The following is a 64,703-nucleotide window of genomic DNA, read 5'->3' on the forward strand; positions in this document are numbered from 1 at the left end:
TAAAATAAAATAATAATCATGGTAATCGCTCATTAAGTGTTACTGTTCATTTTCTTGAAACCTGCCTATGTTTTTGTGATGAGATTTTGGCACAAGATTTAGTCATTACATTTTTAAGTATAAACATTATCATAAAATGCAGGTTATTGAATATGTTTTTAAGATTTGGAATTTTAGCTCTGAGCAGTCCTGGACATCTACATGCAAAATATATATATATATATATATATATATATATATATATATATATATATATATATATATATATATATATATATATATATAAATAAATAAATATATATATATATATATGTAATCTATCATTCCTATACAGTATACGTAACACTCATTATCCACCTCAGTGCATCTACAGGTGTTTTTCGCAATCAAACGCGGTGTAAGTACAGTATTTCATCATCACAGCCAGTGACAGCGGATGACAGTGAGCACTGTGATAAGGACCATCCCACTTTCTGTCTGAGTAGACTGCCCTAGGCTGCTGTGGTTTGTGTATAAAAGCTCTGCAGGTCAGCTCAGGCAGGCAGAACAACACTGACAGGACAACTGCTGGGAAAACCAAACACACTAAAACAACCTCTGATCTACTGACCTTCACAGGTAAACTGGCTGTTCTTCTTAAATATATTTCAAACAGATTTTGTATTTGTTTGTCTTTGATACACTTTACCAAGGTTAGTTAGTTTACTGAATGTTATATGCTGCCTGCTGTAACAATAGAAATTGACACCTGTGGATTCCATTGCTGTCAGAGGGAAATCAGTGTACTGCATCTAGAATGTGGAAGATTTTTTGAAGATGTGTGTTTTGAATCTTCATTTCATTCAGTATTACCGTAGAACTACTTTGAATTCGAGCGATGACAGAAGTCAGTCATAAATCACTGCAGGAGTAGCCTTTGTAAATAATTATAACCAAGGAAAACAAATGAAACAGAATAAAAAAGCTTATAAAAATACAAGTGAACCAGAAATCCAACTGTCTTTCCCTCAATGTTTTCTGATTGAGTGACACTGGAGATTGTTGTCTATCTTCCCACAGATCTTACTCAGTTTAGAAAAGAAAAAAAAAGAAAGAAAGAAAGAAAATGGAATCCGAGATGACATGCAACGCTACCGAGATGTGGAGCCCCAAGATGCCCGAGGGGCTGGACTTGGAGATTGCCCACCATCCCCTCACAATGAAGCGCGTGGTCAAGCTCATCATCGCCATGGACAGGTTAAAGGGCAAGGTGTCGGAGTCACCGCGGAGCACCGAGTTCACAGATGACAACCTAATCGACATGTTGCTGGAGAGCGCAGTGGAAGGTAACCACACAGAGGCGTATTTGCTTCATCACTACTGCATGAAAAGCACTCATTGGACTGGACTAAACATTCCCGATAGAAACGAAGCTACTGAATCTATCGATATATGTAAAAACAAAATGCTCTCCTCCCTCGGGAACTGTTGGAAGCAACTTACAGACTTATCTTCAGATATGGAGTGCTCATCATTTTTTGTAACTGGAAACTAATCCAGATAATTATAGCACTTGTGATTTCTGCAGTGGGGTGTTAAAGATGTTGAGAAACAGCACTAAATGATGTGTTTCGTGATGCGCTCAAATATTCGGCTTTCAAGAGTCACCCGTGCAGGGAGACACCAAGTCTGTGGCTGTAGTTACACTTCCTGCTAAAAAAGAATATGACAATCACAGCAAACGCACAACTGATCAGGTGTGCTTCTTTTGCCCTCAGAGCGAACTGTGTTCGAGCGCACTGCAAAACCAGCTCAGTACACATACAACTTCCAGAGCCCATACAGCGTGATGGACAGCGAGCAGAGGCACTTAGTCCGAGTGCCAAACAGCATGGAGCTCCACGCAGTGATGCTGCAGGGAGGAACCGGAAACTGTCAAGGTAATTTCATGTGACAGATCGGTTTGAAAATCATTCTCTGTGTCATGGCAGATAGTTTCTTTGAGGGCTGACGAGTGCGATATTTTAGCTGAAGCTCTTTAGAGGTAATATTTTACAACATTTTTCCACACCAAAATGAAGTGCTGCCTCCGGCACTGCATTCTCTGCAGGATGGAAACAAAAACAGGTGACACAATCCAGACGCATTTATCTCAGTTTGAGTCTGGATCGAGGTAACAAGCCAAAGGCCTCAGAGAGAAGTACTTTAACCTTCAGCTGAGTGCTATTATTTTATAAGGTTGTTAGGAGTTTTTTGTGTTTCAAAGCTTAGTTAGTAAAGTAACTGCTAACAAAACATGTCAAATAAAAGTAGTGGAATAAGAGGTACAATCTTGCCCATGTATAATTAAGTACATCAATTGGCTAAGTATACTTAGTTCCCTTTCATCACTGCACTAGGTCCTAATTTGATGACTTGGAAACAAAATTTCAAACCTCAGATGCATCTGTTTGACCTTGCCTTAGCTCTGTTGCATAATTCCGAATGTTTCTTCAGTGAAATGCACATTTGTAGCATCTTTCTGAGACACTGTCTTACCTGTATCCTCTCTTCTCTCCCCAGTTCAACTGAACATGGCGACCTACCTGCCACCTACACCCAGTACTGAGGCCGTAACTGTGACTCTGTGCATCAAGGACACAAATCTTTACCTGTCTTGTCACAAGGAGGGTAACGAGCCAAGCTTGCATCTGGAGGTAAAAACTCTCACAAAAAGATTCAACTGAATCCATTGTGCCACATTTCTCAAAGTGAAATTGATTACATCTATCTATTTATTACCTTTTGATATGAGCTGTCAGGTGTGATAGTCAAACCCTCTGACATTAATATTTTCTCACCTCAGGCGGTGGATGACAAAAACAGTCTGTTGAGGATCACCCCGGGCAGCGACATGGTGCGATTTCTCTTCCACAAACATGTCACCGGGCTGAACAACAGCACCCTCGTGTCTGTTCTCTTCAGCAACTGGTACATCAGCACCGCAGAGGAAAACAACAAGCCAGTGGATATGGGCCAGGAGAGTGCCAGACGCCACCGGATCTTCAAATTCCTCCCACCAAAGCCGGCAGTGGGGGATGGCGAGTGTTAATAATAGTGCACTTCAGATATTCTTCATTTAAAAGTCAGGAAGCAAGATGTATACTGTTTTTTTAAAAGCACCACCACTGAATGACAAGACAACTTCTGCAAGTTTTACAGAGAGTCAATTTACTGTATGTACCAAGTACAGAAAGTGAAATGCTAATGTATTGACATAGTCAAGTATCAGTATTTATTATGCTGAATGACGTAAAAAAAAGTCATTAACTATTAATATATTTATCTATTTATGCATCATTGTAACATACACTATATTACCAAAAGTATTCGCTCACCCATTCAAATGATCAGAATCAGGTGTTCTAATCACTTGGCCTGGCCCCAGGTGTATAAATTCAAGCACTCAGGCATGCAGACTGTGAAACAAGACATTTGTGAAAGAATGGGCCGCTCTCAGGAGCTCAGTGAATTCCAGCGTGGAACTGTCATAGGATGCCACTTGTGCAACAAATCCAGTCGTGAAATTTCCTCGCTCCTAAATATTCCACAGTCAACTGTCAGCTCTATTATAACAAAATGGAAGCGTTTGGGAACAACAGCAACTCAGCCACGAAGTGGTAGGCCACGTAAAGTGACGGAGAGGGGTCAGCGGATGCTGAAGCGCATAGTGCAAAGAGGTCGCCGACTTTCTGCACAGTCAATTGCTAGAGAGCTACAAACTTCATGTGACCTTCAGATTAGCCCAAGTACAGTACGCAGAGAGCTTCATGGAATGGGTTTCCATGGCCGAGCAGCTGCAGCCAAGCCACACATCACCAAGTGCAATGCAAGGCGTCGGATGCAATGGTGTAAGGCACGCCGTCACTGGCCTCTAGAGCAGTGGAGACGCGTTCTCTGGAGTGATGAATCACGCTTTTCCATCTGGCAATCTGATGGACGAGTCTGGGTTTGGAGGTTGCCAGGAGAACGGTACATTTCAGATTGCATTGTGCCAACTGTGAAATTTGGTGGAGGAGGAATTATGGTATGGGGTTGTTTTTCAGGAGCTGGGCTTGGCCCCTTAGTTCCAGTGAAAGGAACATTGAATGCTTCAGGATACCAAAACATTTTGGACAATTCCATGCTCCCAACCTTGTGGGAACAGTTTGGAGCGGGCCCCTTCCTCTTCCAACATGACTGTGCACCAGTGCACAAAGCAAGGTCCATAAAGACGTGGATGACAGAGTCTGGTGTGGATGAACTTGACTGGCCTGCACAGAGTCCTGACCTGAACCCGATAGAACACCTTTGGGATGAATTAGAGCGGAGACTGAGAGCCAGGCCTTCTCGACCAACATCAGTGTGTGACCTCACCAATGCGCTTTTGGAAGAATGGTCAAAAATTCCTATAAACACTCTCCTCAACCTTGTGGACAGTCTTCCCAGAAGAGTTGAAGCTGTAATAGCTGCAAAAGGTGGACCGACATCATATTGAATTCTATGAGTTAGGAATGGGATGGCACTTCAGTTCATAGAATGAGTAAAGGCAGGTGAGCGAATACTTTTGGTAATATAGTGTATTTATTTATTTGTTAATCTGCTTATTGACAATATTTCTATCTAATATGATGTGAATCTTTAATAAAGCCATCTGACTTGACAGTGTTTGGATTTGTGTTTTATATGCTCAGTCAGGAGTTGGTAAATGACACACTCAAACTTGGATAAATGACATCCCACATTAGCTTTGCAGCTCAATTCTAAACACATCGACCTTAAACAGATTCAACGTTAGCAGGCTTTACTCCCCAAACTCCAAATCTTACTCTCTCTATAGTTGGCCCATTAGAATAGATTTGTGGTACTCATACTTTGATCATTTTAATTTTATGGCACTTTATGCTCCCTCTTAGGCAGCTGGTGTTGCAAAATCATCTGACGTCATTTTCTTACAGCACATTTCATAGGGGAAAAATTGTATTCATAGCTCCCTTATTTTGACAGCTACAAAATTGCTTTTGATAATTTAACACTCCAAAGGTGGTCATTATGCATTGGCATATTCACATATTCACTTCGGCACAAAAACAAACTATAAGTATTTCTATAAAGGGGGATTATGACTACTTTTACTTAAAGGTGCACTGCGTAGTTTTGGGGAAGACATTTTTTATCAGATGCAAAAGATCTTTACCGAATGATGATTTTTCTTAATACCTAAATGAACAAGATAAACAAACACTTTGTTGAGCCTAATGATAGACAATGAAAAATCATATACTAGGGTTAGGCTGATGGTTGACAGCCATGGATTTCTAATCCCTACCAATCATAACATTGAGATTTAAATGGCTCCGCACCAGAGGGCAAAACTAAGAGATGTCTCCCCTCAAAGTTTTGGTAAGGTGAGAGTTGTTGTTGTTTGTGATATGTGGGGAGAGGAAATGAAAAGAAGCATGTTGTTTCATCATTGCACTGACAGTACATCTCCATGTATTATTTTCTTATCAAACCAGTTTGATGAACCCAAGACACTCAGTTACATTTGTGACAGCAGTGTATTTGTGCCTGTGTGCCACTCTTTCTCTCAGTTGTGCCATTTTATGCACAGTTTTCTTTGGTAACCTTCCTAGGGTAGTCAGCCAGCACACTTTTTTGCACATGAGTAATTCTGAGTTCAGAATTCTTCTCCAAAACTACATAGTGCCCCTTCAAAGGATCTCCATCACTAGAGTAAAATCAAGTTACACTGCTATACTTCACAGACATTCAGTTTATATAAGCATCAATTATATCATATATATTATAAATATATCATAAATATTTTTTTCACTGACAGCTCGAGGAAAAGTTGATCTGATATAATTTAGCACTAGTGCATCCACAATTCAGCATGGAAGTACTTTTTGTTTACGTTCTCTGGTCCAATCAGCGCGGTGTCTTCGCGCATGCGTGCTGATTATTCAAAATTTCAAATCATCCAATCAGAGGAGAGAAGACGTCTATCTCCGGCAATTTCAAAACCGGATGCGCGAGCTCAGTTGTTATGGAGCTGTTTTAACGTATCGTGAACTCCTACAACAAGCTAAACGAGGCATTTGTGTGGTTTAATCACTATACTGGATAGAGCCGAGAGAAAGAACTGAACTCATACAAAGATGGAAGAAGGAGAGACCGTATTGATACCTTCCAGAAAAGGTTAGCGAGCTTGGGTAATTTCACAAAATCTAATTTAGCTAGGTTATACCAGCGTGGATTATTGTTAACGTTAGCTGCGCCATGCTAACGCTACTTGTACGTTAATAACATATAGGATACATTTTTATGTTGAGGTTAAATAAATACATTTGGTTTGGTAACTTAGCTTCAAATCTGTGTTTGACGGACCACAGCGAAACGGGTTTACATTAGTTGAACGTTAACGTTAATTGAGTTTTCGCGAGTCCAGGCTCCCCTCTGATGCTGCCATTGTATGATAAAGATTGAGAAATGGAGCGGGATAAACAGTGTCTTGACACTGCTTAATAATCTGGTATGTCTGCTTGATTTTCCAGTAGCCTTTTTTTATATCGTTAATTTGTGAATGAACACTACACGCCAGTAATGTCAGTTACTTCGTTAACGTTAATGCACTGCAAACAATGCATGATTTCAACACGCTCCACGTCTCGTTCAGTACTTATCGCTATAGTGTGTTTATTTATAGTTGAAAATATGCTGTTCCAGGCACGAATTTTGTCCAGAAAATCAAACAAACAAACTTAATTTATTAGCACCTTTCAAACAAATCTAAATACAATTAATAATGCTTTGCAATTAATTGAAAAAACATGGTATAGAAACGGGTTTAGAGACAAAACCACAACTGTTGCAATAAAATGAATTTTTCAAATAGTAAAAGAAAAAGCAAGCAAGCAATACAAATAGAATTGAATATTGAATGTGACTTTGATTCGAAACGTTTATCAATATAAGGTAAGAATAATAATGTAACAACAGTAAAATGTAAATAAAATCTATATAATCTATATTGATAAGAATATAGGGCTATGATCCAGACAAAATAAATTACAATATGTACATACCATAACACCATGAAAATGTAAAGACACTACAACAAAGCCAGACTGAACAGTTTTTAGCTTATGTTTACAATGTGAATGTAAAGACAGGTTAGTAGGTGTTCCTCATGACAAATGACAGCACTGGACAGCGCTAGATGTAGTGGTTATTCACATCTTCATGTTGATGAGGGTTCTCAGTCATCCAGGTCATGATAATTCTAAGTGCTGTATTGTAGGCAACTGGACTTGTTTCAGTTTCTTGAGTTTCACCTCTCATCCAAGAGGCTTCTTCACACTTCTTCACATTTCTGCCTCACCAACATGCTGAGACAGAAACTTGCCCATCCTAAGGACAAAATACTCAGGCATAAACAGAGTAATGGATTTTATGCTGTCTAAATGTAGCCAGGACTGCACAAATTTACAATGGGTAGAGGAAACAACCTCTAAATAAACAAACTGCTCAACACAGGAGGGCCAACTCCTCAGGTCAAGACTCTGCTGTCCATGTACATATAAAGGAGAAAAATCATTCCTTTGAGGACAACAATGTAAACATCTTGAAGGAAACCAATGGTTTGTAAGAGGAGTAAAAGAATCCATAGATGTCAAACTGGCATGGCTTTCTTTGAACAGAGGAGGTGGCCCGAGACATTACTTATCACCCACCTATGCAGTACTGAGTTCCCTTCCCAGATAGCTTAACAACTATTCAAACCTGGGCTCACTAAACTCACTTAACAACTCTGTAAGGACACTCCCATTGAGCCTTCAATTCCCCTTGAACTTTAGAAGCCTCTTGGATGAGAGGTGAAATGTCTTCAAGAAATGCAAACAAGTCCAGTTGCCTCTGATACAGGACTTAGAATTCCCATTTTCAAAAGCTGGACCCAGTACATTTTAGGTTTTAAGTACTGATCAGTTATCCAAGGTGCTGTAGATTGTCTATCAGCTAATCATTTAAACTCTAGTACGTCGTCACTTTCCAAATCTAGATTTTCTACAGCTGTAAAATGTTTCATGAGCTGTGTTTCTGCAGCTAGATGTCAGTATTTCTCTATGGAAATTGTCTTTGCACTATTAAGACACTTGAGAAGACCCCTACATCTACTAGAGGTCATATTGTGGACAGTGGTGAACATTAAGAGTCAGTTAAGATGACTCACCTGCTGCTCTCACAGTGGATGAAAGTAGATATTTACTTTCTCTATTCTGTTCATCACAGTACAATCAGAATCAGAAATCCTTTAATGTCCCGCAGACGGGGAAATTTGTTTGTCACAGCAGCTACAGAATATTACAAAAACAGAAACATATTACAGAACAGAAACAATAGCAAACATAATAATTAAAAGGGAAGAAATAGACAGATATACGTATTTACATGAAATAGTGCAAAATTAACAGCAGTTTTTGTTTTTATATATTATATACGTGTACAGACACATTTATGAATTTACAGTTCATGAGACCATTGCTACAAAATTCCTGTGTTATTTGCTGTCACAGAGCTACGTAAGCAGAAGCTGATGGAATACTTGGTGGCAAAAGGAAAGCTGAAACAGCCAAACCCAAAGTGAGAAAACAAAATCTATGCATAATGTGATAATGTTGTTTATTATATCTAGTTTACTAAATCTACTAAATTGTACTTTCCAGGCAATCCTTCTCTGATGACTGTCGGGGTAAAAAGCCTGTGACGTTGGCGCAAAAGGTTGGTAGGAACCTTATTTTGAGTACTTAAGCATTAGAAAAACAGGAAATTTAAACAATGATGTTAATTTGGTGTGTTACTGAGTTGGCCTTATAAGTCCTCATGCTTCACTTCCTAAACAACACTGATAAAGATTTTTTTATTCAGAGCTCTGGAGCAAGGGTAGAAGTGAGTAACCTTTTTTTTTTTTTAACAACATGTGTTTTTGATTTTGCAGGTTGTGGGAAAAGAGAACGAGGCTCCAGCAGAGAGATTTCAATATGAAATCACAAAAGCTCCAACTGTGGCAGCTCGATCCTCAATTCCCCCTGCCAGAAGAGTATTTGGTGTAAAAAATAAAGTGAATGTTAGCGGCATACTCACTGGACAGCACAGTACTAGTCATCCATCTGCAACCAATGGCCCAGCTCAGCCCAAACTTAACCCTGTGCTCACAAGAATGTATACCGTTAAGTCCTCTAAAGCCAACCAGAATACAGCCAGCCTTCTCAAAGAGCAGCCAAACACAGGGATACAATCCTCAGGCAGAGCCTTTTCAAATGCAGTCCATAAAAATGTGACAAACTCAAACAGCAGATTCAATTGTACTTCAAGTGCTACCTGGACAGGTCCAGTGAAAACACTCAGTGCCAGGCTGAGTCTCGGGCCTATTGTCCAAACAAAAACGGGACTCATTCCTGCAGTGCCCCAGCCAAGAAACAGTCGAAACTTAATACACACCTCTGCCACTGCAGGTAATAACAGCACCACCACTTCTTCTACTTCTGTTGCTAACCATGTGCAATCCAGAACCTGTTCATCAGTCTTTGTTTCCAAGAGGTCTTCCATGGCTCAGGGGAAAACCTTACCTACCACTGCTCAAAACAACCTCGTCAATGGGAGGAAAACAGTTTCCTCGACCGCAAACACTGGGCTTAAATTTCAAGATCGGCACAAAACTAACTCCAAACCGCTTTTGGGTCAACATCCTCAGCCATCTTGTAAGAGTCAAGTGTCAAATGGACTGAAATCAACATCCAGCTCCTCCAAGTGCACAGCAGCACCTACTAAGCTGGAGGAGAGAGTACGGATGTCAAAAACTAATAAAACATCTGGGCAGCCCACAGACAGGTCCACAAAACAGAGAATTGAGGGTGAAGGACAGAAAAATGGCACGCATTGCAATGTTGCCTCCCGAATGTCCTCAGGACCAGCGAGCAGGAGCATTTCCAGAGTAGTCGGTGGGGTTAGGCGAGCTGCTGTGGCTGAGCATGGAGGGAAAACCAAGACATTAAAAGACACAGATGGCAAGAGGGGACACAGCTCAGCAATTCCCCATCAAGCACAGACAGGTATAAAAAGAACAGGTGGTCCAGTGATGTCACAGACAGTTCCCCAACCCACTAGGACCATCAGACATACAAGCCAGGCCAAGGACATCAAGACGACAAAGGCCCCGGTACGGGTCATTCCCCAGACAGAGGGAAAGAAACTCACTGCTGCCCAGGAGGAAAGAATGTAAGTACAACAGTACAAAAATGTATCAAAACCTAAACTATAGGAACTGGATTTTTTCTATAAAGGCCCAGTGTGTAGCTCTTTATCATTACTAATGAAGACTTCTGTTGCTATGGAGAAGCCTATAAATCATATTTTCCAGGCATAAGGTAACGTCATAGCAAAAAATCATACTTGAAATTGAGAATCTGTCTGATTAAAAAATTGCACTGGTGAAGAGATAGAGGCAAAAAACAATTTATTTTTCCATTTCTCTTCTTGTGCACTGATTCACTTAGCTGAACAGCCAATCAACCAGTATTGTTTTTAAGCAAAATATATCTGATAAAAGGTTAGGAAGGAACCCCAGTTTTTTTATCCCATGACCAATTTCATTTTTCTTCCTTTTCCCTCATTTACCGCATTTCTCTGCTGTGCTGTCCAGTAAAGTAAAAACAAAAAGAAGTCAAATAAACATTGACAGAAAACTACACCCTCTGCTCTGTTATTTCGTATCAAGGAAAAAACTACAGGAATGGCGGGAAGCCAAAGGCATTTCCTACAAGCGTCCTTCGATGCCTGTGAAACCTCAGGTCAGGCGCACTGTGGCCGTACCCCAGCCGTTCTGGGCCACCATGAAGGATGAAGATGAGGCCCATTCCCTTATCTCTGCTGTGGACAGATCCCTGGCTGATTGCATGAAGTTGCTTTGTGAGGTAAATGTCGTGGAGTGAGGGTTTGTTTTTTTTGTTTTTTTGGCCTTTTGACTTGATCTTATTTCCCACTGGTTATTGAATTTTACTGAAGTCATGTGTTTGGACATAATTTGTAAGATTGATGTATGCATATAATTTTTTATGGGAACGTGTGGTTAAAAGAAACAGGTTCATTTAAGTAAGTAATTTCAAAAGTGAGTGAAAAGATTGCAATTTAGATCCTGGATCATCAGTATGATTGAATAGATCATGATATTATTTTTTGGCCAGATCACCCACCGCTAATGTTGAAGATATGTCAGGGCATGGGGTTCACATGTAGTTCAATCATTCTGTAAACTTTTGTTCTACTGATGTCCTTTCTTGCTGTCTGAGTGTGTATGCATTGCCCCCACAGGGTTGCCCTCCAAAGCAGGTGAAGGACGTTCTCTCAAGGCTGCCAGCAGTGTCCCAGAAGTTTGCTAAATATTGGATCTGTCAGGCCCGCCTCATGGAGCAGGAGGGCAACTTGGATGTCCTGCCCATGTTTGAAGAGGCTGTCCGTGTTGTGTTGGAGGTAAGACATCTCTGATATTCAAACTTCAGACTCTTTTTTTTTTTTTTTTTTTTTTTTTTTTTTAAGAAGAAGTTATAAAGAAGTTTGCAGTTTCTTGTAAAGAAACAGCAGTTTCATTCATTAATTGTATCTTAAATCTAGCTGTTTTGGCATGATCAGTTGCTTGCAGTCTATTTTTCCCCTGTTTTTGCTGATTGCTGCATGTTTTGATGTGTTAGTTGTCTAGTATTAAACCACTGGGAGGAATGTACATTACCTTGCGTCACTTCTTAGGTATGTATGTGCATGTGTATCCACCAGCTAAACAAAATGCGCACTTAATCATAGAAAAACAGCTCCATACTTCTACTAATAGGTGTTAAAATGTCCACCCTTTAGCTTTAGGACTCAAAGGACTAGTTGATAGTGGGGCTCTTGTTGGTGTGACAGCAGGATAGGCAATAAACAGACTACGGTTAAGTTATTTTGTATCTACAAACTGTTTCTCAATTGAATTTCCAGTACATAGTATTATACACTGGATCTGTTAGGTTTGACAAAATGATGGACTTAAGTGAGTCGACCGATGAATCACTTGGGCTGACATCAGCAGCATCTGTATTAATGCAGGGTGTGTAGCTGAAAAATAAGTTACCCATAAAAGAATAGCTAAGATATACTTGAGGTTATTTGCTAACAGTGATGCCATTACACACTTTACAACTGGAAACTGTCCTGCTCAGTACATGACTTTGGCCTCAAGTATCAGCCAGTATATCTCTAAAATATCTATCTGCCTTATAAATAAATCTAGACAATGTATCTATATGGCTCATTGTATGGGTGTATTAATATTTACATTTCCCTCTATGGATAGTGGCTAAAAGGGTTGCTGTGGTGATGAAGTTTTCCCACCAACTAATAAGAATTTTTGTTAATGTCAGGAGGCTTTCAATACTGTCATCGGTATCAAAACAGCCCTAACACAGAAATTGGCTCCGTGATCCATACAGCATAAAACATTGTCAATCCCGGGACCCTCGATTTGGATGATAGCCATGATGGTAATTTAACCACATGACCTCTTTCCCACTATGGAGACCTGGAAAAGGGACAAATTGTACAAGCACACAAGAGCAAAGCTTAAGCACACCATGCACACAGATAGGCGAAAGTAAACAAATGTGAAACGGAGGGAGCAACCAGAGGAGCTGCTGAATCTCCCAGAGATGAAAGTTCAGATACAAACATCTGGAAAAAGGCACCAGCTTCTTGGGCAGAGAGGAAAAAAGAAGAAAATAAGAGGAGAGAGTGTATAAAAATTAGATAAATAACTGTTTTTATTTTTAATGTAAGATGTCCAAGTTAAGGACATATTCTGCAGTATGAAAAATGTAAACTGTTAAGTTGTGACAGCGTGTCCAGCAACTCGTCTTTAGTATGGTGGAATCACAGCTCTGTGGAGCAATACATACCTGAGGCAACTTTGTTTTTGTGGGAAGATTTTATCTTATCTTACATGACAAGTCATTGTCAAAATAAGACCATTTCTCAGGCTTTTCATTTGTCTGTAAAAACGAAACTTAATTTTAATCTTTGAAATTATCATTGAGCTATAGCGGTGATATTGTCTCTGATAGCTTGATTTCCCCGACACACTCAGAATAATAAGTCTCTGTTTCTGCCCTTCTATTTCATTCTAGCCTGTGGACGAGCTGCGGACTGTGGTGTTTGAGATTCTGAAGAAAAAGGACGAGATCCAAGATAGTAAGTTTGCATGTCTTGTTTGTAACCACAGTGGTACAGTGTACTAAGATATCATATACGGTGTTGCTCACCTTGAAGTCACTCTGTTTGCTTTACTTTATGTAGCTGATTATCGTGATCTTGTTCATGCCATGATCTGTGCTACATTTTTCTGCCCCCATGCAGACACGGTAGCTATAAATTCAAAACAAAGAGCTAATTGTTTGTGACACAAAACAACAAAAACAAAATGGAAATTTCTATTTCATGTATTTTGGTTTCATGTTTGCACCCATTAGTTTAGCATTAGTTAGATGCAATAGTGTTAGGCATTTGTCTCTAATCAAATCATTACTCTTAGTAATGGCCTGCATGCCTGAATTTAAAATGCCAAGTCAGTCTTTTCAGAATAAAACACGGTCAAACACACAAACCACTGCCACATATTGTTAAATTTGGCAATTTTTTTCTCCTTTCTGCAGAAGAAAGCACAAGGGCTGTTTTAACTATTTATCAGAAATGCCTCTTAGTTCACCATGTAACTCGGCATTATGAAGTATAGCCTCCAAACTGAATGAACAACTCACTAAAACAGGTTGAACATCACTGCTTTGATTTACAGCTGGCAGCTTTACTGTTTTTATTCACTTTTAGTGATCTACGCAGTGTAGTTTTCAGTATTAATCTCTAATAAAAGACTGCTGTACACTACACTACTATATTGAAATGGCAGACAGCCAAAGTAAGACACTGGCTGGTAAATATAGTTGAGCACTTTACAGCTAAATAAATATAACATTTTATTCTCAGGAGTTGGAGCCCAAATCTTAAAGAAGAGTGAATAAAGATGTCAAATTAATGCGTTGTGTTGATCGTAGCACGTTGCTAAAAAAATCAATTAATGCAGCTTTAATGTTAAATGTTTGTACTTTTTAATATAATACATATGCATACAATGTTTTTTCCCCATATCATTTAACTTGTGTTTTTGTCAGCGTCTGATGGAAATGGGAAAGAGGATGACCAGGTATCAGCAGGTGAAAGCACACTTGAGAGTATCAACAATCCACTGATGACCCCCAAACCTGTCAGAGCCCTCATCTGTGGGGAGCAAGGAGGGTCATCTGTAGTAAAGTACAAGATCACAGCAACTCCCGGGTATGTTTGAGTGATCTTTACAACTTCCAGCAATATAAGTCATAGTTTTCACTGTGCATTTTCACTGTGCATAGCATAGTTTCTACTGTTGCTAAATTGTACAAAAGTACAAATCTGCAACAGTGGAAACTGTTTTGTAAACTGCTGCTGGCAGAGACAAAACAGCCCCATCCTCCCTCTAATGGCAGTAGGATACCTGCAGGTCATAAATTGGAGGAATAACTGATTCTAACTAATGTCAGTTTTCTTCATCACTTTATATTGCAATTGTCATGAAACCATTTATTTTAATGACTTTAGACATCAGTTTATTATTGAGATTATCCAGTGACTTTACCTGTTGTAAATATTACTGTTGCTAATCTAGAAACAACAGTTGGTTATATTTAACATGTATAAAATGTATTTTATGAATAAAGGACTGATGAGATGTATGACTTTTGGCAACATGTACATAGTATACATGCACTGAAATGTTTTTTGGCATTATGATCTTCAAGGTATGCAGGTCCGATAACGTTACATGCACATTTCCCCTCCAGCTCCGGTCAGCATTTCACAATACAGTTCATAAACTCCTGACAATGGGGGTTGCCTCTGTGGATCGCTGCTGCAGTCAGGTTGATAAACACAAGTAAAGATAATTCCACAGTTGAATTCAAAAGTTATTGACATTAAAAAAGAATGTTTAACCAACTTGTTTTCCTGGTGACAGCTAGAGGGTTCCAGCCTTTTTACTGACTGGGCAACTAAGCACATATGAGTGTGAAACATGGAAAACACGAGGGTGATGATGGGCAATGGTATGAGTGAATGTCGCTGGTACACAGTCATTCTTAGAGTCAACATACGTCTCAAGTCAAGTTTAGACAACAGGTTAGTCCAGAGAGATGTTCAAGTTTTTGCCGGCATAGTTGATGATTGTTGAGGGAGTGATGGACAGGTCAGTCACTTCCTTTTTAAAAACATGACATAACAAGTAAGGAAGAGACAGAAATGGCCAGATATATCTGTCCTGTTCAGAAGGTCCAGAAGTTGACCTGAACTGGCTGTAGTCACCATTATTTCTCAGAAGCTTGATAATTGAAAATTGTCTTTTTTTCTTCTTCTTTATTTTCCTTTAGCGGCCTCTCAAGTCAACAGCAGGAACCGGCACGGGTCAACGGCCAGGAGGTTCGCTTCTTCACTCCAGTTAGACGCTCAGTGCGCATCAAGAGGGCCTCACTGCGATACCCTGTGTCCCTCCAGGACCACGATCTCTGCGTGGCCTCCTACAATGACCTGATCTCCGAGGAGGATAAAGAGACAAGTGAAGAACAGAAGGATGGGGAAAACAGCCAGTCTGCTATCAACACACCGATGTATATCTACAGAGAGAATGAAGCACTTAAAGACAAAGTGTTCGTCAAGCTAGTCTGCGATGAAGGCGTTTAGCTTTAGGTGCTTACTTCATCACCATGTAGTCAAGACAAAATTCAGATGTTCGGTCACTGGAAGAGAGAGCAAAGAACAATGTCTTAAAATGTATTTTTGAAGTTTATCTTTGTAAGGATGGAACCCAACCAAGGTAATCAAATGTTTCATTATTAAGTTAGTTATTTCACTCCCTTGCTTAAGGAGAACTTACTGTGTTTATTCTGTTGGTGTCTGTTTTATTTTATTCCTTTAAATAATGTGGTGTACATAGCAATGTAAAAATAAATGGCTTTTTGTAAATCTATATATATAAACTATAGTTGTGTTTATGTTCATTTTTATCAAACTTATGGACTTTTCTTTGTTTCCTGTGCTGGGCTGCACATCTTTTTAGGTTTAAGTATTGGCTGTCGAGTCAAGTGTCTTATCAAACTGTGAATTTCAAACCTTTATGCTGCAGAAAATACAAGGCTTATTTTGTAAGAGTCTAAATGGAACTGTGCATATTGCTGTCTGCATGAAACTTCAGCATGAGGGTTTTTGCCACACCTAATTGCATGCATTATGACATTTTTTCTGATTTGAGACACTGTACTGAAGATACTGCACGAGTAAAGGTATTATGCATGTGGCTTCACAGAATGTGGACCAGGACTAGGCTATTTATTTTAAGCTAGAGATTTGAATCTGAGCTGCATAACTGATAGAAGTCATAATGTCTTGTGAGTGCTGATAAGTTATCATATGGCACAACCCATGAGAAGTGTTTAATTAAGTAAGATGTAACTAATTACTGTTACTTAAACCAGTCAAAGTTCGGTAAAGCATAAACATTTTAATTTTTTTACAATTATTTTCATGTATTCCTTCTGTACAATGTTAAACATTATTCTTTACTTTGGAGATCTTAACTTAAAGGGATAGTTTGTGGTTTTTAAAGTGGGGTCATATAAAGTACATATCTATAGTCAATCTGTTCCCTACTGTAATCACCGATCAGTGCAGCCTCAGTTTAGAGAAGTAGAGAGCTGCTCCAGCCCAGACGCTCAGCTTTGTACTGCAGTGAAAGTGAAATTTAACCACCTAAAACAAGGCTCACCTTAAAAAATCTATAACAGTTCAAGTGTACGTTGTATAGGAAAAATTCACACTGCTTTACATCGCCGTCAGACCTGCCTTTCTTTTGGCACTCTCCTTTGTGTTTTAGATTATCAGGCCATCCTATCTAAACTGCAAAAACATTCAACATCCTTGTCTGCGTTCAGAGTGCAAAAACCATGACACCAGATCACAGACAAGATTACGTTTCAGTGTTCCTCATACCAACTCTGAACTGGTTTCTGTAACTGCCCTTTCCTCACTGAACTAAACTACAAGCAAATCTGACACTCATTAAAGGGGCACTGTGTAACAACATGTTGCATGTTACATGTGTTAATCACTTATTTATTGGCCATATGTGAGCATATTGTAAGGTTATGTGAACAATTAGACCTTCCTCACCTCTCATGGTGGCTTATACGAGGCCTGTGGACAATGTGTTTAAATTGTTTAATGCCGCTGGACTGTGGATTTCTTCGTGAAAAATTTGGGATGCGTTTTCCGCAACAAGATTCTACTTCACGCATTTTTCCGAGTGCCTTGCCTCAGCTCGGCTCACAGAAACAGCGACTGGTGTCAAGCACAACACAGAAGTTCCACAGAGTCTCTATAAACTGAAAAAAAAAAGATTTCTACTGGCAGATGTTTTTTCAGCAATTCATTATTGTTTGAATAAGTGTGTTACAGGTCTCTTGATCTCAGTAGGACTTTTTGAATGCATTAAATACAAAGTTCTGTAGTCATGCACCAGCTATTTCTAGGTTTCTGATGAAGCATAGTTTAGATGTTGTGGCGGAGTGTGTAAAACTTAGTGCAAAAACAAAAAACAAAACAACTCTGCAGGTTTATTTTGGTGTTTATAAAGACCGACTTTACATTTTTAATTGAGAACTGGAAAAGGCAAGGCAGTCCTTCCTCTCAGATTACCCTCAGCTAACCCTTGTAGAGCACGTGTAATGAAACCTGCTTATGTAAAAAGCCAGTACTTGCATATACATGTAGAGGCAATATTTCAGTCTGCTTTGACAGCACAACATGTCAGCGCTGCAAAAATTTCCAAGCCAAAACCCACATTCTGGGGCCTCTGCTAGTCAACATTTACATGCTTCCTCTAGCTAAGATTTTGGAGAACAACTAAATATCTTACCATAGATGACACACAGATGTATGTAATCATATCACCATACAAACACTGAGTAAATTCATTGAACAAATCAGTGATTGGATGTGTCAGAGTTTTCTTGGGAGCCAAGGAGGAGCGACTAACAGATTCTGCTCAGCTTCAGTCTGTAAAGTTGAAAACTACAAGCCATGCACAGAGACCTCAGTGTAATCATGGACTCAGACCTGAATTCCAGCAGCCACATTAACACAATTAAAAGTCAATGACAATGTATCCAGGATACAGCAGCTGCTGGCTCAGTGGGTAGAGCAGGTTGACTAGTGATCGGAAGGTCTCTGGTTCAAATCCCGGCTGGGCAGGGCTGAGTTGCGTGTCGAGGTGTCATCACATGTAGGCATCATCACATATTTGAAAACATTATAATTGAAGTATTTCGGTCTTCATAGGATTTTAATTTTAGCATAAAATGACACTTACTCTCATGTGCGTGGGGTAGGTTTGAAAAAAGAAGTACATTTTCTTTTAGTCATCCTTTAAAACATTCTGAGTGATACTATTTTTAACAGCAGTCACGAAATATTCCAGTGAATTGCCTCACGGATGGATTCTGTGTAGAGGGTGCTTTTTCAGCCGGGCAACATTTCCTCCCAAAAATCCTTACTTCCTTTACTGGGTGTAATTGACTAAACTTCAACTATGATGCTACAATCTAAATTTGTGTTTGTTATTTTTTATTTGCAACAACTTTGATTTAATTAAAAATGTTCAATTCACCACCCAGAAAGTCTACAGAGTCCCAGTGGGCTTTTTTTTCATCCATTTTTACTGTGAGTTTATAGCTGCACTTATGCAAATTAAATATATAACATTTTAATATTTGTTAAATATTATACATAATATTTATATTATATAATACATATTTATAATATAATATCCATATTAAGAAGTGAGCCTAACATCTTTCACCATGCTGTCATACACTTTTCTGAGTATTATGAAGAAATGCTGCCAAACATTTGGAAACCTGTGCTTTCCCCTAATTTGATACAGTTCTCACAGGGACTGACACATGCATGATTATCTAACAGTCATGCCCTGACTTGTGGATGTACATCTGATACAGTCTGCACTGGATTATTGTGAGAACCTGTATCCAAATGCTTATATGGTACCTCTGTGTTCCAGATTGCAAGATTCTTGATTTAAACACCAGGAATACGACACATTGTCCCTGAATTCACCATTCTTCACACCTAAGTGCAAAATTCAGCTTTGAGCTACAACAGGTCAGGGTGACAGACCCCCCTCTGACCAGATAGTCAAAACTCCAGTGCCTTCCTTGTTCTTTCTCTGTCACTTGACACCCTCTATTCCTTCGACTTCTTATCCTTAAGGGCTCCTCTTATCTTCACACCTGCTATCCTTGCATAAGAAAGGAGCGAACTGTTTCCTCCTCTGCTGACTTTTATCAGACCTTGCACAGCAAGTACAGTATTCAACATTTGATTTCCAATCTTCTCCTGCAACCACCAGCACCTTTTCTTCAAAGACTGGTAACGCTGAATTGGGCCTAGACAGCATAGTGTAGTGTAAAATAACCATAGCAAGTAGTATAACGAGTAGTACAAGTAGTGGTCAGTATAAAATAACCACGATTAGTAAATAGTGACTAATGGTAACTGACAATAACTGTTATAATGATACAAGAAAGAGAAAAAGGACAATAAGTGTGAGAGAATTGCTGAGACATACTACTGACTGAAAAGTGCATCTACTGATTAAAGATGCTGTAGTCAGATGATGTGAAGTGTGAACATGTAACCACAAATCTAAGAATTACATCATGAAACCAAATTTGTAACACTTTCATTAAGTTAATTTCACTAAGTGAGGCGAGGAGCAACTGGTTGACATGCAGTTCTACACATATGCCAAGTGTCACCAGAAATGAACAAGAATTTTTCTGTGTTTTTTCTGTGTTTAAAGGAGGATGCTCGGGGCTTTGAGCCACGGGTCAGCTTGTTTTTTCCATGGATTTTGTCTGTGTCTGATCCCGCTCTTTTTTGCCAACAAATAAAGTTCTACTGCACTCAGCCTTGAAGACTCCTGGTGACTTTTTTGATCTCTGATCAACTGAGAAAAGAGAAGTCGATATGCGACAATAGTATAGCACGGCTAAGCGCAGGACTTTAAACTCTGGTTGATATAATGCATATGTCCATCCATCCATCCATTGTCTCTAACTGCTTTATCTCTTTTATGGGGTTGCGGGGGCTTTTGCTGGAGCCAATCCCAGCTGTCTTTGAGTGAGGGCAGGGTACTCCCTGGACAAGTTGACAGCTCACTGCCGATTATGCCTATGTGTTCAATCTATGTGTTTGTCCACTGTTTGAGTGTTACTGTGAACTCATGATCTCAGGTCAGGTTATTGGTAATTTGCTTTTCTAGATGACTAATTTCAACGTTAATCGAATGACGCTTCACAGAGACTCAGAGTCTCTGCACGTCACACCCACACACACACACACACACACACACACACACACACCTTTCTGTCGATTAACTATAGTTTGGTATGCCTGCACTTGTGTGTTTCTCCTCCTTGAGCCTGGAGTATATCACACCCACATTTGATATCAGTGACCAACATTGTTTATTTGTACTGCCACAGACATACACACACACACAAGCCCTATTTGCACGGGACTAGTTTTACCTGGGGACCGCCAGTAATTTGTTATAATTGCAGAGGTCATCTGTGATCTTAATCCTGTGCAAATCTGCCAATTTGTAAAGTAAAAATTCCACCGCAAATTACCTACCATATTTCGCAACACAGAGGACGTGATAATATTCGTCCCGTGCGAATCAGCATCTCTGTGATTTGGGGTCTTTTTTTCTTAAGGTTTTTTTGTGTTTTCCACGCCCTTTTTCTGCCTTTTTCCCGGTCGGACCGCACCATCAAGGGCTACAGTGCGATCGACCCAGGGGATAATGTTAGTAAATTCGAGTTAAAACTCCTTCTCCCCAATTCACCCACCTTATGTACCTGTGGTCCAGGTGGCCAACACCCCCTGGACAATCCTTTTATCTTTATGATCATCCTGGGCTTGTCACTTATTATTCTCAGTCTTGGATGTGCTCTTAAGAGCCTACAAATATCTCACTCAGGCACCTTCTTTTCTGCTTATTCATTTCAACATTGTGATTATAAAAGGATGGATAGGAAGGGATGTTAGAGTTCAGCTGGGATTGCAAGGGATATTCCAAAATCTATTCACATGCATGATTATGACCCAGTTACTTATCTGCCACCACAGTCCCCCCTTTGGTCAAACTTCAACATCAGGGAGTACAATCATCTTATCAATGTAACACAAAAAGTAGTATGAGTATATTGTAAATAAACCATATTATACCATGGTCTGGGGGAATACTCGATTCTGATTGGCTGCAGGGTGTCCATTAATCCTTGATATATGGACACCTACTAAGTAGTTCCAGTCATATTGTCTGTTCACAGTTCTAAATTAAAGCGCTAGCTGGTATATCGGCCCATTTCTAAAATGAGTAACCGTAGCAACAGGAACACAATCAAAGCCTCTGTTTACAATTTATTGTAACACCACAAATGAGTGACTTCAACATTTCTTTAACCTATTTGGAGAATAACGGCCATGACTGGGATGCAGCTGAAGAAAGAGAAATTGAAAAGAAAAGAGATTTCCAACACTGAGTGCAATCCGTCAGTCCTTCAGTGCCTTATCCTCTGAAAACCACAGGATTTAGACTTTAAGACGAAGGAACCGGTTGTCCAAAAATGCAAACTGATTTTCCAAAATTTAAGGACTACAAGCTGCCCCACTCTGTAGCATGAGAGAAATATGAGTTGAACTGTGCCAGATTTATTCAATATTTTGACCTATACTCACATTGGCAGATATGTGTATTGTGACATTCCCTTGTTTGACACAAATAACGTACAACATTAAATGGTATGGCAGAGTTCACTATGGTCTGTAGTTTAACCTGATGCCTTTGGCCCCGATCACACAGAGATTTGTTGCCTCAGGCACGGCGGCTTCAAAACGCCTCGGAAAAGCGCGTTGTCTGCAGAGCAGACTTCTGGCCCCTTTGTTCAGATCACAAGTTTCATGTCTGTATTCTGCATCTTAATCAAAATCTGTCCTCAGACAGACGTATAAACACATGGCAAAGTAACCAAAACGTCGTGCGCAATGCTTCCTATGAGTCTAAAGGACAACACCACAATGTTCCTCATACCAACCCCTCAAGCTTTTTTATCTGAGAGCCTTACCATTGTACTGAAGTTCAAATCAAACTGAGGTTTGACTGAGGCGGTGGTGACATGGTACTATATTCCTGTGGGGTTTTATGATGACTATACAATTCCAATCTTAATCTTAATCTTCCCCAAACCTCATATGATACCGTACTTCTGCTGTGTCTCCTCTCCTCAGTCTCCTCTCCTCATTGCTTAAGTCTTAAATAACAGAATGAGGATGGATCATATGACCGTGTGGCGGCTGCTTGCCATCCCCCATAGTTGGCTCCTCAGTAGTATTCCATTTTTGCTGCAAGTTGCACCAGTCTGTCTGGTCCGTTCAGTTGAAGAGTAGTTTGAGTGTAGTTTTAGGGTTCCCATACAAGTTTGTGACACTGTAGTTTTGAGACACAACATAGAGTTTAAACCTCCTTCAAGAAGGTGTGAAGTTATCCTTTAACTGTTGACAACAGCTGGTGAAGGGAGAGGGACTAATGCTTCGAGGAGAGCCAAAAGAAAAATGCCTGCTATGTTTATTTGGGAAGTGTAATGTCTGTTGCAGACAGTAGGCTCATGTCCAGTTTGGAGAAGCACCAAGACATCAGAAAATCAGTATGAGCTTGAGTGTGCTCTATATTCAGAGTGTTTTCACACATTTACTTTTACCACTTTTTGCGGGGAGACCACAGCTGTTATCCCTTAAGGCTGTCTCCTTAGCCACCAGACTCCTTTGCCAAAAACATTTTTTTTTATTTTGCAGAAAAAAGGAACCAATCAATCAATCAATCAATCTACCAACCTACCGACTTTTCATTTATCAGAGTAACACAAAGTGCTTCATCCCATGAGAACAATAAAAACTGCACCCTCCATCCATACAGAACATTACAAGCAATACACATAAGGAACTCAGGAACTGAGAACACGTTGTAGATAAAACTCAGTTATTAACAAAATAGACTGACTATACACTGTAATTAATACTTAATAAAAAAAAATGCTATAACTGGGGGCTTTTTAGCTCAGTGGGTAGAGCAGTGTCCCCTGTAGACACTTTGTCCTTGCAGCAGCAGCCGTTCCTCTCACTCCCCCCTCTCTCAATTCCTGTGAATTCTCCAAGCTGTTCTATCAATAAAAAGCCCCCCCAAAAATGCTTGTGTGTGTTACTGTCAATGAATTCTGTGATGTCGGGAAGGAGGCGTGCAATGACGCAAAAAAAAGGAAAAAAAGAAAATAAACTGATTAATCCCCTCAAGAATTAAACTCTTAAGTAATGGGCCTGCTTTGAAAAGCATCTGGTTTTAATCCAGCCCTGTCTATGTTACATCCGAAGCACACACACAACTTTTACTGCCAGCCAGGAGAGTTATGAACTGTAAAAGAAGAACACAGGAGTAAGGAGGGTGGCGCGGGGGAAGTTGACTCAGCTCAGTTTGTGACAAACTCAAAACATCATCGTTTCTCAGTTAAATGACCCAGCTGCCCTTAAACACGTTGAACGACGAATCGGGATTTCATTCCAAGAAGAAGACGGCGCGGTGTTGGTCCGTCCCCTCGTCGTCACGACGTGCTGGCACGGGCTCTACGGCGCGTTGGGAGCGCTTGCGTCACCCAGCGCTTATAAGAGCCTGCGGTGTGCGGTCTGCAGAGCACTGCCGCGCTGTCCCGCACCTGCAGCAACCTCCAGCAAAACACGCGTCACTCAGAGCTCCTCGAGACTTCAGCACCGACGGTGAGTGACTCTTGTTATTTTACTATTCCAGAACATGCGCACGAATCATGCATCGCGTCTCCCTCAGAGGCCGCACACAGCGCGGGTTCACCTGTACCCTGCATGGAGGTGACAGTAGGTGTGTGTGGTAACTCGACTGTGTGTGTGGTAATAAAATGCTCGTTGAGATGTTGTCCTTGCGTGGCAGTGTTGGCAGATAAGAAGCTGCCCGGACGCATAAACAATGTTAAAGGACGTGAGCCAGCTGCGTGGCGCTGCAGCTTCAGACAGGCTCTTCTTCAACTGAATGTAGACAGCGAGGAGGGGGGAAATATTAGATCACCTAACTTAACAGGGGCACTATTTAGTTATGAAGAAGATTTTTTTTCCCCATGCCTGAATAAACAAGCTGTTCTCAGAGGATGAACCCAGAGCACTGTTTGAAGCTCCAAAGGTGGCAGGGTCCGCCACATATAAACAAAGGGAAACAGCGTGACAGTTTGTTTATTCAGTTTATCCAGTCATAAAAACGACTAGAGCTTGTTTATTTAGTTTGTCTAGGCATAAAAATACAAATGAAGAGTCTTGAATAAATAATAATAGACAAGATCTGTGTCTTCTGATAAAAGATTGCTTTCCTCTAAACTACACTGTGCACCTTTAAGCAAAAGCAACACAGTGGTAAAACGCTCCAGTTTAAGATCTTAGGCAACTTAAAGAAATGACAAAAAAACAAAAAAACTGAGCACCACTATGAGAGTAAAATGTTGTTCAAACATCAATTCATGACACCAGATACAATATATCTGAAGTGAGTCATTAGATAAAAACACAGGGGGGCCTTTTTTTCTGCTTTCAGTGATGTACTTTTACTTGCAACACCAACACTGTGCTGTGTAATGCACATTGTAATTCTGGTTTATTAAAGGACTTTCTTTTCCCCTCATGTCAGCACGCCACTGAAACAGCAGCATGGTCCGGGCTTTTCTGCTATATAGGGGGAAATATTTGACGGTCCGGAGGTTCAGTGGAGTACCGGAAATGTGTGCTGTCGAGACCCAACAGAGCTCTAATGGTAAGCTAAGCTACAATAATTGTTGTGCAAAGGTACAAATTTGATGCCCCCTTGATGTGTGTGGTACACTCCATTCCTGACTGTGCCATTTCAAGCCTTTATATGGGCAAATTCATAGACTCTGACTCAAAGTAAAACATATGGTGTCATGTTTCTGTCCTTAGAGTTTACTGTGGATATATGCGAACAAGAAAACAAGATGGCTTTGTATTTCTGGTATGAAAACCAAAAATACCTCCCAAAGGTGGACGGTGGCACACTGAGGGTAAATATTAACATATGTACACACACACACACACACACACACACACACACACACAGAAATACACGCCCGCATGTGGCCAGGCACTTTCCCCCCCATCTCTGCCCACAGCTGATTTCTGCAACATACAACAAATGAAAAGAAACAATAGAAAAGAAAGAAAAAGTATGTGGAAAACTGACATTATTGCATGTGCACTAAATGTGGGTTTCGTGCGTTCACAGGTGGAGAAGGTTGTTGATGATGCTGTCGAAGGCAGCCCAGCTAATGCACATAATATACCTGAATGCTCCTGGTTCGTGAAGGAATATTGTGGACTCTCCGGATATTACATCCTGCGAACTGTGGCTGAACCCCCACAATACATCGCACCATGGAACAATTCAAACAGACAAAGTAAATTCAAGCTGTCTGAACACCGTAAGGACTGCATCGTGGTCAAACAACAAAGACCTTAAGTGTGCGTTTTCATTATTCTTATTTGTTATGCACTTTGTGATGTTTTATGTTGCATCTACTTCAACCTGTACAAGTAGATGCCACTTCAGATAGAAGTGATTTAATGTGGTTATTTGAATGAATATTTTTCAAGGTGAAGAATAGCTGCTTGAGGCAGTGCAATTTTCCTCGTAGCTGTGATGGATCACCACAATACAAAAAGAGATTCAGCCAAACCAAACAGTTTAATTTGCACTATATATTGCTTGTCTCAAACTAAATAACAAAGATACAGCACTCTTCACATGGTGATCAAATAAAGAACAAAAAAAACAACATAAGGCATAGAACCACCTAGGTGTAAATCATAGATTACAAATCCTTTTTGATCAGCTTCCTCGTAATAGACACAAGTAAAAGTCTGCACAGTGGAAGGCAGACTAAATCTTCACCGTGGTCACCATCTCAAACTCAAAACCGCATGCAAACCTCATGCTGGTGCTAGAAGAAGGGTCAATAGGATTCATCTTCAGGGAACCATGAAAGTCTGGACCAAATTCTGTGCCAATCTGCCCAGTGGACATTGAGATATTTTACTGGATAAGAGAAAACTTTGACCAACTAGTGGAGTCAGAAGAAAGGTGAAGGGGTGACCAAAGTCAGCCTTCAGGTGTCTGTAAGAACTTTGCCTGAATTAGCTCTGAACATATTGCCTCTAGTTATTGATCCTGACCTGTCTTCTTTGTGTTGTTTGTTTTCCCCTCAGGCATCCACCACCACCACCAAGTTAGCTTAATCTTTGACCGCAGGACTCATGATTTCCATGCTTCCTCTGCACACTCACAGTTCGCTCCAGCTCTGGGCCGAGCAAGAAGTCAATTTATTTAGATCATTTTTCCTACTTGGGTGGCTAAGTGTCTTCTTGCTAAACTTCATCAAGTAGGTACTCTTGCAGTTACATTTGGGGGACTTGGAAAAGACAGATGAAAAGGGAATGAGAAGAAAGGAGAAAAAATACCAACACTCCCCCCTGGTCCTCTGAAGTCATAGTCTGGCCTGCTAGTTGCATGGCTAACTGAGCTAAGTAGCCTGAGATTCAGAGTCCCACCTTTTTTTCTTCCAGGACACATGCACAGTTCTCTTCAAAAACACACCTTTGGAAGGTCATGGCGCAATGGCATAGTGATTCACTACAGTTTTATGTCACAGACATGAGAAGAGTATACACATCAGGTGAAGGGCATTATTACTCCAGTGTACTCTCCCTCTCTATTTTAACTTGTACATAAATTAAAGAAGTACTTAAGTCATGTACCACGACTTTTCATAAACCTTTTTTACCTCAACATAACCAAACTACTGTCTACTCTAATGTCCCTCAGTAAGCTAGAATATGAACGTCTAAGCGGACATTGTATATTTCTAATTGTTAACTTGACCACAGATTGAGAACATGTACTTTTTAGACATTAGCGATGGCGGCTTTATTCAACTGCTTTGCCGCTCGACGAGTAGACTGATCCTCATGAAGGTAGAGTTTCCCTCTTGATGTGAAAATGTTCCTCAAATGCTTTTCGTGTGTTGGTATTAACTGGGGGAAGGGTTTTATCATATTGTTGTAACAGATTTGTATAACTATTGTATGCATCTGAGCTAGCTTGACCTAAAGATGTTGGTGAAGTAGAGCTCCACATCAGTCTCTACCGTAACGGTCTTATATTCATGATTTGCTACATTGACTGGCTGCCAATAATGCTGACCTAGCTTGATCAAGACTAACTATACAAGCCTGATGCAGACCTTGACTATCATTCATGTATTTGGTTACACAGCTGTGTTTTGTTTTTATCACTGTTGTGTGCCATTTTCTTACTGTAAATACAAGCACATTTTGTAATAAACCGCTGTACATCTTGAATCGTGTCCTTTTGCCTCTGCAAGTTCTGTGAGAGACTTTCAGTGGTTTTGTGGTTATTTAAGATGCAATATGGAAGAATTTTTGTTAATCATTTAAAAATTCTGTAATATTATCAACAGAATGTAAAGAAACATAGATTGGACGTTATGTCAAAGAAAAATCTATCGTGTTGCAGAGATATCCACTGAAGTTAGCATGCTAACCATCTAGCCTTGGTCCCAAAAACCTCCTTCTTACAGCAGTCCAAAGGTCCTGTGCCACTCTGGCTAGCTGCACAGCTAACTCAGCTAACAAGCTCACTGCAGCTACAGTCATAAACAGTTAGCAGCCGTTAGCATCTCTGGTGACATGCAGCCCCTACTTGCTGGGAGTACCAGGGATTTCAGTAGGAGGCCTATTCTTAATCATGCCCCTTCAGTGAGGTTAGGTATGCTCCAACAAATCAACCCCTAGAGCAATAATTCCTCTGTTAATCCTCTAGCAGGACTGCTTCTCACACACTTTCCAGGTTACTGTTGTGCACTCAAGTCCATACCTGTCAGGCTACTGGAAGACATGATCATGGTTGCCATTTGTACGTGCAATATATCACTCTCAGCAGAGCGATCATGGCAAATGTTCAAAAATGTGACAAATCCCAGTTGAGAATTAAGGGCAAAATTAACACGTTTAAAGATTCTGAGACTGACTTCAGGTCTTCTGTCTTTGGTATAATTATTTTTCAAAAAAGGACAACCTTCATCAATGTGACTTCTGTCTGGATATGAGGCATTAAAGTCATGAGCAGCATTCAGGTGTGTGAGCATGATGGAGCAGAGTGAGAGGACAGGAGAGCACAGAATATAAAGGCAGTAGTAAAGATTTTATTGATATGGTAGAACTTGAAAAAACAGTAGTTACAACTTGCTCACAGTAAAAAAGCACTTGAACGTGAAAATGTCTTTACAAGCAGGATAGTCTGAATCAAGAAAACAAAAATAAACATCAACAAAAGGATAAAAAGTGAGTTTGAAATAGATTTTTGAAGATCTAAGTTGACCTGATTATATTATGAGTCCAGTTTTGAAGATATAGACACATGCATGAATTCCTCAGCCCTTAAAAAATACGAGAGATGTGAGTCTTGTTTAAACACAGAGGTTAAATGAGGATAACTGGAAAGTATCCTTGTGCAGCATCCAATGTTCAGTGTAATGTTTTAGAAGTTTGGCAAAAAATTGAAAGTCCCCAAAGCAAGATCCTTTTTAAGTTGACTTGAGATGGTGTTACTTTTCCTCAGCCCCACAGAGGAAGTTCATAACCTTCAGTCACATACTAAGGAATGCTGGATGTCTACACGTTATGGATGAAAGTATGTTTAGTCTGTATGTTTTGCCTTCACAAAGGCAAAACTGACACCAACTGTAATGCTACCTGTTGCTAGCGATTTACTGTTGGCAGAAAAATATCAGTGTTTGGGTACAACAACAATTGACAATGTCATGGCAAAACATTTATCGAATGCCTTATTACTGGGTCAAATTAAACCAAATAAGACAAATAAGAATACCATATCAGTAAAGTCAGTGGTGTGGGATGTGCAAAACAATGCAGAAACTAATGAATGCAACAGGGCCAGAGCAGAGACAAGGAGAGATGGAGAGAGAGTTTGTGACGGGCACAAGGCCCTGCTACACAGATTAGAAATTAACTTACTCCCAGAATAAACAGCAGAACGTCATTGAAGAAACATGGGTTGAAAGTTTTGATGAAGAGAGTTTGCATAGAGAAATGTGAGTTAGCAAGCGTGAAAAAACAAACTGAAAGGCACTCTTATTCTGATCTATTGTGTTCGAGTTAAGATTTTTGGCCGACATACACGAGACATGAAGCACTTACTTCCCCCGCTCCTGCCCTCATCCTTTGCGTGATTGTACACAATGGAAACAGTCGTGCGAATAATGAACCACGGCTAAGAGTCTTCAGCCATTGAAGTGGCTCTGTAAGACTGTGCCAGGGCAACGGCGTGAAACTGAGATCCATGAATGTCTTGGGACAGGAAGCACAGCACATATTTTTTAGTCATTAGTCAGTCTGAGGAGACGTGGCAGCACTGACGCAACCGACTAACACTTTCACCCTTACAGCTTACAAAAGTGTGTTGAAATGAGTGAAGGAGTTTCAAACCTGAATCCAAACCCTTCCCTAGTTTCACATTTACAGTTTTTCTCGATTGTTTACACACATTTTCTGAAAGCATGCCTCATACTCTCAGAACTCTACACACAAATCAAAAATCACACACACAGTTGGCAAAACCCCTCAATTCTCCTGCAAAATGAAACTTTACATTCAAAACAATGTTATTTCTTCTCAAAATGGTATTTTGTTTTCAAATGGCACACACAAACCATCAAATGAATAGACATTTAGAAGAACCAGTTGAACACTGATGTGCTCAATGTAAAACACTATAATGAATGGACAACACTTCTTCTTTGATCATAATGACTTAGGCCTTTTTTTTGTTCAGTGTTACAGACAGCTCATACATGAGTGTGTTGTAAAATATTTGAGAATATTGTTTTTATACTCAGGACACACAAATATGCGGTAACAAATATATTTTACCCACCTTGTGTTGGTAATCTTTCAGTTCTGCAATACAAATAGTAAAATACTGTAAATACTGTGTAGGAATACAAAGTAGGAATACATTTCCCAAATACTTGAAACATACTGTATTTTTACGGTCAACAGAACAGTCCACAGGCAATACTGTACTACTGTACTCATTGAGTACTGTATTGATATGCAGTACTGCAATTTTCTAGTGAGAGTAGATTTCTTACCTATTCTCATTACTCCTCTGGCTCTGGCTCTGCCTCTGTTTCCAGTGTTGGCATCCATTGCTCCAAAGCAGAAGAGCCTTTTATGTTGGCCTTTTATGCTAAAGCTCTGATTGCTAATTGTAAAACTGTGTGACAGGTGTTTGCCCATGTGATGAGTCAGTGTGCATAGTAGGGCAATTGACTTTAGAATTTTGAATGACAGTGTGTTCCTTGTGAAAACAAGAGATTTTCTCCATGAAAGTTGTGCCAAATGCAGAAAATTGTGTGTAGTGTTTTGAAAAAAGTGTGTTTTAGAACTGCAATCTGAGTGTAAAGCAGGAATTGTGCTTGTAGTTTAGCAGAATTGGTTCAGGGGGTTGGTGCATGAGTTACATGTTGTGGTCATTGTGTCTCAAGTACCAGCTTTTGTGTGTAAACAATCGAGAAAAACTGTAATGTATATTATCCCTCATTTGTAATTCTGCAAAAACTGTATATTGTGCTGCATAAGTAACTTCACTTTTGCACCTTACGCAATCATATTACATTTTATTTGATTGTGACCCTGAGTTAGAACAGAAATTGATGATTGTTATTATTTTACATTATCACTTTCTTGCAAAACACTTTGTTCCTGTTTTTAATGGCTGCGGCATTGTGTGTTAACCTCTAGACTCTCGAGTCTCTGTGCAGTAGAGACAGTGGGAGTAACAGGAGTGTCTTTCATGAATGCTCGGGGAGGACAAACTTATGCAGCTGAGTCTTTTATGAGTCTGACCCACGTAAGTACATTAAGATATCAGTTATCAGCTTTGGCTCTTTTCCAGCTCTTATCTGCCCTGGTTCCTCTCCTACAAAAGCACACAGACAATCACTTTACCTAAGCCATTTACTTTTTTTTTCCATTTTGACATTTGCCTTCATTTGACTGGATTCAACTCCCATGTAACTCAGGCCCAACTTTTTTTCTTGTTGTTATCATTTGAAGTGTTGCGATGTAGAATGATGCCCTCTTTGTCAACAAATAGGACGGAGAGTGAAATTTCAAAGGACAGTTTTGGCTGTCAGCATATTGTTTTCTCTGTATGTGTTAATAGGAGTTGGCGGAAGTTTGAGATACCACGGTTCCACACCTTAACCCTACCTGCAGCTGCACCTGTCATCCCACATTCTAGTCACACAATAAATACTTCAAAGGAAATCTCCTGCCAAAATGAGCTACACAGCAGAACTGGAAACTATGGAAAGCAAAACAAAAAAAGTTAGATAGGAATCCTCCAAAGTTCACGCTGTGAGAAAACACAGAGAAAGGTGTGTTTGTTGTTTTTTTTTTTGGCATTATTTTCACCATCCACCTCAGCTGAGACACTCAGGGAAGACTAGCGCTCTGGCTTCCGTCACAGGAATGTGGCTGACAGTTTGTTTATAGCATGCAGAATGGCATTTCCATCAATGTTTAGTTAGGGGTACTAATTAAAGATAGAATGTTATCTTTCTTGTGCATGTTTCACATTTTGTCCTGTCATTTCCACATGTCACATCAATCAGATAATATGTCAAACAGAGAAGAAGGATGTCAAAGAATACATCTGGGGAAGTTTTATATTCTCTGACAATTGACCCGTTTGTTTGTTCCTACAAAAAGTACATGCTCTACCGCTTTGACTAGCCATGTGTCAGAGTGTCAGATTGGATTTACCATTTAAACATTATCTGGAAAGAATAATACATATTTTTATTACAACAATGTGAAAACAAATTGCCACTTGTAGCAGTGAAGCTACCTGAATCTGTAGTTTGTAGTTAAATTCAAAAAGTTGTCTGGCCCACAACTTTACTGTTTAGGTTCACTCTCACCACACTCATAGGCATGCTCTCTAAAAACACACAAGGCACATTACCTGCTCAGCATCAGATGCTGCTCAACAACAGATAGAGACCAGCTGGTGAACATAGTAGCGCATTGAGCAGCTTAAAGGTCCCATATTATACTGTTTTTCATCAATTTCACACAGCTGTCAGAGGTCCAACAACACTATATTTGATATACATTGCCCCAAACCCATCTGTGGTCCGGAATTCAGCTGCCCAAAAGTCGCTCAAGTGAGCTCTACTGAGAGCAGGCTGTTTGTGCCTGTACCTTTAAATGCTAATGAGCTCCGTCTGTCAACGCCTACTTGCCTGTTACACATCCCTGCAGGGAGAGGATGCCTCTTAAGCATGTGCTAATGTTTACGGTGGATGCATATATATGTAACACTATGGCTTGTGGAGATGCTTTCGTTCAACCAGACCAGTCTGACCTAGAATGGGACCGAGAAGGAGAGGATCCTGAAGAAATACAGACTCTGCAACTGCAGCAGGACGTTTGAGAATGGTGAGTGTGTCTGAATATGTTAGTTTGTTCCTATGTTTTGTTACAGTTACTGCCATGTAGCTAATGGCTAACAGCCAGCGAAAGCTGTGCTTGTCTGCAACATAGTCTCCAAACTCTTGGACACCATTCGCATCATCTCTGTCTCCAGTTTGCACATTTCCAGACTTTGAAGACATAGCTCCCTTGTAATACTACTAACATTAAACCCGCTTCAATTGTCATTGCATCCACTGTCTCTTCTGTTGTTCTGTAGCTGGGACAGAATATAGGCACTGATGTTGATTTTTACAGCCAACAATAGAGCAATTTGCGTGTCTAGCTCTGAGCGACGACATTGCAAAACACTGCTAGCTTACCGCTGGACACACAGAACTTCACCTCTGGGTTGAACGCCCCACTCTCGGATATCTCCTATCATCACACAAAGGAGGCCTGTCTGTGTCTTTCGTTATGTAACACTAAGAGTCTACCTACACACCAACAACAAACGACATACATAACAACAGTAACAACAATGACAACTTATATGACAGCACAATAGCGGACAGACAGATCAGCGGGACCTGCTGTTCAGGGCAGCTATGGCTGCAGGGATCAGGCTTTTCCCCAGCCAAGCCCTCCTGAACTTAATGGTTCTGTAACTTAATGGTTCTGTAGTATGGGTTCTGTAGTATGGGACCTTTAAGAGTCAGATATGTTCCTCAGGAGTTGGTGGAGACCAAAAGGTAAAATAGAGTGAATACTGGAGTTCAGCTGGATGTGTAAACAAGCATGAACTTCAGCAAATCATCTTAAAGGATGATGACATTTCAATGTTGTGTTCATGGCTCGTTTCTGCAGGCCAAGAGTGGCCAAAAGTTCAGTTATTGCATGTTTAATTATACAAAAGCTGATGAAACGTATCACAATTTACAGTCATCAACCTGAATAATGTCTATAGGTTTCGTTTATGTAAATAAGAAGATCGTCATTGAGCAGTAATGTGCCTCAGCATGGAATACCGACTCTGTCAGAATCAGTTTCAGCAAATACCGAAAAATGACAACCCTGTAAAGTCCAAATGACAAAGCCCTCTATGTGTCGAAGTACTTATGACTCTTTTCTCTTCTCTTGACCTAAAAGACCTATTAGCAAGAAAAAAAGGTTTGGGGTCTCACCTTTGGGATGATGGCCGACCGACCCATCCTGCAATCTCAAAGCGCCAATTTTTGAAGACTTTTTCAATTTTTTCTTACAAATAGGACCTTTAAACAAACCCCACAACTGTCTAGTATCTTAATGACAGTCAATGTTGGTTTCTTTTAACTATGACAAGGAAGGTATTTCATTCAACATAAACCACTTGTAACTGACCAAATGGTTTTTGTGCCTTAACCTAGAGAAACCTCAACCTTAACCAAATTGTTGTCAGATAAAATACTATTAATTTTGAGCAATCAGTGAATGCCTCCATGTTATCGCCTGCTGGGCATAGGACTTGCTGGGAATACTGATAATCCTGAGTCATTACTGACGTGTGGTAACCGTTGGCACATCCACCCACCTCAGCTAAGACGCTTTGGGAGCAGTAGCACTCTGGCTCCCGTCACAGCCACGTGGCTGACAGTTTGTTCACAATAGGCAGAACGGCATTTCCAGCATTGTTTAGTTAAACTAATTAAAGATGGAATGTTCAAAATGAGTTGAGCACACTCCTTCAATGGGGGTAGTCAACTCTAGCCAGCACAAGCTTTCAGGCAAACAGTCAAGTATGTGCCTGCATACAAAATATACAATTCCAGTTTTTAAGTTGCTCTCTGCGCACGTACGCACAATCCCATGATCCATTTATAGGTGATAAAACGACAAAGTTATAACTAGACACCAGATAAACTCGCCTTCATTTTTATATCAGGTCACAAACTGTAAAATTTCATTTCCTACACAGCTGTGACACTACCATGACAAATCTGTCCACAGACAACTAGTATAAGCTCACTTATGCTCCTTTTACATACGAAAATAGATACATCCAGTTTAAAATATAACCATCACTGCCCACAAATTTTTTTGCAAAAAAATTCTCAATACTAAGTTTGATGATGAATACACAGATATTCAGATTGTGATACACAAGCACCAAGTATGGACCCAGGAGGACATTGAGGTCAGGTGATACCAGATAGGCACAACCTGAGCCACATGACCTCCTCTCAACCATGGAGACCTGTAAGGAGGACAGACCACAAAAAACTCAGATTCACTGACGCTGAAAGGATAATGGTAACAGGAACGTAACAGGAAGAATGAGTTGTAATTAAAGATGGGATGAGAGTGTCACGCTCAGACAAAGAGAGAGGACTCAGATGCAGAGTAGATGAAATAACGACAGGTTTTATTGATCTGATCTGTAACTCTTTTAGTATGGATGACAAAACAATGGCTATGAAAAATGCTATAGTGACAGACAAGACTTACAAGACATAGAACACGTAAAACGGAAAACGCTCCCGAAGGAGGAACCTACACTATTCTTAATTTCTAGATTATGAAACTTAAATGGAAAACAAAAAACTCTCCGAAGAGGTCAGCTCACAGGCTATCAAAAATATCTACACTGAATAAGGAAAACTTACAACAAAAGGCGCTCCACCTGGAGGAAACAAACGGCTATCAAAATCCTAATCTGAAAATCAAAGCACTAACCAAAAACTTTATAACACAAAGAGTCAAACAACCAAAGAGAACAAATACAGAGAATAAAACTTGACGATACTTATCTATGAGAAAATACAAGGCAAGGCTGTGGAAAATGGCTTCTGTATACGACATGAGACGAAATACTTCTGCGACGCGGACAGGGGAAGACAAAGACTTTATACACATGAGGAAGGGGAACACAGGTGAAAACAATCAAGGATCAGGAATGACGTCAGACCGGGGACACGGGAGGAAGGGCAAGTGACCTGAAACGAGAGGAGAGTTACCTTTCAAAATAAAACATGAAAATCACAGGACAAAAACCCAAGACAGGACATCCCTCACCGCGTTGTGACAGTACCCCCCCCTCTAGGGCCGACACCTGACGGCCCAGGTTGCTCAGGGTGGGCCCGATGAAAATCTGTGATGAGGTCGGGGTCAACAATATGCCTAGATGGTACCCATTGTCGCTCCTCGGGTCCATAGCCTTCCCAATCCACCAAGTATTGTCTGCCCCGGCCCCGGTTACGAACCGCCAACAGTCGTTTCACCTTGTAAACCGGACCCCCATCAATGACCTCGGGTGGTGGTGGGGGCGTGGTGGTAGCTATCTTACTTTCTCTGGCAGGTTTGATCTGGCTCACATGGAACGTCGGATGAACTCTCAGGGACCGGGGCAGACGAAGTCGTACAGCTGCGGGTCCGATGATCTTGGTGATGGGGAAGGGACCCACAAAACGAGGGGCCAACTTCTTGGAAGGAACTTTGAGATTGAGGTCTTTCGCTGACAGCCACACTCTCTGGCCTTGTCGATAGTCTGGGGCTGGACGTCTCTTCCGATCCGCGGTTCTCTTGACGCGGTCTCCTTGACGAACAAGAGTCTGTCGAGCGGCTGCCCAGATGCGTCTGCAGCGTCGAACCATGGCGTAGGCTGAGGGAACCGAAACTTCCCCTTCATTGTCTGGAAACAGAGGCGGGGGGTATCCTAGAGCACAATGAAAGGGAGAGAGACCAGTAGCAGAGGTGGGTAATGAATTGTGCGCATACTCAACCCAGACCAGGTGTTGGCTCCATGTAGAGGGGTTCTGGTGAACCACGCATCGGAGGCCGGTTTCCAGTTGTTGGTTGAGGCGTTCGGTCTGGCCGTTGGCTTCAGGATGATAGCCGGATGTCAGGCTAGCTCTGGCTCCGATGAGTCGGCAGAATTCCCTCCAGAACCTGGACACGAACTGGGGCCCCCGGTCTGAAACAATGTCTTTGGGGAACCCGTGGACACGAAAAACAATGTTCATCATAGTCTCTGCCGTCTCTTTGGCAGATGGTAGCTTGGGGAGAGCGATGAATTTCGCCATCTTGGAAAATCGATCTACCACTGTGAGGACTGTAGTGTTTCCTCGAGAGACCGGGAGCCCAGTGACAAAGTCCATCGAAATGTGTGACCAAGGTCGAGACGGGATGGGAAGCGGTTGGAGTAACCCAGAGCGAGCCCGTGATGACGTCTTGTTGCGTGCACAGACCGAACAAGCCTCGATGTACTCCCGTACCTCCGACTCCATGGCGGGCCACCAGAACCTCCGGGAGATGACGTATATAGTTCTTTTGACTCCCGGGTGACAAGAAAGCAGCGAGGTATGCGCCCAATGGATCACCTGTGGCCGTAACTCAGAGGGAACGAACAGACGGTTGTCGGGACAGCCACGAGGTGAGGGAGCGCCACCATTTGCTTGCTTAACCTCATTTTCTATAGGCCAAGTCACCGCTCCAACCACACAGTTCAGTGGAAGGATAGTTTCGGTTTGCTTGGTCTTGGGCTCGGGATCGAATAGTCGGGACAACACGTCCGGCTTGACGTTCCGGGATCCCGGCCTGTAGGACAGAGAAAAAGAAAAACGGTTAAAGAATAGAGCCCACCTGGCCTGGCGTGAGTTAAGCCTTTTAGCTTTTCGGATAAATTCAAGGTTTTTGTGGTCTGTCCAGACAATGAATGGTTGTTCGGCCCCCTCCAACCAATGCCTCCACTCCTCCAACGCAAGCTTCACCGCTAGCAGCTCCCGATTGCCAACATCATAATTGCGCTCTGCCTGGGACAGCCGTCGCGATAGGAAGGCGCAGGGGTGCATCTTGCCATCCTTCTCAGATCGTTGGGATAATACAGCTCCCACCCCATCATTGGATGCGTCGACCTCCACCACGAACTGTCGTCGAGGGTCCGGCAGGGTGAGGATGGGAGCCGTGGTGAAGCGATGTTTGAGATCCAGGAATGCTTTGTCAGCCTCAGGAGACCAGCGAAAAGGAACCTGGGTGGAGGTAAGAGCATGGAGAGGCGCTGCTATTGCGCTGAAGCCTCTGACAAACCGCCTATAAAAGTTCGCAAATCCCAAGAATTGCTGAACCTTCTTGCGGCTGTCTGGAGTAGGCCATTCGGCCACAGCGCTCACTTTAGCCGGATCCATCTGTACTCTTCCAGGGGCTACAATGAAGCCCAGGAACGAGACAGTATCGGCATGAAACAAACTTTTTTCAGCTTTGACATAGAGTTGGTTTTCAAGTAGTCTCTTGAGAACCTGAGTGACATGGTTCTTGTGTGTGGCAAAGTCAGGAGAGTAAATCAAAATATCATCTAGATAGACGTAGACGAACTGGTCCAAGAAATCCCTCAAGACGTCGTTTATCATGGCCTGAAAGACAGCAGGTGCGTTAGTGAGGCCGAAAGGCATGACACAATACTCATAGTGACCACTAGGTGTATTGAACCCAGTCTTCCATTCATCCCCCTCTTTAATGCGAACCAGATGATATGCGTTGCGCAGGTCTAGTTTAGTGAATACTTTAGCTTGTTGCAGCTGATCAAATACAGTAGTCATGAGTGGGAGAGGGTATCTATTCTTGACAGTAATATCATTCAGGGGACTGTAATCAATGCAAGGGCGTAGCGACCCATCCTTTTTTCCTACGAAGAAAAATCCTGCTCCAGCAGGAGACGACGATGGGCGGATTAATCCAGCCTTCAGGGATGTGGTGATATAGTCATTCATGGCCTGGCGTTCTGGTCCTGAAATGGAATATAGTCTCCCCTTAGGAATGGTGGATCCTGGAATTAACTCGATGGAGCAGTCGTAGGGTCGATGTGGAGGAAGAGAGAGGGCTTTAGATTTGCTGAATACTTCTTTTAAGTGATGATAGCAGGGTGGTACTGAGGTCAGGTCGGGGTAATCCTCATCTGTGACAGGGGTTGCAGAAAACAAGTTAATTTCAGCAGATTGTTCCATATGCCCCTGTCGTTTACAATCTTCCCCCCATTCTTTGATCAGTCCAATTTTCCAGTTGATGTGAGGGTTGTGTTCATATAGCCATGGTTGTCCCAGAATCAGAGAATGAGATGTGGATGTGAAGAGGTGGAATTGGATCATCTCATGGTGTTCTCCAATAGACATTTTAACTGGTTTGGTTATGTGGGTGATATTAAAAATTTCCTTGCCATTGAGCGAGCGAGCACGGATAGGTCTGACTAATGGATCACTTTCAAGTTGTAATTTGTGAGCCAGACCCCAATCTATCAAACTCTCATCGGCTCCAGAATCGATCATGACATCCAATATGTGATTAGAGTTCAAGGTAACCGACATAAGGTGACGAGAATTGGTCTTGGAGACCTGATTCGAACTCACCGTAGGCTTCTTTTTCACTGGACAGGAGCCGATGAGATGACCTGGATCGCCACAGTAAAAGCACCTCCCCTCCTGTTGTCTTTTCTGGCGTTCCTCGAGGGTTAGACGAGCTCTGCCAAGCTGCATGGGCTCCTCGCCGTGTTGGAGAGGCTTTTCAGACGCGACAGGAGCGGTGTTCCGCCATTTTGATTCCGGAGCGGACCCCGCTGCTTCTCGAACTCCCGGTTTCGGCTCCCGCTGTCGTCTCAATTGATTTCGCCGATTGTCGGTGCGAATAGCGAGAGCGATGAGTTCATCCAGGCTTGTGGGTAAATCCAGGGGTACTAGGAGATCTTGAATGGCAGGGGATAATCCCTTCAGGAAGATGTCATATAACGCGATGTTGTTCCACCCGCTCTCAGCCGCCAGCGTGCGGAACTGAATAGCATAATCGCACACTGACTCTCTGCCTTGTTTCAGGGTACTCAGCTCTTGGGCTTTTTCTCGGTGTGAACTCACCGGGTCAAATGTCTTAGTCAGTGCTGATTGGAATGCCGCAACGGACCCACACACAGCGGAATTCCGGCTCCATTCTGCGGACGCCCATGCCTTGGCTCGACCTGTTAAATGAGAGATCATAAAAGCCACTTTCGCCCGTTCAGTGGGGAAAGCGTGAGGCATTAGTTCAAAGTGAATGGAGCAATCGATCAAAAAAGCCTTGCATAAACCAGCGTCTCCGTTGTATTGAGCTGGCGGTGCTAGCTTGCATGAGGCTCCTCCGGAGAATGTACTTGCTTCCGGGGGGGCGGGGATAGACGGAGGCGGCGCTGCAGGGCTGGGTCGGCTGAGTTGAACCAGAAGCTCTTGTAACTGAGAAGAGAGTTGACCCATGTTGGCAGCCATGGCGGTCTGGAACTCCTCTTGTCTAGTCAGGCGAGCTTCCTGTGTCCGCAGCACCTCCGACAGTCGCTCGGCTTCTGCTGAGTCCATGTCTGGCAGAAGTATACTGTCACGCTCAGACAAAGAGAGAGGACTCAGATGCAGAGTAGATGAAATAACGACAGGTTTTATTGATCTGATCTGTAACTCTTTTAGTATGGATGACAAAACAATGGCTATGAAAAATGCTATAGTGACAGACAAGACTTACAAGACATAGAACACGTAAAACGGAAAACGCTCCCGAAGGAGGAACCTACACTATTCTTAATTTCTAGATTATGAAACTTAAATGGAAAACAAAAAACTCTCCGAAGAGGTCAGCTCACAGGCTATCAAAAATATCTACACTGAATAAGGAAAACTTACAACAAAAGGCGCTCCACCTGGAGGAAACAAACGGCTATCAAAATCCTAATCTGAAAATCAAAGCACTAACCAAAAACTTTATAACACAAAGAGTCAAACAACCAAAGAGAACAAATACAGAGAATAAAACTTGACGATACTTATCTATGAGAAAATACAAGGCAAGGCTGTGGAAAATGGCTTCTGTATACGACATGAGACGAAATACTTCTGCGACGCGGACAGGGGAAGACAAAGACTTTATACACATGAGGAAGGGGAACACAGGTGAAAACAATCAAGGATCAGGAATGACGTCAGACCGGGGACACGGGAGGAAGGGCAAGTGACCTGAAACGAGAGGAGAGTTACCTTTCAAAATAAAACATGAAAATCACAGGACAAAAACCCAAGACAGGACATCCCTCACCGCGTTGTGACAGAGAGACCTCAACAGAGTCAGACTGTCTGATATAAATAGGTAATTCCAGAGACAAGGGGCACGTTCTGTAAATGTATTCTGTGTGAGGTGGGGGATGGATGTGCTACGATGGGTTGGACATGAAATGGTGAGTCATTTATTGTTTTATAGATTCCTAGTTCTGTAAGTCATACACACCTTAAAGACGCATTATGTAGTCTTGGAGAATAAATTACAATTCAGAATTTTTATATTTGCAATATCAACGAGGTAATAATCCAAAATCAGATTTTTTTTTTTTTCCACAACAGAATAAATAAGCTGTTCTCAGTGGAAAAACAAGGTCCCCAGAACACTGTTGGAAGCTAGAAAGGTGGCAGTCACATCCATTTCCCTAAAAGGAGCAGTTTGTGAGCTAGAATTTTAGTATTACAGTGAGAAGAAAGTTGACAATATGGCAAAGACCTCCATGTTCTGTGTTATGGAGATTTCTACTAAAGCAAGCAGGCTAACGAGCTAGCCCCAGCCCATCCCATCTATCAGTACCACATTGTACTGGCGAGAGTCGACAGTCAGATAGCCTCGTACTTTCAGCTAGCAGATATAAACCATCTGTTTGTGTTACAAATTAAAAATATAAATTCACAAAATGTCACAAAATTACCATTCTTTACTTTTGATTAAGATTCAGATTGAGAAAATGGCTTAAATCGGGGCTTTGACACTGACAACTTTATCAACATTGCACCAATGAAAAGGAATTACACATATTGCAACTGCAACACATTATACAACACCAAGCACAGTAGTGCAGTGGTGTCTAAAATTTATGATTATACCCATCTGTTTGGTGGTTATGGTTATGTATGTATGTATGTATGTATGTATGTATGTATGTATGTATGTATGATGATAGATTTCAAATAACTCCTGGAACCTTTTACAGTTTATCCCACCCCTATAAAAGGCACTCTTCTCAGAAACAACACTTTTCTCACCTCTAGTAATTGGTAGCTAAAAACAGTTGGCTGACACAGTGTGATAATCAGTACATAACACACTCTCTGAATGAAAGCCAGAGTGACTTGCTAACTTTAGATAAACGCCAAAGATCTGATCCAGCTGCTTAAGTTGCAGGCGGCTGCAACAAATACCTGAACAAAAATAAATTTAGCTCTTACTGGCAACACATTTTTACCTCTTAGCCCTTGTGATATCTGCAGACAGTTTAACTCTGTGTCGGGGAAACTGCTGCTGCAACACAAATAAAACACTGATAACCATGTGAATATATGTGGTTGTACTTTAAATCCATAAAGAAACTAACCACAGCAAGGTCTGTGGTTTATGATAAGGACATTGGCCTCCAGTATCATTGTGACATTGTTACTTTTGGATTAAATACGTAAAATTCCATCTCCGGCCATTGTATTAGGGTGGTGGGTGGGTGGTGTCTGCATGGCTTGATACCATTTAAAGAAGTGTTCATGCTGTTTTAAACACAACACACACAACAGTTTTTTCTCTGAAGTTCTCTTAAGTTGCCAACTATATATATATATATATATATATATATATATATATATATATATATATATATATATATGTATGTATGTATATATATATATATATATATATATATATATATATATATATATATATATATATATAGTTGGCAACTTAAGAGAACTTCAGAGAAAAAATTGTGATAACTCCATCCTGCACTACATGATCAGACATGTAGAGACTGGTCGAACATGGCGGAGCATTTAGCAACTAACGTGCAAGATATTTACGCAGGAGTTGGTGGCGACAAAACAAAGGGCTAGAAGGAGGTCATATGTTCGGGCCCACATGCACTGAAAGCGATAACTGACGCACCTCAATTGAAGGGCGTCATGCTTGTGTGGCACACTGCAGCCATCAGATCTGAAATGCAACCATGATTGTATCAGAAGTATTTTGTGAAACGACCAAATATTGTTCTTTTTATTCTGCTATTTGATAACTTTAGTTTCTAGTTGAGTTGCAGGTTGCATGCTACAGCGGAGCCAAAGATGGACATTTTTGATGAACTTATTTTTTTGATGGTACAGTGTCATGAATGGTGACCCTGTTACATACATGTTTGCTTCAAGATACATAACATTGTTATGATGTGATGAGTGTTGTTTGTAGTTTGCACCTACATTATGTCTGACAAGTTGTCACAGACCTGGGATTTGTTTTGACAAAAGTGGTGTTGCACTCCAAAACTTTGAATACATTTTTGGTGGACAATCACTTCTGATACTAAAAACATAAAACTACATAAAAGCCAGATGCTTTAAGACTTTTACATTTACAAATTTGTTACACATGGAATTTGCCATGGATTCTTGGAAAATTAAGACAAACTATTAAACACAACCATGAAACCACTCAACTCTCCTCACCCTGAATGAAGAAGATGTTTTTTTTTTTTTTATCTGGACGAATCCATGTTTTTTTTACGAGGAAAATATAGTGCTCAGCACTTCTGCAAACATGACGGCTTCCTCATAGCCGCAGATAGGCTGGCTACACAGGGACACACTTTTGAGCACTTTTGATGTCCTTGGCAGTGATGTCAACGTGTGTCTATTACACCTCGCACCACACCAGATGTAGACCAAGAAAAACAACATTGTTCAACTGCCAGTGGGTTCCTCCTTGTGGTTTGGGATGGCTACAGGTCAGCATCGTCATTCGGGTTCAATTGTTATCGGTTCAAGAATGTATTCCTCTTGACTGTTTATATCTGGTTACTCCCTTCCTCTGTCTGAATCCTTCTGCAGAGACACATCAGCGTTTTTGAGTTGTAGTGAAGTGGCGTACACCATGTGTCTGTTTGTGTTTAGGTATCACTGTTTTGATATTGTCTTTTCAAATGATGAGTCCGGAATAAGAAACTGTAAAAAGACAAATATAAGTGAAAAACCAAGTTGAGTATGTGTCTTGCTTGTGAGATGCATTATGGGTATTATATATTATCTAAAATGGCAAGTCTGTATTTATCAGTCTGCAGGAGGGTCTTGTGCTCTAAATGTCACAACATTTGATCTAATGGGAGCTACTTGGTGATCTATTTTTGTATAAACTATAAAGTCTGTAATACTTAATGTGTTGAAGTCAGGTTACGCCTGTTCTACCTGCATGTGATATCTTTGTGACTAACGCTACTGTTTGTCTTTTATTCAGCATAATCAATTAAAAAAAGTATTCTTTCAGCTGACTGTATATTTGAGCATTGCCATCATACTCTGATGTGAAAGCTTCCTGAAATTGCCCCAACATTGCAACATACTCTTAGACCACTAGCGTGCAGTTTTGGTGTAATCCAGGGTTTTTCCTCCAAGTAATTCTCCAGAAGGGAAGCTTGTTTGCTGTCTAAGCAGAATAAAAGTGATACATTTTTTTAAGTCTACACTTACATTCCAGCGACTACCGATGAAAAACACATTTGTCGGCATTTCTGTCTCTGAAACACTGTGTTTCACCTGAGATAGCGTAACACCTGAGAGGTTCTGGGGCCCCAGAGTCATTGCGAGTCTTCACTCTCAGGGGCCTTGGCACTGCAGGTAAGGCTGATTAGGTTGTGTATTGCCAGTTTGATCTCTGCTGCCGACATGTGGCATGAATGCAGTAGTGGCATTTTGGGTACTGTTTGCCTGGCATCACAAGTGAGTCAGTGCAGCAGGGATCCATTAGCGGGCATTTGTAGAACTGCTGGTGATTTCATGAAGTGCAACAGAAAAGGAAGAGACCAGATATTTCAGAGTGTGTCACCAGGTCATATCACAATGTGAAGGGAGTGCAGAATTTGTGCAGAAAGGCCAAGGACAGTCATGGTTACATAGCCTTATTACACATTGAGATAAAACTGAATTATTGTTAGTTAATTATTGTCTCAGAATGGCAAATGTTCTTCTTTTAACAGGATAATTTATTGTCATCATATTTATTTATATGTGTTTTTTTAATTGATTTGGGTGTAGGTGCTTCATTTTTGTAAAAATAAATAAATAAATAAATAAATACAGAAGATGCAATAAACACAAAGCAGTGAAAAATGGGAAAAAATAATGGGACTACAATTTTATTTGTGAAAATCATAGCATGACTGGGGCTATTACTACTGCAGCTTTTCGCCATTTAAGCACACATAGAAAGGAGGACAGGAAAATGAATAAAAAGCAAGATAGAAAAAGGCACAACCTTTGACAAAATTGACTTTCTTCAGCTGTCATGTTCAGTGGATTGAATTAAGTGCGGCATGGGTTGTGCACTATGCTGCGTTTTCTCAGCAGTTCAGCTCTGTGGAATTGAGCTGATACTTTTCCTCCATTCATGAATGGGATTAGAATGACGCTGTGTCATGCGCGTAGAAAATGTAGTTCGCCTGAGCGTGCAGCAGAGAGTATTCCTCACACATGGCAACACGGGCTAAAAATAGCTCAGAAGCCCCTCTTATTCACCACTATAGGATATTTGCTCAATAGGCATGGGATCCCCGGCAGATTTGATGTTTGCGACGTCTTTGGTTGCCCGCACTTTCCCCTCCATCATCACCTCTGTCGTCTTTGATCTGTTTTCCTCTTCTCTTTACCACTCTACCCTTTTCTGCCCTCTCTTACAGTGGTTTTGCAAACCAGCTGCTGGTGGACTCGATCAAGCAGGCTGAGCAGGAAACCCAGCAGGACAGATAGCTCTTCCAGCAATCCGGGGGAGTCACCTCTCTCCCTCCTCCCCACGCTTACACTGTCCCAGAATCATGTGGGAGGACTTCCCACTCCAGTGAATTACTAAGGGCATCTCGGAAACAGTTGTTATGCGGGTTCATTGGGATGATCCATATAGTTTAACATCTGCTATGTAACATTTCCAGGTTAAAATGTCTGAAAGGAACTACTCCTTTGTTATATATTTTGTGGAGTTGGGTACTTTCATGAGAATTTTCCTCAAGGTAACAGTGTGTCAACCCTTTCTATAACATAAGCTTACTTACTTCATCCATGATTTCATTCCAGCCTACGTCTCATCAGCAGCTGAACAGATGAAGAGAGTAATACATATGAACCCACGCTTCTTCACAACATCATCAAATTATGTCCTTTGCTTTCATCGTGATGCTGATGATCACAGTCGATTAATGCCATGTTTGCTACCTTCTAATAAATCCCACAGAAATCTTACTGAATAAGAAAATCTGTCAGTCTTGCCTGCTGAAATATATTTGCAGGCTGTAGCAAAAAGAACAAAAAAAGACAGAAAGTAGCTTTGAGTGTGTACGGCCGTAAGCATTACCACCAAAGATAGCATGGCTACCAGCCTAAGTCGCCCAGGTTTCTTCTTTCCTTATTCCCTATACAGATCATTAAGCCTTTGTGATTTTTGAATTTGGCTTTTAATTTTCTTAGGAGAAAATGAGACAACTATTCCCTTAAACCAGACTGCATAACAGCTGGCGCGCTGATATTTTCCTATGGGCCATGGTCCAGGATTTAATCGAACTGAATCCCAGACTTCCACGGTTGGATCCCTGTCTGGGCTTTTTTTTTTTTTTTTTTTTTTTTGCGTCACCAAGATTAGAATGTGCTGGAATTCTAGTAAAAGCAAAGTAATGGGAAAGAATGGTCCATTTAATGGAGATTTTGTTGATGACTTTTCACGGCAGACATTTTGATATTAAGGTGTAATTAGCGACATTATTTCTGTAACGGCTGCATTCCTTCATTGGTTTACTGCAGAAGCCATTCTCACCTTTGAGTTGTCAAGTCAATGCTATGGCATGACAATGTGAGAAAGACTTGTAACAAATCCAAGATAAGCACTGTTGGCTGTGTTTCACATGACTCCCTTGCTTAGTAAGCAGTGAATCACTATACAGTGACCTGGATATCAGGCCCTGATTTGAATCCAGTCTTTTACTGCCCTATGATTCTAAGCTGATTCATAATATGTCTCCTAGAGTTCAGTTGTCTACAGTGTGATATGTCTGCAACGATCAACTATAAGGGAAATGTCTTCACATCATTAAAATTAAAAGTATTAATTAATAAAAGTATTCTATTGTGACTTTGCTGCAGGTGTGTTCACATCACCAGCTGCATGATGGCAGAGTTGGCTGTGTGTGTTAAAAGTATAGTATATATCTATCTCTATATCTAAATATATATAGCCACTTGTCTGCTGAGAAAATGGTGCGTCTGACTGTCGGCAATGTCGCCTTCAAGACGACTTCTTGTTACTGATTCCAGTATTAGGAGAGACAACTTGTGGACACACACAATCCTTTGGCAGCTGTGTGCGTGCTGGATGCTGATCGTGACCTAAGATGTAATTTACTTTCTGGTAAACCTTTAGGCTCATTACCAACCCTCTCAAGTTTCTGCTTTTCACAACACTCACTCCTTAGCCAAGTGCAGCCCAGCAAAACAGTGAATCTCACATCCAAAATGCACTGATGCAACAGAAACACAGTAACACATAGTAACGCATTATATAATTACCTAAAACCCTAACCAAACAACATGTAGCAGTGCAATTACTGTCTTTGTAAAAGTATATTTTATCTGTTTTTCTATTAAACATACACCAACATTCAACCAAAAAAAAAAAAAAAAAGGTTTTGGCATGGATTGTGTTTTTCTCTCTCTTGCAGGACACTAGAAACTTGTTGCATGCCTGATCCATCCCTGGAAGGCTTCTGCAGATATGTGCAGACATCCAGCATTCATTGTGTCCAAGAATGACTCTGTATTTGTAATGCTGCTCACTTCTAAAAGTTGTATGAGTACATTTAAACCAACCAACAATGACCTCTTGACGTATTTTCCACTGAAACGCTCTCACTTCTCCAATTCCTGTTACTAATAACTTCTTGCATCATCGTGCCATACTGATGGGTAGCATACTGTGTAGGGTTGTGCACAGGTGTATTCAGTACCTTACAGCCTTAACTACCTCTCACTCATCACCTGCTCAGAACGATGGATGGGCGGCTTACTGCGGCTCGTATCTCTGGAGCAGGCCATCAGGACACCAAGGCCATGAGGAATAATCCCCTCTTTCACTGGCACATGGCTCAGCGTGGTATTACGTGCCCTTAAGCTGTCCTCTTCCTTTCACTTGCACACATTAGTGCTCTTTCCTTTTCATTTTTCATCAGTCAGCGTTCAGACAGGTCACAGAGGATGTATCTAACACAGGGAGGAGGGGGCAGTGCTCGTTTATGTGAATGAAAGCGAGGGCAAAGAGGAAGTGGAGCACTCCGCAGAGGATTCAGCATCATCCTCACAGGGTACTGTGGATCACAGAACGTACTGATGGCGCTCAGGTGAAACATCAGACGGACAACAAGTCTTGAGAAATACTTGTCGTGTTTTCAACCAATTATGAAAACATGACAATAATGCTTACTTGAATTAAAGCACTTGTTTACATGGCATAAAGCATAAATCATCATTCAGTGTAGGATTGTGAAATTGGAGATCAGATGAGGAACCAGGTCACCAGTCAGTTTCCACACAGCTCTCTTGACACGCTGTGAGCCTCCCTGTCTCAAGTCTCATGACCGCAGACAAAGGTCTCTCTTTTGCACCATGTTGTGAATCAGCATCCAAGATACGATGGACGTCAGCATTTCTCCGAGCACAAAGTGTCTGCTAACCTGATGTGCCAGACGGTTTGTTACACAGAAACTTAAGGGAAGTCATTCTCGGGAACTTCTTGGATGACCTCAGGCAGTTTCAAAAAGTTTGGGGCAGGGGGTTATAATGAACAATCCGTCTATCGTGATGGGGTATTTCATGGGGTAACTTCAACCAATCAGGTCAACGATCCATATGATGTAACAAAGACATTGCTCGACATTATTGTTTTCCTCTTGCTGGTCATCAGCTGCAGGTAGTTCCCTGTGGGACACTGATTGGTCCATCAACTAGCTCGAAGCCTGACAAGATGGACTCATGATCTCATGAATGCAGCTACCTCTCAAGCTCTGTGCTCTGCTGTACCAAGTATCATCCAGTTTGATGACTGAGGGGTTTCTCAAACACGTCATACGTAATTCTGACGTTAGTTCCACTTCCAGAAACCACAAACAAGCAGGTTGTGTTCCCTCTGCACAGCTTTGCTTGCTTGTATATGATTCGCTTGTAATTTCCTCAAGAACCACAATTTTCAAACAGTGGTACGATTGGTATGCAAGCTCCCTCCAGTGATACATGGGGGAAATCACAGATGTGTTTTTTAAATAAGTATAAAAATCCGCAGCATGATATTGTCAAAATAGTTCAGAATTAGGAATTGGAATGTATTTTAAAATGTGTGGTCCATCCTAAATATTTTTCATGAACGTTGCACATGCAATACATCCTTGATATCCATGATAAGAAATCAAGGCTAAACTTAAACTGTGACGGGCAAATATTAAGGTAAATGAGAAATTCAAAGACACAACAACCATGGCTCCAAAGGGGGAAAAGGGGATGGGAAATGCAGCGCACAAGGAGAATATTTCAAACAGGCCTATTAGGAAGTCAGCAGCACCTGGTAACGTTTGCAGCAAACAAGCGAGCTAAGTTGATTGGAGTAGGTCGGTTATACTGTTTTAAAACGTTGGCCTTAATGGTGGAACTTGGACAGCCTGATATTTCTTGAGGTGGCGCACAGTGTGAAAAGTTTGAGAAACACTGTTTTAGTTTCAAAAGCTTAAATACTATATTTTTTTACTCTACACAGACAATTCACAATTTATGTCCAGTGCCAAGGTTCAGTCAGTCAGTGCAGGAAGTATATATATATATATATATATATATATATATATATATATATATATATATATATATATATATATATGTACACACATATGTACATGTATATGTACACATAATCACTTCCATGGCCACAGGTGTATAAAAACAAGCACCTAGACATGCAGACTGTTTCCACAAACATTTGTGAAAGAATGAGTCGCCCTCAGGGGCTCAGTGAATTCCAGCATGGTACTGTGATAGGATGCTACCTGCACAGCAAGTTGTGAAATGTCCTCGCCCCTAAATATTCCACAGTCAAGTGTCAGTGGTATCATAGTGGAAGCAATTGGGAATGACAGCAACTCAGCCACGAAGTGGTAGGCCACGTAAAATGACAGAGCAGGGACAGCAGATGCTGAGGCGCATAGTGCGCAGAGGTTAGGGTACAGACCTCCAAACTTCATGTGGCTTTCAGATGGAACACCTTTGGGATGAATTAGAGCAGAGACTGAGAGCCAGGCCTTCCTGTCCAACATCAGTGTGAGACCTCACAAATGCGCTTCTGGAAGAATGGTCAAAAATTCCCATAAACACACTCCTAAACCTTGTGGAAAGCCTTCACAGAAAATTTGAAGCTGTTACAGCTGCAAAAGGTGGACTGACATCATATTAAACGCTATGGATTAAGAATGGGATGTCACTTAAATTCATATGCGAGTCAAGGCAGGTGAGAGAATACTTTTGGCAATATAGTGTATGTACATGTATATGTATGTATGTGTAGACAAAAAAAGTTGTGTAAGGAAAATGAGAAAAACAAACAAACAGAGAGATAAGGAGACATTCTTTGCCAGATACAGCCTCTCCCTAATCTAACACTGGGGAGTTCACATCCCTGCTGTGGGTGGAGGCATTTCTGAAGCTATTTGACTTTGTGACAGGCTTTTCTTAAAGGGTGTATGTGCAGCTGCAGGGTTTTGAGGTAGGTTGGTGGATAAAGAGACGCGCTCTGTCTCAGACATGCATAATAAACTACAATCTTGCCTCACCCCTGACCATGATTTAGCTGCAATGCAGAAAAGATGTAGAAAGTAAGACTTAGGTGCATGTGTAGCCCAAATCTAGCAAACACATCTATCAAAATAACTTGAAAAAAACAAAAGTCTTTCCAGGTTGTGTTGCTGTGACATTTTGCTGCGACCTAGTGGACACATAGTTTAAGGTGTTTTTTTTTGTTTTGTTTTTTTGTTTTTTTTAAGGAGACAGAATGTAAAAAGAATCTGAAGTTTGTATGGGTGCCTTAAACTTGATGATAACGGTGATTTCAATACAGTTATAATATAGATATGATACATGCATTGCAAATGTATTTGGTAATTGCACAGCTAATGTCCAATAGAGACCAGTCCATTTGTGCCAGGGGGATGTCTTGAGGTTTCATTCGGCCTGGTATGAATTATAAATGCTGCTCCATAGACTGAATGATAGCAGAGCTACAGTAAACATCAAAATGATGAAGTTGTTACTGTCAGATATGGCGTACAAGGATGCTTTTATCATGATTTACTTCAGCCATCTCCACTGCTATTCCATTTAACACAGGGACAGTGGGGCACTGGCTTTACTGATATATGGACACATTGTATGACACTACAACTGCATTCAACTAAAACTGATTTTGATAAATCACCTCAAAACAAAACTTTGTATCAGGCCAGTGAGCTCAGTCTGTGTCAGAGGTGCAACTCCACAAAGTGTCACCTGATGGCATCATGAGACTTCAAGATGGCATTTCTCAGTGCGGAGTTCTCTATTTCAGCCCTCTTTCCATGGCCAGCACAACTGAAGTCATGCTGGCCAAACTGTGGATCACTTTTTATTTCTTTGACACAAAATGCAGTCAGTGACCACATCTTTCAAAATTCATAATCTGTTTTCCCACTTAAACTCAACCACCAAGCCCAAACTGTGTGCATTTACCCACCATTTCGCACAGATTTACACACTCTTGTTAAATTTACATTCAAAGGCAAACATAAAAACAAAGATATAACAAGTTAGACTACGATTGTGACATCATTCTACATCTAAGAAATGTAAGCGAATGGTACCAAAAAACAAACAAACAAACAAAAAAACAATCTGTACCACATTGATTTTCAAAACATCTTGAGAGAAATCAGCCAATTAAATTTTAGGTCGAAAATGTCATCAGTTCTCATTTATTAGCGTTTTCCGTTTCATGGGTAAAATATGCCTGGACACATGAAATAATTGTCTTTTACTTGGCATCACCAGCATTTTCCTCCATTGTTTTTTAAAATTTTGTGTGAATCCTCCTGCCTCTGTCTAGGGATTGACAAACTGCAGACAGCTGGGTCATTTTCAGTACCTCTAAAATAAAACTGCACAGTGGAAGCCGCCCCGTCAGGCCTTTTACATGGTGCCCTGTTGACCTGCGCCATGTAGGCCTGCGTACAGCAGAGTATTTTTAGCTCTCAGGCAAACCTCGAAGGATACACTCTTATCTGTCGGCCCTGCTTCACGGGGGTTCAGTTCAACTGTTTGTCAATTTCAGAGAACAGCATGTAAGTACGTGAAGGTCCAAATCAAATGTACATGATGTAGATCAGCTGATGTAAAAGTTCTGTTCGGATTTCTCATTCAATCGTGCAATTGAAATGATGTCGATAAGCACTTTGGATGTTTCTATGTTTTTCGTCTTCTAATTTGTCTGTTTTGTTGATTTTTGTGGTCCCCTGTGTTGGAATATAACTACATACATTCAGTGAGGGAATGAAAATCAGTATATTTACTCAGGCACAAGTTCAATTTTTAGGTACTTTAATTGAGTATTTCTGTTTTCTGCTACTTCCACTCCACTACATCGTGGAGGCAAATTTGGCACTTTTTACCCCACTACATTAATTTGATAACTTACGTTACTTGTTACTTTTTTCAGATTACATGCTACATCAGAGCCAATGGAGTGCTTATTTAAATGAACTTATCTTATTAACAATCAGATTAAAACAATATAATAAATTGTGAATATCAGATCTGATAATTGGCCAGGCCAATACACAGTCACCTCACAGTATACAGTATTTTAAATACATGATAATATGTGCATAATTTACTTTCACCTTTGATATGTGAGTAAATTCAATACCAGATACTTTTACTCAAATACTACTTGTATGAGTGACTTAATATTTTAAAACAATATCTTTACTTTTACTTGAGTATGACCTTCACTTACTTTTCACAACACTGCATAAATTTCTTTATTCACTGTCTACTAAAACATGTTGAACTTACAGTATGAAAATGAAAATATAAAAGTTCTGTTAATCATGCATGCATGCAGACTGTTTCTACAAACATTTGTGAGAGAATGGGCTTGGTCCCTTAGTTCCAGTGAAAGGAACTCTGAATGCTTCAGCATACCAAGAGGTGTTGGACAATTCCATGCTCCCAACTTTGTGGGAACAGTTTGGGGATGGCCCCTTCCTGTTCCAACATGATTGTGCACCAGTGCACAAAGCAAGGTCCATAAAGACATGGATGAGAGATTTTGCCGTGGATGAACTTGACTGGTCCGCACTCAGTCCTGACCTCAACCCGATGGAACACCTTTGGGATGAATTGGAGTGGAGACTGAGAGCCAGGTCTTCCCGTCCAACATCAGTGTGTGACCTCACACATGTGCCTGGAAGAATGGTCAAAAATTCCCATAAATGCACTCCTAAACCTTGTGGAGAGCCTTCCCAGAAGAGTTGAAGCTGTTTTAGCTGCAAAGGGTCCATCCCTGTCCTCCTCAATGATTGCCCTTGCCATAGCTGATAATGTTCATCACCTGAGAGTGTCACAGTGTATCATTGACATTAAGACTACAGTATAACTCCAACACAGATGTTACAGATGATACTGGAGTCACCTGACCTGATCATTAAGGTGCATCAGTCGCCACAAAAATGTCTTACATTTAGTCTTGGAATGATGACCATGCACAACAGTCAGCCAAAAAAAAAAAAAAAAAAAAAAGCACTGTAAGGGATTTCACTCAGACACTTTCCACCAGAGGGGAGAATCTGATCTGTCACACTGCCAGCTGTTAACTCTTGTTTGAACTTGACACATGCTATGTTTACATGGTGATCTATGTAAACTCCTATGTGACGATCTGCTGCTGACAGAGATTTGTCTTTCATTCTTCCTCTTTCCTTTCAAACTCAGTGGTGAAGAAAGCACTAAGAACACTGCACTTGAGAGTTTTTTTTTTCTTTTTTTCTTTTATCAAACTCCCTCTCCAATGTTTACCTGCCCAGGGCAGATAGTGAGTACATTTAAACTTCATTTAAGTATTTCTGTTTTATATTACTGTTGTAATCCACTATTTTATTCAATTGTTATATTAACACATTACCTTTCACATGAAGATTTTACATAGAAAAAAACCACAATAGGCTAGAGATCAGAGCAGGGACTTCTCGGTTTGTGACTTCTTACAAAAAAGCTTGTTTGGGCTCCTAGTTACATTAAGATGTGTGTGAGTCAGCTTCACTAACAAGACTGAAATAACCATTTGAAACCAAAAGGAGGTGAACGCATTTGGATATTTTAACACAAACGAATATCGGATTTTTGTTTTTAACCCTTTTTTATCTCCCATTAATCATCTTAATTAATCAATTAATTATCTGAAATGATGGGAAGCACTAAACTAAACCAGCCAACTGCATGTAAAATAGTTCAAACTAACTCTGCCTCGAGCAGTACAATTTTAGTACATTTTTATACAGTGCAATGATGTCATATGTTACAATACATTCCTTACAGGGGCCATTTTATTCGTAGAAAGATTTTACTTTTGACACGTCGTGCTATTTGATGTGGTATGCATGACTTTTTCTTGCAATAGTATATTTTTTACATTGTTGTGCTGAAAAAAATCACCACCTGTCACATACTGATGCTTTGGGCTTGAGCTTTGAGCATCAGAATTTGATGAGGTGGATACAAGACACAAAATTCTGCTTTTGTCACAAGCAGTTTTCCTTAAGTAAAAGATCGTAATGGCTCTTCCAGGAGTTTATAGAGAGCTGGTACATAACACAATTAAAGTCGGCTGCTGATCACATACTGTGGAAACATTACTTATCTTGAAGCTAATCTTTTTGCTCACTGTTTGTTTTTTTTTAAATAACTTTAGATAAACGTGAAGCAGTAAGAAATTGTGAGCCGTGTGAACACATGCGCAATGAAGCTATGAACTGCAGTTAGTTCACATTGGACAGCTGCTGATCATTAATTGATACAAAGGTGAAATCCTTTATCAATTAACTTAAATAAAAAACGTTAAATAAAAAGACCACACCTCTCCTGAGCAAAAACCTTTTTTATTTCTTGTTGAAAGGAACTTGGTAGAATATTACAGCAGAACACACGACTGAAACAGCTGCCATTTCACGTAACAGTACAGGAAGAAGGATGTAGTTCAATCTCATGTGTAATATTATATATAGTATATTTATATCAATAGAAAAGAAAAAAAAAACTATTGCTCCCAGGTGTTTTGTTTTTTCATATGGCATTTCTGCGTTTGTTGTGTTGAAGTGGGTAAAGTAAAATTCAACAAGAGGTTTACACACCAAAGGAAGTGGGACAATGAAAGTGACATTCCCCAAAGCATGGGAACCTTGTGGCCTTTTTTCATTATTATTATTAGGCTGAGAAGTAAACTTTTTTTTCCATTGCAAGAAAATAAAACTTTAAACCGCTCTCAAAAAAATGGATAAATACCATCATACAGCAATCAGAATACGCAAAAGAAAAAAACACAAGGCAGCTCCGCGTAAGAGCAGGCATGCAAAAAAAAAAAAAGATCATATTTTTAAAAGGAGCACTAAAGACAAAATGTTGATGATTGCAGGTGTTTGCGTCGTATGGCAACTGATGGAAAGCCAGTTTGTGACAAAACATGGTTAAATGGTTGGACTGAAACGAGGGGACAGCTCGATGCTATGTAAAGTGAACTGGAGTGCTGAGTGTTTGCTGACAAACTACTTCAAAGAAGTCGTTTCTAGAAATTGCTATAACATACTGTGTTATCAATTTGTTGTACTCTTCTTAATTTCCTCTAAGGAATAAAAGAAATGTTAGGAAAAAAAGCAGGTATGAAATATCACCCTGGACAGTTGCATCCAAGTTTAGTGTTTTAAATAAGCCACTTTAGGCAGCATTATCTAATAAATGTCTCATATTTCTAAGACATAATTCAATATATCTCTTTTGAAAAATAATTCTATCTATACTTGATCTTTTTAGTAAGTAAATCTCTTCCAGTATATATTTTTTTTCTTTATTTTTTTCTTTTCTTTAGGTACAGCACCCTCACTGTGGGTTGTGTTTTCCAAAAGCACCTAATTTTTCTTACAATCAGACTGAATGTTGCTTCAGTCGTCAATGGTCTGAGTTCAAGATTAAAGGATCCAAATGGCGCACTCTAAATACGTCAACAAGGTCAATTCCCTTGAGACCTTAGCTCAAGCCCGGCAATATTAAGCTTTTAACTCGAAAAAATTGTGACCAGTGCAAGAGGCCTGATCTCACTGCGTCCCCTTTGATAAAAAAAAAGGTCGCCGGGGTCAGACGTGGGCCTGCGTCTCATGAGACATCATCAGTTGCCACAGACGTCTCTGCTGCAGCAACTGGCTGAGCAGCTCTGCACCCAGGACCTCTTGAGGATGATGCACAGGCACAGGTTAATGCTGATATACCCCAAAATACTGAGACAAAAGAAGCAACGCGTGAGCATGCCTCACCACATTTCAGCTATCGGAGCAGAAATTTAGCACCTGAGGGATGGCCCGGGAGGGAGAAGGACAGGGAAGGGAGGAAGGAAGGAAGAGAGTGGGAGGTCATTTTGGACTTATTTGGATTGTCCATGGAAATCCAAATGAGTCCTGTGCTTGTAACAGATCACCTTACGGGACCTCGCTGGGCCGAGCGGATGTCCTGCGATGCCAAGGATGCCCCCTATAGCTGAGTCTGTGGCTCCGGGTGTTGTGGGTCTGTCTTGGTAAGCGGTCCATTACAGGTCATTTTAGACGAAAACACACACAGCCATGGTGAGTGATGCAGGCGCTCTGTCTCACTCCCACTCTGCACCTGCTTCTGTGAGTATGTCACACTTCCTTTATATCATCACAGACTACAGGTCAGCACCAGGTGAGCTCTTACCATTGGATAACAACCAGGAAGTGAGACTGGCAGCCTGCTGCTGTGTCTTGAGCACTGTCAAACTTAATTTGCTGGGCTAGGTGCTTGACCTTATCAAATAGACAATCAATATATATATATGTTAAGATAGATATATATATAGTGACATTTTTTATACATGTTTTTATATCAATGGGGAATCTCATACAGGAGCTGACTTCTGCAGTCTGCACTCATTTAGCTATAACATCCACCTAAACTTTAGAACATGATTCTCTTATATAAACAGTAATTTTCTCAGTCAAATATACTTTTTTTTTTATCCGTTTGTTTTAGCATTTTAAAGTTCGATTCGTCATGCACAGAATAGTCGTTCCTCTCTCTGTTTCTCGCCAGGCTTTGCATCATGTTGTCAGCTTCATCACAACTAAGTTAGCCACCTCTCCATCAATCGTCTTCCACGTCGTCGCCCTCAGACTCCTCTCCGGCTCTCCTCTCGTACATCTTATCCCGGTGCCGCTCCTGGATCTCTTTCATTTCCTCGGCGTAGCGGCTGAACGCTCCCCCGAACTTACCCCAAGCCTTGAAGGGGATTGTTATAGAGTTTCTGTAACTGGGCTTCACTTCGCTCACCCGCAAGAAAACTCCGTACTTGTTGGATCCCACGTCAAAGAAGAACCGCTTGGAGTCCACCATGATCGAGGTGCCCTCCGGAAGCTCGCTGTAGCCCCCGGCCCCTCCGCCGCCGGACAGCTCCTCCTCATCTCCGCCGTAGTCGTCTATCAACTTGGCCAAAGCGTCGCGGAACTCTATTAAGCCCTGGGCCGGGAGTGCGATGGTTTGTCCGGCCTGCAGGCCAGCGCCGGGGATGCCACCCACTCCCACTCCGAAACCGGGGCCTCGGTTGACGGTCTGTCGGATCCGGAGAAACCGACCCCGCTGGTTCTCCTTCAGATCGAGGTAGTATTTTCGGTTCTCACGCACCAGGAACTCGCTCTTCAAGGCCCGTCTAGGCCCGGTGTCATCCCCACCGGAAGACTGAGCGATCTGCTCCGGGGTGCTAGGCCCAAGCTGGGCGTAGTGCTCTATGAAATCCCCCAGGTAGTCGCGGAACTCTGCCGCAACTGACATCGACAGGGTCAGCCGACTTTTCGAGCCCCCGGCGCCGACCTCGGCGATTTTGATGAACCGGCCTTTGGCGTTCTGCTTCACGTCAAGGTAGAAGCGTTTGTTCTGAATGTCCAGCCGCTTCGAGGCCAGCTCTTGGGTCTCCGAGTCTCGCTGGTAATGCTGAAACCCGCCGCCTCCTCCTCCCCCTCCGCCGCCGCCGCTGCTGCTGCCACCGCGCTCACTGCCACTGTCCCCATCCGCCATCTTCGCCACCAGCAGCCCGTTTCTCTGCGTATCTTTGACCCCCACCCCCCCTTGCATGACGAGCTCGCAGAGGAAACCGGACGCTGCCTGCTGAGCTCTGATTGGCCGCTTCAGCCGTCAGTCAAAACATCAGATAAAGTGCTTGCGTCTAATTCGCCAATCGTCCTGTCTGTTATTAACCCATAACCGCCTCCTGTATGACATTCGAGTATATATTATATTTGCAATACATACCAGCACTCCGTGTCACTGTTAAAGTTGTGTACTAACATATAATTGCAATGGGTAATTTGTCCTTTGATGATTTACTGTTACCATTACCAGTTCCCCTGTGCAGTCAGTACAAAAGTACCTGTATTTGAAGACGCGATGAGTGTCCTTGTGCTGAAATTTAGGAATTTAATTCAACAATGGCCTCCTGATTAGGTATTTTGTGCATTTTTGGGACGGATGCCCCTGGAAGGACACTCAACTCACAGTCCCGCCTACTTGTTGGTTTCGTGCGCAAAGGCAGGCTCGGTGTTCTTACGGTGGGGGATGGGTGAAGGCTCTGCAAGCCGTTTGGCGATTGGTCGGAACAGAGATTCGAAGTAACAACACGCCCTCTGATTGGCTGTCTAGACTCCCACGAGGGGTCTCATCCAAAAGATTTCCGAAAGGGTTTATTGTTTCTTTGCTTTCGGGAGCTGAAATTGTTTGCTATCTGCTCAGTTCTACAATCAAATAAAGAGACGGAAAAATGGTATGTGCGCCTCGGCGAATATTAAATGTAACATCTGGGGTATCGGTGCATTAGTGCTGTAATTAATTTGCTACTGTAGAAAGTGTTGTTTTGAATGGAAACTGAGGAAATTCGAGCAGAAGGTGTGTGGTCAAAAAGCTTGCTAAAGAGCTAACTGTCAGCTAACACGTTAGCATTGCCAGTAGCGCGAGAAGTCTGAATTTTGTTGCCTTCCCGTTAGAAGTGATATATTTTCCGCGATGGGTTGTATTTCGGATAGTTAATCTTTTACAGAAACGAAGATCTTCATTAGAAGTATGAATCCGGTTTCATACTAATGTGTTTTTTCACTCGGTGTAGCCCGAGCCCCACTGAAAGGTGGATTAGCAACCATTAGCAACCAAGAAGCTAAGTTTAGCTATTTCATTAGCTTAACGGTTGGTTCACTGCTCATAGTTGACCGTAAGTCGTTCACAATATCCCCATAAACAAGTAAACTGGAGTAAAATTCCGTCTATGATTTCTCTGTGCCTGGCTTAGTTGACTTTAAGGCAAACTTTTCTCCTGTTGGAATTTTGTGAATGAAAACTCGCAGATGACCGTCTTAAAGCGGCGCGTCTGTTTTATGTTTGTCGCGGGGTCTGTGGCAGCAGCCCGCTAACATCATCTCATGTTTTTTTGTTAGAACGAGTCTGTTTTTAGTTTTCTCACCTTAATGTGGTCATTTATTTTTTTTATGATTTTATGCGGACAATCTCTGGCAATAGCGACTGATGCCGCTCTTCTGTGTTTATGTTTTACCTTGATTGGCGGGAAAGCAATACTTGTTTAATCGGCATCTGTTACCCATTGACGTGCTTATGCAGTGTGTCTAGTGTTGACTTTCTTATTCGTTTAATTTAATTTTTCGTCACTGAACCACTTCATCAGCTATTATTTGGTTAAATTTCATTCAAACATATGAAGAGATGCTGTTTAGTTCTTGTTATACAGGGCTTATTCTTTCAAAAAAGTACAAGCACTGGAGCCTCACATTTCTGCTTCAGTTTCTTTGTCTTGCTTGTCTGTTCTAATGGGCTTGTTTGTTATTTTAACCCATGCAGGCTGGTGGCAAGGCAGGAAAAGACAGCGGCAAAGCCAAGGCGAAAGCAGTGTCCCGCTCTCAGAGGGCTGGGCTGCAGGTAAATCTCTTTGGTTCCTAAACGCATATGTGGTTTTATTGCATATCCTGTGTGCCACCCTTCCTGGTCACAGAGGCTTTGCCCTTTTTTTCTTCTTTTTTTGCTTGTCTCAAACCACTGTCTTGTGTCTGTTTCCTGCCAGTTCCCAGTGGGTCGTATCCACAGGCACTTGAAGACTCGCACAACCAGTCATGGTCGTGTAGGAGCCACAGCAGCTGTGTACAGTGCTGCTATTCTTGAGTACCTCACTGCTGAAGTAAGTGTTCCCCAGTTTTAAGCATGTTTATTAATAATGTTGCATACTGTTAATCACGACATGCCATGTTTCTGTGTGAGATGGTGCGGTTTGCGTCATTCATGGTCTTTTTTTCCTCAGGTACTAGAGTTGGCGGGCAATGCCTCCAAAGACTTGAAGGTGAAGCGTATCACTCCCCGTCATTTGCAGCTCGCCATCCGTGGTGATGAGGAGTTGGACTCCCTCATCAAGGCAACAATTGCTGGAGGAGGTGAGCTGGCAGTTCCCCCAAACAGAAATCTGCTTATTTATATATTCATTGTCTTCATTGTATGTGCATCATATTCTCTTTGGTGCCGCAGTGATCTGCTCACATCGTTTGTTACATTCAGTAGAAATTTTATTCTTCCGATCACAGCTGCTTTTGCATTAAACATTTGGTCTCACTAATGTATTCTTCTGTTTTCAGGTGTCATTCCCCACATCCACAAATCCCTCATTGGGAAGAAGGGCCAGCAGAAGACTGCATAAATGCCATGTTGACCACAAATTTCGGGGCTTGGGCTTTGATAGGACCAGGAGTTCACATTTGTTCTTTTTTATTAATATTATAGCAAAAGAAGAGTGATTGTTAGGCTTTGTGTTGTAATATTTTCCCATAACTAGAAAAAAGTACAGAAAATCCCTTAATGACAAAAAAACCCTTTGTATGTTATTGTAGTACGTTTGACTGGGGAGTTCATGATTATTTCAAATGGTGACAGTGAATTTGTTTGATTGGCCTGGGACTCTGTAATGTTTTATACTGAAAAAAGAAATTGTTAAAACCATTTTTTATATAAAAACTTGTTTTGTGGTTATTTTCTTGAAGTTACAATATTTACTATATTACAAGTTTTTAAGCAGATTGTTTTGGACATCAGCATGGATAACAGCTAAATGTGAGATGGTGCTTTTTTTTTCCTCTTGACTTACTGTAATATTTTGAACTGCACAAGGATAGTGATGTATTAAAAGTTGAATTTTTTACATCAAAGTGAAATATCTTTGAAAACTACTTATTGCAACCTCTGCTACCTTCTTGTGTTGTTACTAGCAGTTTAAAAATGTATTAAACGCTGCTGCGATCAGGATTCTGATCTTGCAGTGTTTTTGCCTCACTGTGGAGCCGTCTGTCAGGTACATGCCACTGCAATGTGATTGGTACCTTGGTATATGGAGAAGATTGAACATCTGGCAGATGTGAACCATATCAGTACTTTGAAGTGTACCCACAGTTCCTAAATGTATGCACAAACTGAAATGTCCCATCCATAACTTTTTTTCAAGTTAAGAAGTCAAGAGTCTTTTCTAAAAGCTGTGTTCAGGGAAATGACGTATTTTATCTTTGAATAAATACCCGTTGCATGTTATCTATGGCTTCGTTTGAAACTAGTACTTGACATTCATTTTGAAGTTGTGTAGTATGTGATGTTTGACGTGCTTCAGCTGTCCAACAGCACATGGGGCGGGGGTAAAACAACGCTGTCTGTTTGACAGAATAGTTGTCAAACACATCTGGATTATTTAAGCAAGATATAACTTCAGCAGGAGAAATTAATTTCATAATTTAGAACTGTTGCCTCAAGTGAATTTCTGTGTTTTATAGAATTGCTCACTGTTATGCTGTTTTAGTTTAAGAATAGAGTATACTTTAGTATACTTAATTTGACTAATTGAGTCATAACTTGGTAACCTGACCATAAAATGTGACATTTCTGACTGAGTAGCCACATGATTTGTCCTGCAGCTTTACAATGTGCCAGCAGGGGGAGCCACTGGCGTTTACAACAACGTCTCCTTACTGTTGCTGGATTATCAATAGGTACTTTGAAAACTGAGATGAACAGCATATAATGTTATGGATACAATATATTATTTAAAAATTATATATGGCTAGGGGTCTGCCTGCTACTTTTAAATTTAATTTTCATGGTTCAAGACTATACTATTTCATACATAAAATAAATTATAATTATTTGCACTTGATGAAAATACTTATTTTTCTGCTATTAAGCATGATTGTAATTTAAAAGTTGAGGGATTGGGATTTGAAATGAGCTTCTGCTGCCCTGAAACAGATGTGAAAAAAGTTAAAACTAATAAAATAGGATTAGAAAACAGATAATATAATTATGAAAACTCTGCTGATTGAAAACTGGATTGCGTGTTCCTTCAGTAGTCTGCAGCCTGCCTATCCGACCACTTTCTCAATACACTCAATTCATAATTGTATTGATATGTCGAGGTGTGTTTTCATTTAAGCAAAACACAACCTGTCTGTCTCTCCTCTACTGAGTCTTACATGTCTCTATGTAAAACCTACCAGCAAGACCACAAATACAAGGACCAGACTGCTGTACAATTTGTTGAGGTTCAGAGGATGACGCAAATGCACAAATCCTGACATAATCGATCAGAAAGATGGAAATGTATCACTTTATATGAGCTGCACGGACACACACACACACACACACACACACACACACACACACACACACACACACTGAACTGTATGCCTCAAAGGCATTCATCTGAACAACTTTCACATTCCAGTGACGTCCTAGAGCAGTTTATTCAGTGTGAACAAGGCCAGTTCAGCCGCTTGTTGAGAGAATCATGTAATATATTTTATATATATTGTCAATATCTGCTGCTCAGGGCTGAAATATGTCAGTTGTGTTCACACTGTTAGCCTTTTATTATATCAGTTGTGTTGCTATGGTAATTCCTCTGAAGGCCTTTGGTGCTGTTGAGGATGCTTAGAGCTGTTTGTAGAAAAACAAGACATTGAAAGACTTCACTTTCGCTGACATGACAGCCATTCCAAGTGGCAGGAGTACAGCTGAAGAACAAGGACAACACTGACTTCAGTCAGTGTTTGTGAAGAGATGAGTGGTGGTAGAAGTATTGAAATTATTTACTTTGCGATTGAAATGACTCGTAATGCACATAAATTTGTTTGATCATCCAGGTGGAACTTGTTCAGAGTCTGTCTAAAAGTGAAGTGTTTGTAAAATGATTAAAGTTTAATCATATATGATGAATGGATACTTTCAAAAGGGGTCCTTTTGTGGAGTTTAAACTTCCACAAGGACACAGTGGGGCAGACATGCTGTCTCTCAGTTTTTTGTTTTGTTTTGTTTTTTTTAAAAAAAAAATAATTCTGCTTTCCAATCAGTTGAGAACTCAGTTAACTCTCAGTCGGGGTAAAACTGTTACATGCAAGCTTGAAGATGTTATTTTTAAGACAAGTTTTTGCATCTCATTCCCAACTGAATAAGAACTGACACTTTGGGATGGCGACCAACCTGTCGCACAATCCCAGAGTGTCTGTTTTTGACCAACTTGGAAACCCAGAGCATCATTATTCAGGAGCTAGACTCAAAAATCAACTTTTCTTACAAATAGCACATTTAACAATTATCAAACCCTTTGGAAGTTTTATACAACCTCACTCGTGCTCAATTTTGTGTTTTCACGATAAGTTTTCCAAATTAACTTTTGATTCCTGTCAGAAACATAAAAGACCCTACCTATGGTTTTCTCCTTTGTATCCCAACACCTTAGTGTCGTGCTCATCTCATTATTTGCTCTGCAGCTCCCACTGGCTGAGGTGTCGGAGAGTCTCTTTGTTACATGAGCCGCAAATGATGTGGAAGAGATGAATGATGAGACTGCAGAAGAACAACCAGGGTGACAGGAACAGAAAACTGTTTATACAAGGAAGAAAAAAAAAAAACTTCCTGAAGTTCTGTTCAGTCTTGTCTGACTCAGAAGTGTAATGACTCTGAAATGATAAAGGATGCTGTGGTGGCTCACAGCCCGGCGCTGACAGCGAGGATTGTATCATGACAGTAACAGGACTGACCTTTGCAGGAGCAGCAGTGACAGCTGGACCTTTCTTTAAAGTAGAAAATCCTCAGATTTGAGCCACACTGATTAATATTACATTTTTGTTCAGTTATCAGCCACATATTTGACAGATTCAACTGGAGAAACACAACATCCTCTATATCAGGCTAGCACTGGCGTGCTGTATGTGTGGGTCTGTGGGTCGACAGCTTTTAGTGAGGCTGTCAGTGTGACTGCAGATGGCTCTAACACTCTTTCCCTCTGCAGCTGAAACACTCTGAATATTGACAAAATGTTCTCCTTCTCTGTGCTTTTTAAACCACAGACAGTAATGTTTT

General features: G+C 41.0%; 4 protein-coding genes and 1 long non-coding RNA gene across 5 annotated transcripts; 4 read left to right on the plus strand and 1 right to left on the minus strand.

The window, feature by feature from the left end:
• The first annotated feature begins 489 nt into the window (after positions 1-489).
• Positions 490-3,291, plus strand: LOC119019748 (interleukin-1 beta-like). The gene is made up of 5 exons (XM_037098590.1): positions 490-618; positions 1,060-1,325; positions 1,758-1,919; positions 2,542-2,675; positions 2,825-3,291. The coding sequence occupies exons 2-5, from the start codon at positions 1,106-1,108 to the stop codon at positions 3,068-3,070; spliced, it is 762 nt and encodes a 253-aa protein (XP_036954485.1). The 5' UTR covers positions 490-618; positions 1,060-1,105; the 3' UTR covers positions 3,071-3,291.
• A 2,721-nt stretch (positions 3,292-6,012) lies between these two features.
• On the plus strand, positions 6,013-16,139 carry ckap2l (cytoskeleton associated protein 2-like). Its single transcript, XM_037098589.1, has 9 exons — positions 6,013-6,198; positions 8,574-8,640; positions 8,724-8,778; positions 8,996-10,275; positions 10,775-10,970; positions 11,368-11,526; positions 13,209-13,272; positions 14,247-14,409; positions 15,534-16,139. The coding sequence occupies exons 1-9, from the start codon at positions 6,159-6,161 to the stop codon at positions 15,841-15,843; spliced, it is 2,334 nt and encodes a 777-aa protein (XP_036954484.1). The 5' UTR covers positions 6,013-6,158; the 3' UTR covers positions 15,844-16,139.
• A 7,738-nt stretch (positions 16,140-23,877) lies between these two features.
• Positions 23,878-27,738, plus strand: LOC119020267. The gene is made up of 5 exons (XR_005075258.1): positions 23,878-24,066; positions 24,998-25,120; positions 25,285-25,385; positions 25,607-25,842; positions 26,587-27,738. It is a non-coding gene; the product is annotated as an uncharacterized LOC119020267 (long non-coding RNA).
• Positions 27,739-55,119: 27,381 nt separating this feature from the next.
• On the minus strand, positions 55,120-58,370 carry LOC119019305 (transcriptional activator protein Pur-beta). Its single transcript, XM_037097762.1, has one exon. It carries the CDS (start codon positions 58,332-58,334, stop codon positions 57,408-57,410), a length of 927 nt encoding a protein of 308 aa, XP_036953657.1. The 5' UTR covers positions 58,335-58,370; the 3' UTR covers positions 55,120-57,407.
• A 552-nt stretch (positions 58,371-58,922) lies between these two features.
• On the plus strand, positions 58,923-61,883 carry LOC119019306 (histone H2A.V). The gene is made up of 5 exons (XM_037097763.1): positions 58,923-59,076; positions 60,159-60,236; positions 60,379-60,492; positions 60,613-60,742; positions 60,941-61,883. Exons 1-5 carry the CDS (start codon positions 59,074-59,076, stop codon positions 61,000-61,002), a joined length of 387 nt encoding a protein of 128 aa, XP_036953658.1. The 5' UTR covers positions 58,923-59,073; the 3' UTR covers positions 61,003-61,883.
• Positions 61,884-64,703: the final 2,820 nt, after the last annotated feature.

Source organism: Acanthopagrus latus, chromosome 5 (genome assembly GCF_904848185.1).
Source record: "Acanthopagrus latus isolate v.2019 chromosome 5, fAcaLat1.1, whole genome shotgun sequence".
NCBI lineage: Eukaryota > Metazoa > Chordata > Actinopteri > Spariformes > Sparidae > Acanthopagrus > Acanthopagrus latus.

Bases quoted from the DNA above. Each gene is read 5' to 3' on its own strand.
- LOC119019748 (XM_037098590.1), top strand. From the start codon at position 1,106: ATGGAATCCGAGATGACATGCAACGCTACCGAGATGTGGAGCCCCAAG. The intron at 1,326-1,757 runs GTAACCACACAG...TTTTGCCCTCAG, and splicing joins GCTGGAGAGCGCAGTGGAAG to AGCGAACTGTGTTCGAGCGC. The intron at 2,676-2,824 runs GTAAAAACTCTC...TTCTCACCTCAG, and splicing joins AGCCAAGCTTGCATCTGGAG to GCGGTGGATGACAAAAACAG.
- LOC119019306 (XM_037097763.1), top strand. The intron at 60,237-60,378 runs GTAAATCTCTTT...GTTTCCTGCCAG, and splicing joins CTCAGAGGGCTGGGCTGCAG to TTCCCAGTGGGTCGTATCCA. The intron at 60,743-60,940 runs GTGAGCTGGCAG...TTCTGTTTTCAG, and splicing joins GGCAACAATTGCTGGAGGAG to GTGTCATTCCCCACATCCAC.
- ckap2l (XM_037098589.1), top strand. From the start codon at position 6,159: ATGGAAGAAGGAGAGACCGTATTGATACCTTCCAGAAAAG. The intron at 6,199-8,573 runs GTTAGCGAGCTT...TTGCTGTCACAG, and splicing joins ATTGATACCTTCCAGAAAAG to AGCTACGTAAGCAGAAGCTG. The intron at 11,527-13,208 runs GTAAGACATCTC...ATTTCATTCTAG, and splicing joins CTGTCCGTGTTGTGTTGGAG to CCTGTGGACGAGCTGCGGAC.
- LOC119019305 (XM_037097762.1), bottom strand. From the start codon at position 58,334: ATGGCGGATGGGGACAGTGGCAGTGAGCGCGGTGGCAGCAGCAGCGGC.